At 46.0% G+C, this 53,652-nt stretch overlaps 1 protein-coding gene and 1 pseudogene across 4 annotated transcripts; one reads left to right on the top strand and one right to left on the bottom strand.

The window, feature by feature from the left end:
• Positions 1-6,929: 6,929 nt before the first annotated feature.
• Positions 6,930-52,123, bottom strand: GLT6D1 (glycosyltransferase 6 domain containing 1). Of its 4 annotated transcripts, none has more exons than XM_033137980.1 (8): positions 52,107-52,123; positions 32,544-32,633; positions 31,302-31,388; positions 27,371-27,403; positions 25,504-25,575; positions 23,741-23,800; positions 9,199-9,336; positions 6,930-8,048 (listed from the first exon to the last, which is right to left on the bottom strand). In XM_033137980.1, exons 3-8 carry the CDS (start codon positions 31,385-31,387, stop codon positions 7,355-7,357), a joined length of 1,083 nt encoding a protein of 360 aa, XP_032993871.1. In that variant the 5' UTR covers position 31,388; positions 32,544-32,633; positions 52,107-52,123; the 3' UTR covers positions 6,930-7,354. The 4 variants fall into 4 exon arrangements, with proteins under 4 accessions (XP_032993871.1, XP_032993873.1, XP_032993869.1 ...); XM_033137982.1 differs by lacking the exon at positions 52,107-52,123 and adding an exon at positions 50,210-50,225; XM_033137978.1 differs by lacking the exon at positions 52,107-52,123 and adding an exon at positions 44,284-44,599.
• Positions 28,307-30,584, top strand: LOC117040034 (annotated as a pseudogene).
• Positions 52,124-53,652: the final 1,529 nt, after the last annotated feature.

The following is a 53,652-nucleotide window of genomic DNA, read 5'->3' as shown; positions in this document are numbered from 1 at the left end:
CATCGTTCCACCTCTTCCTACCAATGGCCCACATTTTGAGGTGTCCCTGCCAAGGGCACACGTCACGCTTATTCCTGCAGCATCAGTACTGTTCCTTGAAACGGGTGTGACTTCTGGGGGGGGGGCCCTCTTTACAAGTCACCATGGGCAAGTGATGAGAAGGGTGAAAGTTCAAGATGGGGAGTGTAGCACAAAAAGAGGTGTGCAAAGCATGAAGGGCTGTAGCTCAGCAAAGGCCCCGGATTTAACCCTTGGCATCCCTAGGTTTTTTTTTAGGTTTTTTTTTAGAGGATCTGAAGGAAAGACCCTTTTCTGCTTGAGACCCTGGAGAAGCAGCTGTCAGTCAGAGTAGACAATAACTGGAGTTGGGTTGGGGGAGAGAAGCAATTCAGTTTGCATTTATAGGCAAACCCACCTAATTATCCAAAACAATCTGCAAACCGAAACTCACCCACCCTACGAAATTCGCATCTCTCTGAATGTTGCATTGCTGGGGCATAGCATGCATATAAATGCACTTACAGTGGTAACTTGGTTCTCAAACTTAATCCCTTCCAGAAGTCCTTTCCAAAACCAAAGCATTCCAAAACCAAGGCGTGCTTTCCCATAGAAAGTAATGCAGAAGGGATTAATCCCTTCCAGACTTTTAAAAACAACCCCTAAAACAGCAATTTAACATGAATTTTACCATCTAATGAGATAGATCCATAAAATGAAAGCAGTAAACAATGTACTGCAGTCACAAAATCAATCAATCAATCAGTAGCTGAACGAAAAAGAGCTGCAAAAACAAAAATGCAAAATAAATAGCAAAAACAGACAGACAGGCATCACACTCAGATTGGGAGTGTAACACTCAAAATGGAGCATGTTTGGCTTCCGAAGAAAGTTTGCAAACTGGAACACTTACTTCCAGGTTTGCAGTGTTTGGGTTCCAAGTTGTTTGAGTACCAAGGTACCACTGTATATTAGTGAAAATATACAAAATGAGAGTGCGTTGTAAAAGGTGAACTCCACACTAAAATTCTGATGCATTTTTCTTGAGAGCTTATTTAACAACAAATCACAAACTGTTGTATGATTGTGGAGAACTGAACTTAAGAAAAAGTTAGAAATTGAGAAGACACCAAAATTGCCAACATCCCTCAGCTGGACTTTGGATCAGGCAGCTTCCGGTGTTCGTGGGGGTGACTTTTGTTCAGGCCCAAACATGATGAGGGACGCATGGCTTGATGTCACAGCCGCCAAAGTTGTCCCCTGCCTTTGCAAGCAGCGGTCAGTGAGGTGGGGGTGGGGAATTCTGAGCACCTTGGCATCACACTGTCTTGCTTTATCAGATGCTATCTGGTAGTACTTGGGGGTGGTGAGTAGGGGCACATTCCCTGAGAAGTCTTGCGTGGGCCTTAGTCTCTAGGTTTTATCCACAGACACACACACACACCCCGGGTTAAACACAACATTAAAAAGTGGGATAGGTTTTGCCAGGTGGGCTTTTAAAGCAGGTGCAGGGAACCTTCCAGCCTTCCAGATGTTGCAGACTACAGGCCATCCCTGCCCACTGGCCATGCTGGCTGGGATCTTGGGAGTTGGAGTTCCCAACACCTGGAGGGGCTGTGGGTTACCCATTCCTGTTTGCAGAGGGTGCCACTCCTGCCCTCCCCCTCGCTGACTTTTTAAAAGTCCCAACTGCAGAGTTATGGCCCCAGCCCGTTGGAAACTTCATTATTGGTATGCCTTTTCCCTTTGTGTGAATCAATAAATGACTTGGGAGCCGTCCCAGGAGGCTGCTCAAATACCAAACGTCTCAGTTTCCCTCCCCCTTTATGTGGCTTTCCTGTTTCTTTGGTAGCAGCTTTGAAAGGGTGGGGCTGAGAGCAGAAAGTTATCTGAAAAAGAAGTCAAACTGAAATTTCGAACTGAGTTGCATTTGGGAGAGCTGATTTTCTGCCAGCATTTCCCCCCACCTTCTTCTCAGATCCCAGCTTTGCATAGCCCCCCACTGCCTCCAAAAGCTTCAGACCTCTGCCTTCATCCAGAGCTGGTTGCAGGGCTGTGCACGCACACACACACACATACACCCCCCCCCAAATACTGATTTGCTACTAAAAAAAAGCAACCAAGGCAAAACAATAACATGTTCAAAGTAATAAACTGATAGTACAGTGGTACCTTGGGTTACAAGCACCTTGGGTTACAAACACTTCAGGTTACAGACTCCGCTAACCCGGAAGTAGTACCTCAGGTTATGAACTTTACCTCAGGGTGAGAACAGAAATTGTGCACTGGCAGCAGCAGGAGGTCCCATTAGCTAAAGTGGTACCTCAGGTTAAGAACGGTTTCAGGTTAAGAATGGATCTCCGGAACGAATTAAGTTCGTAACCAGAGGTACCACTGTATTCAGCTAGCTGCAGCAGTGAGATTTTTAAAGCCTTCCTGAGCAAGTAAAGTGGTCCTAAGCTAGTGCTGGAAAAGCATACAATACCTGTGCCAGCCTTGCCTCTTTGTGGGGGAGGGGGTGTTCCAAAGCCAGGGTGCCACCCTTGAAAAGGCCCTCTCCTGCCTAGATTTCCAATGGCAGAGCGCATGTTTCTTGTGCAAAAGGTCACGGGTTCAATCCTCTGCCTCCAGGTAGAGCTGGGAAAGAATCCTTGTCTGAAATATTCAAGAGCCTCTGCTGGTCAGTGTAGACAATCCTGGGCCATATGGACTGACGCTCTGATCCAGGTTAAGACACCTCTCTACATTTCTGTTTTAACTCAGCTCTTTGTTCAGAGCCATGAAGACAGGATCTTTACTGGAAAGAGCCCTCCCTACCTCACTGGTGGAATGCCTCCAGGTAGAGCTGAGGAAATGCCCCACCTGAAACCTGGAGAGCTGCTACCAGTGAGTCAGCATAGACAACGCTGAGCTAGGTGGACCAGTGGGTCTGACTTGGTGGAAGGCAGCTTTCTATGTTCCCATTTTTTTAAGGAATGGAAAAAAAGAGAAAAGGTTCCTTCTTGCACAATTGAGAAAGGCCTCAGATATACCAGGTTGTCCCAGCCCCAGCCCCTGCTCACTGCTAGAGCTTTTCCAGCATTGTAGAATTCAGTTTGGTGGTGTTAAAATGCCTGCTGGAAGCTCCCGAGAGTTGTTCCACTCCACCGGTCTTCAGGGTTGTAGTTACAGCTGTCCTTTGAGTAGAAGACTGTTACCTTGCTCCACCCGTGAATTAACCTGCAAAACTGAGTAGCTCAGGACATTATGGCAGCTCTATCGATCACACAGATGGCGGGTCCAAGTTTATTATAAGCCCTAGGGACACGGGTGGCGCTGTGGTCTAAACCCAGGGGTAGGCAACCTAAGGCCCGTGGGCTGGATGCGGCCCAATCGCCTTCTCAATCCAGCCCGCGGACGGTCCGGGAATCAGCGTGTTTTTACATGAGTAGAATGTGTCCTTTTATTTAAAATGCATCTCTGGGTTATTTGGGGGGCATAGGAATTCATTCATCCCCCCCCCAAAAAATATGGTCCTGCCCACCACATGGTCTCAGGGATGGTGGACCGGCCCATGGCTGAAAAAGGTTGCTGACCCCTGGTCTAAACCACTGAGCCTCTTGGGCTTGCTGATTAGAAGGTCGGCGGTTTGAATCCCCACAACGGAGTGAGCTCCCGTTCTGTCCCAACTCCTGCCAACCTAGCAGTTCGAAAGTACGTCCAAGTGCAAGTAGATAAATAGGTACTGCTGTGGCAGGAAGGTAAACTGTGTTTCTGTGCACTCTGGTTTCTGTCACGGTGTTCTGTTGTGCCAGAAGCGGTTTGGTTATGCTGACGAAAGCTGTCTGTGGACAAACGCCGGCTCCCTCGGCCTGAAAGCGAGATGAGCACCACAACCCCAGAGTCGCCTTTGACTGGACTTAACCGTCCAGGTGTCCTTGACCTTTTACTATAAGCCCTGCTTGCTAAATGGAGCCGCCCAGCTCAGAGCAGTCTACTTCTGTGAGTACAACAGTGGAGGAAATTTGCTGTTATGCTCTGTTTTTTAGTTGCCTTGATCTCTCTTGGAAATAGGATACTGGGCATGAATGGACCCTTTGGTGCAATCCAATGTGCTGATTCTTCAGCATGCCATTTCCAAATGCAGCTTCCTCCACGAGAGCGTGGGAGCCACTTTTCACCATGGCGGTGAGTGCTGGAAATCCCCACCCCCTACTTCTTTGGAGCATATTTCATTTTCAATTTAATTGGGCAAACTGAGGATGTTGCAAATCCCAGGCACCCAACATCTCAATTTACCCAGAGGCAAATCTGTGTCATGAGGCTGTGCCCTGGAGTCCCCAATGCAATCAATGTTCAAGCAGCTCATAACCTTGTTGTGCAGCTATGGCCACCTCAGAAGGCTGCAAAAGATTTGACCAAATTATTTGCTACATTTACACCCCCGTGTTTTTTTGCAAAGGGAGAAGCCAGTAAGTGCACCCAAGTTGCAGACATGCCTGCACAATCGTGCAAGTGAATAAAAAACCCCCGTGTTGCAACTCGAATGCTGCATCAAAAAACAAAGCAAAACGAGAGCACAGGCAAATATTTTGTCGAGAAAACTCGTACGTAACTTTTATAATGTAGTAAATGAATATAAGCGATTTATAAAGTCGAGATAACTCGTACGTAACTGCTATAGTATAGTAAATGAATGTAGGCAGTATATAAAATATTAGTTACAGGTGGGTAGCCGTGCTGGTCTGCCATAGTCGAAACAAAATAGAAAATTCTTTTCAGTAGCACCTTAGAGACCAACTGTGTTTGTTCTTGGTAGAAGTGTGCATGCACACGAAAGCTCATACCAAGAACAAACACAGTTGGTCTCTAAGGTGCTACTGAAAAGAATTTTCTATTTTGTTATAAAATATTAGTTCATGACAATGCACCTGGAACGTCTCTGCTAAACCATAAAGTGTAATATTCCCACGAAGCTGCAGTGTTGTGAAGCTATGGCCAACACCTTAGAAGGCTGCAAAAGATTCGATCAAATTATTTGCTACATTTACCATCCCTGGGTTCTTTTGCAAAGGGAGCAGCCAGTAAGTGCAGCCTAGTTGCACACATGCCTGCACAATTGTGCAACACAGCAGAGCAGAGGCAGCACAACAAGCAAATCGTATGCCAAACAAGTTCTCCTTCTTTGCCACATTGGCCTTGGAGTTGTGTGTGTGTGTGTGTGTGTGTGTGTGTGTGTGTGTCTATGCCCTGCCCATGGGAGCACCTGCCTTGCCACATTTCTGTTCAAAATCTGGGTTGTTCCAGTGGCTAAGCTGCATTCAGGCAGCTCCCTCTTGTGGGCATTTGTAGCAACAACGTGCTCCGTGCACACACAAAATTGCCAGCCGCCTGTCTTCAGCCGAAGATTGTCAAGTGCCAGGGGCAGGGTGGAGTGGGAAGGGATCGAAATACAGTTCTGGTCACCTCGCCTCAAAAAGGATATTGTAAAGTTGGGAAAGATTCAGAAAAGGGCAAGCAAAATGGTCAAGGGGATGGACCGATTCCCCAAGATGAAAGGTTGCAGCATTTGAGACTTTTTAGTTAGAAAAAAGGCAAGAAAGAGGAGACATGATAGAAGAGGTAAAGAGACCCCTGACCGTTAGGTCCAGTCACGGACGACTCTGGGGTTGCGGTGCTCATCTTGCTTTATTAGCCGAGGGAGCCGGCGTACAGCTTCCAGGTCATGTGGCCGGCATGACTAAGCCACTTCTGCTGAAACCAGAGAAGTGCACAGAAACGCCATTTACCTTCCCACCAGAGTGGTACGTATTTATCTACTTGCACTTTGACGTTCTTTCGAACTGCTAGGTTGGCAGGAGCTGGGATCGAGCAACGGGAGCTCACCCCGTCATTGCGGGGATTCGAACAGCCGACCTTCTGATCAGCAAGCCCTAGACTCTGTGGTTTAACCCACAGCGCCACCCGCCACAGCAGCAACAATAAAAACAATTTCCCCACCCCAAGGTAAAAACCCACCCCAACTAATATCCCTGTGGCACATTATACAGGCATCTTCCTCCAGGATGCAACGCCCAGCAGAAACACATAAGATTTTGATAAAATAAGGATTTGCATTTATTATCTCAGGATCATTTGCAACCAAATAAATTAACAAAACAAATCACCTTTGGCTGAGGGGAAGGGCTTCCATTTTTGCAGTGAAAAGAAATACACAAAGGAAGAAACGGGGTACAAATGGGACTCTCAATCAGGCTATGTTGGGGGGGGGGACCGCAATGGTGGTTGAGGGGAACGGGAGAGTTTACCTCTCAGGCAGCATTGGTACTAACGGAGATCTTCTCAGCGGTTGCCCCTGTGGCTACTTATCCCCAGTGCACCAACAGGGCATCATTCCACAAGCAAAAAGTGGTGGGCTGTGGGAGATGCCAGCTTTTACGCCCGTCCACAATGCCCCAGAACAACTCCCTGTCCGGAACCCTGTAAGACGGCACCCGCTGGCGAGGGAAACATGTTGCAGTGATTGGGACCACCATGGGCAGCAGCAAAAACAAGACTTAAGGCGGGAAAATGATATACATGATGAAGAGAACAAATGTAGCAAAATGAGGGAGCTTTCAACCACTGGACGGCAAACACGTTTCTTTGTTTTTACAAACAAACGACACATGAACCTGTTCTTCGGTAGCAAACCCCCCCCCCCAAATTGGCATCAATAAAATGAGATTGCCCCTCACATTGCCCCCACTGAGGATTATGTTGCCTGTACAGTGATCCTCATGGGGGGGGGGGGAGAGAGAACAAAACTGAACAATTAGGAAGGCAAGATTTAGACCGCCATTCAAAAATCTTCGTTTAAAAACCATACACGCTCTGACATCCCCAGTGACACTTCTGCATTTGCACCAGCTTTCCTGCAACCTCCTGGCCTTGGTGACGCCCCCCCCATCCTCCTGACCCCTTGGCGGTTCCAACTCTCCCTCCTTTGCACATCCAAGGAATACAGCGACCATCTTGCCAACCTCTGATGTCACCGTGCCACCGTGGAGGGATCCTAGCTTGGCACATAACTGGGTGCTGCTTCCACAAATGTCCTCAACATCAACAGCATTCCCTGAGAGCAAAAGAGTAGTAAGCAAATAAACAACCTGTTCACAAAAGGCTCCCCTGACATCAAGCCAGTAGGATCTGGTTCCTACAAGCCTTCCAAGGAAACTATAGAGAAGAGCTGAGAGAGTGTCACAGCTTAGTGAACTAAAATATTTTGGCAAAGTTTGCTCTCCTTCCCGCAGAGGACGAGAGTTGAAATGCTCAAACGGTTCTGCGACCGAAACAGTTCATTGACCCCTGCCGGTGTGATTTTAGGAGGGCCGCGGAGTCAAAAGTTACTTCTAACTTCTTCATATTCTTTGGGCATCCAGGATAACTTGACATTTCTTATGGTGCTGGGGATGCCAATCTTATAATCCCAGCAGTACTCAGGGGATAACACCTTGGTTGGTTTGTTGAGGAGGTAATACTTGTTCAGGTGGCTCTCGTCATGCCACAGTGCCTCAAAGTTGTGCTCCTTGTCCTCCTGGATGCCTTTATAGCATTGGCGGGTGAGGTTCAGAACACGCAGTGGGGTCCCCCCAAATATGGCCCCATGGTAATAGTAGTCCCCCTCCCCATAGGGGATGTATGCAGCCGACTCAGGGCGCCTCTCATAAGTGAACGCAGTCTTGTCTGTATTGTAAAACCAAGCATGGAGCTGGGCCACCGACTCATCAAGGGTCTCCACCCCATAGTCACTCTGGAAGACCTGGTCAACATCCATGCAGAAGAGGAAGTCCACCTCGTGGCGGATGTGGCTCTCGATGAGGTCCCCAATCACCTTCATCCGCATCATGCTGACGTCTTGCCACCGGCTCTCCTTTTTCACCTGGAAGACTTTCAGCACCCGCAGGGGGCCCAGCTCAATAAGAGGCACTTTGGTGAGGTCGTCCACCATGATGTAGAAGATCACGTTAAACCCAGTCATGAAGAAAGTGTTTGCTGAAGTCAAGAAGGTCTTCAAGTATTTGTCTAGGTACCTGGGAAATGGAGTGGGACAAATGGAGACAGTTGGGTTCTGGGCAGATCTCCTAACCCAGGGTCCCAGAAGCCGACTTTAAAGCAGGGTGAGGATTCAGGGTGAAAGTTACCGTCAAACCAATGGTGACTTTCTGTTGGACAGAGACCAACATTGTTTTTCAGATGTGAATCAGCTCCCAATTAAGAACAGAAGAACCACCCTTGGTCACCGCCGTTGCCCTTCCTCTGGGCAAATCCACCGTAAGAACATCAGAAGAGTCTGCTGGATCAGGCCAATGGCCTATCTAGGCCAGCATTCTGTTCTCACAGTGGCCAACCAGATGACTCAAAGAGAAACCCACACGCTTGATCCAAACACAAGAGCATTCTCTCTCCAACCCCCAGCAAGGAATTAAGAAACATTTACCACCTGTGACCTTAGAGGCAGAGAACACTCGTTGTGGCTAGTAGCTTTTGACAGCCTTTCCATGAATTTGTCTGATCTTCTTTTAAAGCCATTGGCCTGATCCAGCAGACTCTTCTGATGTTCTTATGGTGGGTTTGCCCAGAGGAAGGGCAGCGGAGGTGACCAAGGGTCATTGTGACTCAGAATGTGACAAATACCTGAAAGACTGCCTCCTTCCCGACAGACCCTCTGCGGTGCTACGATTGGCAGATGGGGCCCCCTTGGTTGCTCCACCACCCCCTGAAGCTCGGTGTGTGTGTGTGTGTGTGTGTGTGTGTGTTGCAGGCTGGGAATAGGTCTTCTCTGGGGCAGCCCCTACCCTGTGGAAACCTCTCCCCAGAGAGGTGTGCCTGGCACCTTCATTGCCCAGCTTCTGATGAATGCTGAAGATGCACATCTCAAGGGTAAGGAGGTGCAGTTTTTAGGACCCTGCCTTACAGCTGCAATCTTTAAGTTATTTTGCACTGCTTTTGTGTTGTAATTGTTGAAACCTGCCCTGGGTCCTTAAGGGAAAGAACGGGTAATAAATAAATACATGGCCAGACAATGGATGTTGCTTTGCACATCCAGCCAGGAAAAAGTCTGGCAAGGAAGTAGCAGGCCCGAATCCTGATCCATATTTTACCTATGAGCTAGTGCCACTGAACACAAGGAGACTTGACTCAAGAGTAACGTGCATCGGATTGGGCTGCAAGTGAACTTACTTCCCAATAGCGAAAACCGTCAAACCAATGGTGACTTTCTGTTGCTTATAGTAGTTGTCCAAGACGGGTTTCCCGACTGTTCCTTCCCAGATGATGGGCGCCGACCAAGGGGTCAGGGTGGGTATATCTGTCCGTGCGCTGCAAAGAAATGAGGAAAAAAAGCATAGATGCTTAAAATGGTGGAAATCTAGTTGGAAGTATATATTTTGGGGGGGGGATTTCACCCCCACTCCACTGCCACCAGAGCGCCCTGACTTGATCATCATTAACAGAGTCGAGGTCGTACCCTGGTATTCTTGAGCACAAATGCAATCAAAACAGCTAATGCACTGTATGCAAGGCAAGCCATTTAAGCTTGAGTTTGCAAGGAATAACAAATATAAAATGCAAGCCAAGATGCTTTCGTTTGTTTTACAGTGCTTTATAAAAGGTTGCAGCAGCAGGAGTACAACAGCATGTTTGCCTGGCACCAAGGAGCGCAGCAGCAGAAGCATCAGGAAAACCACGCCAGGGAGAGTATTCCAGGGAAAGGCTGTAATTCAGTGAGAGAGCACCTGCTTTGCATGCAGAAGGTCATGGGTTCAAGAGAGGGCATCACTAGGCAGTGCCGGTCTCCGAATTGGAAGGCGTTTTGATTCTAAGGCCCTGACCTGGTTGTCAGTGGACAGGCAGGTCCATCTAGCCAGGGGGCTTCACGGTTTCAGAATCCCCAAAGACCCTGAAGAAGAAAGGCATTTTTTTGCCAGCCACACGATAGCTCCCTTATAGATTGTGCATTGTTTTCAATGTTCTGGTTTATTTGTCCATTTGCAATCTACCTCAACGCAAGTTGCTTTGAGACCCTTCCCCCCTTTTGGGTATAATGTGGTTAACAAACGTAACAGATAATAATACTCCGTGCAAAGCTTTTGCTGCAACAAATGTGCTAGACCTCAAGGTTCTCTTTGTTGTGTTACAGACTGGTAGGAACGGATGCATTTCTTAGACTCAATTTCTCATTTTTCCATTTTTACTTATGCCCTCAGTCTTATATTCAGCTCACCTCATTTCCACATCAATTTGCATTTAAAAAATAAATAAGTAAAAAGTACATGAAACTTTGTAGCTATCTCTGTGCATTTCTTTTGCAAACAATTCTCTGTAAGATGTTTTTGTAACATGATTCTCACTAATATACACATTTGTGCACGTGGTTCTTAACAGATGCATTTTGTACACCTTTTTGGCTAGAGAAATGCACTGCAAAAAAGAGAAAAGAGCAGAAGTACAAATTGGAAAGGACAGCTGCACTTTTATTTGTTTTTTGGTTCATGAAGCTGACATTTGTAGTATGCCTTAAAATGCATATACATTTAAACATATGCTGAACAGATTTCTTTCTATTGCTCCATCCCTGTTCACAGGCTTGGAGTTCTCAGCTGGAACAAGAACAATACAAAACACTGTTAATTAATAACAAACCACATGATGGAAAGTGTCCGGGTTTCCTAAAGTTAGTCAGCTTAGCCAACCAGACACCTAGACTACTACATCCTGTCCTCCCAGCAGCCAACCAGGCCCCCCAATGGGAAGCCTGCAAACAGGCCTTAAGGGCAATCATGTTTTCATTGCTTTGGATTACCAGCAATTAGCATTCGAAGGCACCCTGCCTCCAACACTGGAGGTACAGGATGAAGCCTGACTGGAAGGAATCTTTGCTGTGATGCTTCTGGGTTGTCTAGACAAAAGTAGGTAGACAGAAATAGACAGAAGTAGGTAGCTGCTGCCTGGCTCAGCAATGCCTACACCACCAGGGAACCTCCAGTGCGTGGGCCAAGTTTGGCCAGCAATGTCATTTTGCCCAAACCGGGCCCACCTGCCCCACACCTGACATCCGCTGTGCCCTGTGGAGAGCGGGACTTAGCCGCCTGAAGCTCAGCTGACGGGTAATGGGTTCAATCCTTCCTGCTTGGCATCCATGAGAGAGTTCCCCGTGGGACTTGGCCAAACCCTGCAGGAAGCAGGACTGAACACACCCGGTGCTGCCACTCATCAGCTTATGTGCAGGGAGGCCTGTCCTGTTTGCTTATTCTCTTCTCAAGCCCCTGGGGGGCCAACTTTGAGAGATGGGTGGGAGGGATAAAGTTCTTCCAAAACCAGGACACCAATGTATCCCTACCGCCATTGTCTCAAGGCTTTCACAAACTGGCAATGGATCTCTTGTTAAGTTGTGGGTGGACACAGCAGACGACACAGTGATTTCCAAGCAGCTCTTGTTTATTCTCAGGCTGGAACAGAAGTGAGCTGAAGGCCTCAGCAGCCTGCTTATATAGAACTCAGCTACAAAGCAACAGTAACAACTTTCTGTAGTTAACCAACCCCTGAATGTCACTTTACAATCCCTCTTTTGCATATGCTGACCTGAGTGAAAACTGCAGCAGAATGAACTATATACACACACCCCTAGTGGCCTAGGGTGAGAACTTCAATACATAACATTTCTCAAGCTCTGCTTGGAGATTGAACCTGGGGCCCTTCTGGATGCAAAAAGTGTGTTTTACCTACCAAACTAGAGCTCGTCCCCAACAAGAAACCACAGCTCAAGCCCTACACGTTACCAGAGATAAGATTTTCAGGCCCCAAACTGGTATGGCTACCAGACCAGTTTGGTTCCTCCATTGTAAGACATCAGCACCTGGAAATATGGATTTGTGCAACTCACTGATCAAACTGCAGTGCTCAAAGGATGTGTGCTGCATTGGGGTGGGGGAAAGGGAGGCACCTGACAAGGTGCACACGGAAGGTCCTTGCTTATTAAAAAGTCGCCGGCACAGCTGTGCAATGCCACATTAAACATTTTGTCAGGGAGGTGCAGGAAATACAGAACTGTTTGCTTGGCAGCATGCTAAATGGAACCAGATGTTGTGCAAATATTTTGGATTATTATTATTATTTTATAAAACAAAGCTGTTTCCCAGCTACACTTGCCTAAATTTAATTTTAGCAGGCTATTTCCAGCCTTGCTTGTTTTCCAGTGGAAGCACAAACACACACACACACACACACACACACAGAGAGAGAGAGACAGACAGACAGACAGACAGACAGACAGACAGACAGAACCCGGACAGATGCTGGAATCGTAGCCAGCCTTCCTGAGTTCATGCTGGTTCTATGAACAGGAGAGCACATTTTTGGAACACCTGTGCCCAGGATAAAATGGTGCCAGTGGCTTTTTGTACAGGGTGTCTATTTATTAACTAATACACTTTTTTTTATCCTGCCTGAAGAGCTAGGAGGAGTCCAAAGCTTGAGAAGAATGTAGCAATTGCTAACTGCTTGGGCATTTCATTCTTTCTCTGCTGAATGTTTTCTACTGGTACCCTCACTGTGAAAATTAATTTCTCCCAGGGCAATTGCAAATGGGCAGAGGCCCAGTTCTGTGCCCTTCTTGCCATGGCTGAAGACAGGGTGTTATCTGCGCTGGCATCTCTTTGCTGGCGCTTAGACGGGAATCTCCTCCCACATATTCCAGAAGTTCTTTGGCCATTGACCAAAGATGGAGAACGACTGCTTTTGAATCTGCTGCTCTGCTAACTTTAGTTATATTTTATCTGCAATATTTTACTGGATCATTAGCATATCCCAACTAAGCTATTGGGATGGATAGGTGTTGGTAGCTCTCTTCACTTGTAACCCACCTTATTAATGAACCGAGGCTGTATTTTAAAACTGCGCATTAAAGGTAAAACTCAAGAGTTTACAAAGAAGCATCGAGTGAAGCTCCTGGTTTGCAGGAAGAGGACTTCACAGCCACCAACTGTTGGCTTTCTGGGGTGGGGTGGGAGGGGGGAGGACAAGGGTAGCTGCAACGATATGTTGCAGCATGCAGCTGTTCCTGTTTAGAGTGCTAGCGTGCTGGCGTGCCTATCAGAGACCGGATCCTAGCCTGCACCCTGCTTGGTCAAATGGGGATGCAGGCTGAGACTTGGGCAGTGCCAGGGGGCGAATTCATCGTTGCCGGGATTCATCGTTGCAAGGGAGCTTGGCAAACTGAGTTCCCTTGCATGGTGAGTAGTTCCTTTGCGAGGATGGAGGATCCTGGGAAACTGAGTTTTTCAGCCATTTGGGGCTTTCTGTTGGGGGGGGGAGTTTTTCTGTTTTTTGAAGCTGTTTTTGTTTTTGAACCTGAACGACAATGGCTTGCCCCCTCCCCCCAGTTTTGATCCTGGGTACGCCCCTGACCCAGCTAGTGTTTGATGCCCATTGACATGTGCTCAGCCTGCATTGGGATTCATGGGGCAGGGCAGGGGTCCTTCCTTCCTTATGTTCTCCACTTTAAATATTTTTGTATTTCTGCAAACTTTCGAGTTTCCTCTTGTGCATGGATGCTGCTGTTTTTGGCTACCTGCAGGGCCGTCTTAAGCATATCCGGCGCCGTGGGGTGAAGATCCCTCCGGCGCCCCCCCCCCATTTCCCAGAGTTGTCAACCTTTTTTAGGCAGGGGACCCCCAAAAGTTGTTGAGCATTTTTAGGAAAGGTTCCCCAGAGTTGTTGACCTTTTTTTAGGGAGCTGACACCACGCTTACACATTATCTCTAACAAGCCATTAGAACAGAATAAAGTGAAAAGGCAGAAGAAAATCTAATGAAGTCCTCAATTCCAAAGCAAGACTCATTCAAGACTCAGCAGTTCTTCTAATTCATCCTCATGATTCATATCACCACATATCAAAAAGTTAAAGCAATCACCAGTTTGTTGTTCTTTCAATAAATTGATAAAGACACAGAGAATGAAGTTCCCGGCCAATTTGTGTTTAAGTACAAAGCTGATGTTTTCAAATATTGTGTATGTGTGTGTGTGGGGTGTAAAGCAGTGACATCCTGAACCCAAAAAGGACCCAAAACCTGGGTCGCAAAGGCTGCAGGCGGAGACACGTTTCTGACGGGTGCCAAAGGAATCCTTTTGAAATGACTTGGAGGATTTTCAGCTTGGAATTGTGTGGAGGGTGAATGCAGTGAGTAACAAGCGGCGACAAAGGCGATTCAATAATAGCAATTATGATAAATAATAATGCGGAATGGGGAGGGGGAGAGAGAGAGGTGGGAGACGGGGGCTATGGATGGTTGGTGGCGATCTTTTTGCCTGGCACTGTTGCAAAGGGGGGTGGAGTTGGGTTGCCACCCCACCCTGCACCAACCCCTGGCCACCCATGGGTGACATGGACAGATTAGGGTCCTGGCCTTGCTGCTGCTTTGCATGTCAATTTTGCCTGCCAAAAAAGAGTGAGAGAGTGGAATTTTTTAAAAAAAGAAATGTCTTTCCCCAGTGCGTTTCCCCATTTTTTTAGCATGGAAATTAGTGCTATTAGTATTACTGGCGAGGTTTACTGAGCAGGTGGGAAATATTTCTTTCCTCTCTCGCCATGCCATCCCATGCACCTTTACTCGGGAGTAAGCCCCTTTGGCGCTTAGCTGAGTTTACTCTCGAGGAAGTGCTTGGAGGATCGCTTCTTGCTTCCATCCCAAAATGAGGCAGCTTGCCCTCTTTTAAACACCCCCTCCATCGCCAGCCTGTGCGTGTTTACTCAGAAACAAGTCCTCTTGACTTCAATGGGACTTACCGCCCAGGAAAAGATGGCAGCTAGGGACCCCCACCAATTGGGAACTTCAAGCTGCCAGAAGGGACCTTTAACTTGGGTTGAAGGAAGGACCCTCCATTGAATTGCAGAGAGGGTGGGGGGGGGGTCTGTCCTTACTTTCCGAGTAGACCGGTCACAGCGGTGGTTATGGGAACGCAAGTTTTTGGGGTGTTTACTCGGAAGCAAGGCCCGCCTATGCTCAGTGGGCTTTTTTTACTCCAGGTAAGGGAGTCTACGTAGGATTCCCGCATGCAACTGGTGGCAAAAGTGTCCGGCTCCTGGCCCACCCAGAAGGAGCAGCAGCACATGCATGCCCGCCCACCCACAGAGGGGAGGCGGGCCAACGGGGCTCGCGCTGCTGCCCCTCAGGGGACAGGAAAGCCTTTGAGGGAATGAGGGCACCCGCGGCCGAGGGAGAGGCAGCGGCGGAGGAAGAGCCATAGGGCTTAGTGGCTCGTTGCACCCCACCAACCTCTGGCGGCGTGCAGGGAAAGGGGCGGCCGCCGGCAAAGCCGTGCAGCTCCCCCACTCGCTGGGGCACCTCTGAGAGGCCGGTGCCCTGGTGCAATGCGCCACTAAGCCCAATAGGAATGACGCCTCTGGCTACCTGCAAACTTCACACATGGAGAATGAGTGTGCTGCTGTGTTAGATGGAGGGGAATAAGCAGCCAAGTCAGTCATGCATACTTATTTCAATGGGTCTCCTCTGAGGGTTACTGGCACAGGATACAGCCTACTACCCTACCTGTGAAGGAGAAATGTTCTGGCTGCCATCAGCTGTGATAACTCAGTGCAACCACCATGCCCAGTGGCAGTGTGCTCTTGAGCACCAGGTGCCGGGGACAAACAACGGAAGAGCATGGATCCTTAGGGAGTGTTGCCGCCATCTTGGAGGTAATTTGGCCAACCACAGTCAAACCTTCGATCTAGTTCAGTAAGGCTCTGCTGCGGCTCTTAACTGACTAAGCCAGTGTGATGCAGCAACAACATCAAAAGAAAAGACAAGAGCAAGATAATGCCATTCAAGACTACACCAGCAAAGGTCTAATGTCCCAATCAGGGGAAGTAATAGGTAAAGGGACCCCTGACCATTTGGTCCAGTCACGAACAACTCTGGGGTTGCAGTGCTCATCTCGCTCTATAGGCCAAGGGAGCTGGCGTTGGTCCGCAGACAGTTTTTCTGGGTCATGTGGCCAGCATGACTAAGCCGCTTCTGGCGAACCAGAGCAGCGCACGGAAACGCTGTTTACCTTCCTGCCGGAGTGGAACCTATTTATCTACTTGTACTTTGATGTGCTTTCAGACTGCTAGGTGGGCAGGAGCTGGGACCGAGCAACGGGAGCTCACCCTGACATTGCGGGGATTCAAACTGCCAATCTTCTGATGAGCAAAAGTCCTAGGCTCTGTGGTTTAGACCACAGCGCCAACCACATCTACTTTGATCTGTGATCTGCTTTGGTGCAAATTATATAAAATGGGAATTGACCAATGCCTGCTGTTTCTAATTCAAAAATTACACACGGCTACACTCTGTCACATCAAATGTAACCCCCAAGGTGAGTTGACAAGAAGTATAAATATAACCAAAGGAGTAAAGAAAGGATGCGTCTTGGCACACCACTTATTCAGTCCTTTTTAAATGACCTGGATCATCACTTTGAGGATGTAAATGGACATCCACCGACATTAGGCCATCATAAAATAAAACTGCTTCTATACACAGATGATACTACAATCCTTTCTCAGACCCAGGTCGGTCTTAGAAGACTTCTAAATTCGTTTCTTCCTTCTGCCAGATCAACTCCCTGGGAATTAATTGTGAAAAATCTAAAATCGTCAAACTGTCAAATGGAGGCTAGATAATCACCCCATTGACCAGGTAAAATCCAGGGATATTCTATCAGCCAAATTTAAACTGGGCAACGCACAGATGCCAAATGATCATTCAAGCAAAATGCACCACACCTGCGATTCTTCACTTTTTCTTTCTCAGAGGCAACCAGATGGTCCCTGCTGCTTAAAAAAAAAAAATCACAGTAATGCGAAGGTTATTGTACGGCATTCAAATTTGGATACAAGCAGTTAACAGAGAAGTGAACAAGTGACTTTTCTTCGTAAGATCCTTGGCAGGGGCGTAGCAAGGGGGGTGGGGGGTGGGCCGCCCCAGGTTCCATAATGGAGGGGGTGACAAATTACCAAGGAACAATTTTTTTTGGAAAAAAAAATGTTTAATTTTTTTATTTTTATTTTTGAATTTTTTTTTGGAAAATGCCTTCTCTGAAGGTCTTATCTTACTATACTAGGGATTATATAGCTATATATTAAATTTCATGCATATCGGTTAATATCTTGACCCTCCTCCACCAAAATAGCTGTTTACTTGGCTGTTTTCCTATGTCATGAAGGCTGAAATTTCAGTTCAGAGAACACTTACTGTTCCCAAACCTAACCCTGTGGAAAGCCATCTAATTAGACTTTCATTTGATTTTGAGATGTTTTTAGGAGGTAATTTAATTATTGTTTGATTTTATACCAATGTTATGTATCTGATGTTAGCCACCCTGAGCCCAACTTTGGCCGGGGAGGGCGGGATATAAATAAAAGTTTTTTTTTTATTATTACTTGTTATTATTCCTTTGTAAGAAAATATGAAATAATGCAAAACCATTTTTTTGGGGGGGGTTGTCAATGGAGGGGTTGGCAAGAAATTTCCCGCACCGGGTACCACCTGACCTTCCCATGCCTGGGGGGGGGGGTGTGACAATTTTTTTTTTGCCCCCGGGTACCAATTTACCTAGCTACGCCCCTGATCCTTGGTGCCCCTAAATGCACAAGCTACTTAACTTTATTGTGTTGAAACTGGCCTGGCTGCAAGTCCACTTTAGAACAACATCTAATTCCTTTTTCATCTCTACGCTTGAAAACCGTATTGCATCTGGATGGTATATAGAGCAATTCAATTACACATTCCACACAATCAAACAGCAGCTCTATGGCCACGAAAGACAGCGCTTGTAACCTCATACTCTGAGATCGTGTTCTCTGCAGGCCTTAGGGATCACAACACACTATGGAACCTGTGCCAAATATCTAAAGGACCTATCACCCCCTTCCCATTGAAGAGTCTTTATGCTTGCGGTACTAAATGCCTTCCCCTCTGCAGTGACCACAGGTAGATTCTCACATATTCCCTGTCAAGCCCATCTGTGTGCCTGCAACCAAGGAGGGCCTGATTCAATCTCTTGGATTGCTCTTTACACAGTAGACCTCGCCAACTGATGCTGAGCAAAATGTTGGACCTCTGGTCTATAACTCTGAGGTCTCTCCTGACAGATCGGGACAAAGGTATGACTGTTGGTGTGCCTGGCATGCTCTGGTCCATGGGGTCACGAAGAGTCGGACACGACTGAACGACTGAACAATAACAACAGCTTCCTTTTTACCCACAATTTTACCCGAAAGGGTTCGCAACGTACCATCCTTTTGGGAAACAGACAGGGCGAAGCAGAATACCTAAGTGCACATGATCACAATGTGACTTTATGATCCTCACAGCTTCACCCTTGCCCCTTTTAATTATCCTAGTGACCTGAAATGTTTTATACTGTACTAGTTACAGGTAGGTAGCTGTGTACTACAAAGGAATTTCAGAAATAGACTGGAAAGAGAAGTTGCTGAATTGCAACTAATTACCAAACTAATTACCCAACATCAGGGTCTTTTCTAGGGAGTCTCATGAGAAGAGAAGACTCCCTAGAAAAGACCCTGATGTTGGGAAAGATGGAGGGCACAAGGAGAAGGGGATGACAGAGGATGAGATGGTTGGACAGTGTTCTCGAAGCGACTAGCATGAGTTTGGCCAAACTGCGAGAGGCAGTGGAGCATAGGCGTGCCTGGCGTGCTCTGGTCTATGGGGTCATGAAGAGTCGGACACGACTGAACGACTGAACGACAACAACCACCAAACTTAAAACCATGGAGAAACCTGGTCTGAACAAATACATTGGATTCTTATCTCATTATACATGACAAAAAGCTATCTTTAGCCATCTCACCCCTTGCTTTTTCCTGTAAGACCAATTGCAGTCGTTAATAGTCAACAGGTTTTCCACACCCATCAGCCAATCCCCCATTCCCCCCACCCTTCTGAGTAATACCCCTCCCCACCCTCTCACTATATATAAGGGTCTGATGACTTCCGTTTCAGTGTATCTGAAGAAGTGTGCATGCACACGAAAGCTCAGACCACGAACAAACTGAGTTGGTCTCTAAGGTGCTACTGGAAGGATTTATTTTTTATTTTATTTTTTTGTTTATACTGTACTGTGATGCCAATAAATGTATTTGATTCGATTTGACTAGATGACCCTTGGGATCACTTTCAGCTCTACAATTCTATGATTTTATAACAAGCTGGAATGTGTGCAGAGGAAGATGACAAAAATGATCATGGGTCTTGAAACCAAGCCTTATGAGGAATGGTTGAGGGAATTGGACATGTTTAGCTCTGGTCCATGGGGTCACAAAAGAGTCGGACACAACTAAATGACTAAACAACAACAAGCCACGTAAAGAGGAGATTGAAAGGAGTATGATAGCTGGCTTCAAATATCTCAAGGGCTGCCACATGGAAGATGGAACAAGATTATTTTCTCCTGCTCCAGAGGGTAGGACCCAAACCAATGGCTTCAAGTTACAGGAAAGGAGATTCTGACTCAACATCAGGAAGAACTTTGTATTTGACAGTGGAGCAGACTCCTACGAGGAGCGATAGACTCTTCTTCATTGGATGTTTTCAAGCAGAGGTCTGTCAGGGGATTCTTTAGTTGAGATTCCAGCATTGCAGGGGGTTGGACTAGATGACCCTCAGGTTCCCTTCCAACTCTACCATTCTTTTCTTTTTTAAAGTATTTTTTATTAAAGATTTTCTTGATTTACAAAGGTAGTGCAATGTCTCACTCGTATTTTTTCCATGTAACGTTTTTACAAGTCAATTTCGTTTGTTGAGACATTAGGAGGAAAAGGGGGGAAGAGGTGGGTGGGATGGGGAGGTGGGTAGGGTGGGGTGACGATGCTTCTATTTTACTTAATATATGTCCATTCTACCATTCTGTGGTTTTAATATTATAAAGGAAAAGCCAAACCAAAAACTTTCTGTGTGTGTGTGTGTGTGTGTAACCTGAACTTCCTCTTGCATAAACAACGCTATTTCCTCACTGTCTGAACTGCTTCCTTCTAATGCAAAACTTGAGCAAGGACACTTGAAGTCACAGGCAAATGACTGTTCTTGGGCGGGGTTCCCTTCGTTTTTTTGAGTTGCAAGAGACTGTGGAGTGAGTCTTAGTTATGTGTGCATGGTGGTGACCCTTTTTAATGTCCCAGTGCCCTTTTTGAACTTCCTTAAACTGTAACTGTGGGAGATGTATATGTCTATTTCACTTTTGCCCACTTTCTGATAATTGCCACCTTCATTTTACAATTCTGCATTAGCTTTAGGTTATATTAGTTTCACTCATGGAAATTTGTCAGTATCTTACAGCAACATTTCCCCCCCCCCCCCCAATATGCACTTTTGGGAGAGCAAGCACCTCCTAATATTATGCCTTGTTTATATTACTGTCCACCAACACAAGCAATTTTGCACACATTATTTGGCTGGAGAACGGCATCCAAAAATAATTCAGAGAAGTGTGAATTTCAAGGGATAACCGAGACTACATAAGACCGGTCTTGAAAAACCTACATTGGCTCCCAGTACGTTTCTGAGCTCAATTCAAAGTGTTGGTGCTGACCCTAAACGGCCTTGGTCCAGTATACCGGGTACCTGAAGGAGCGTCTCCACCCCCATCGTTCTGCCCGGACACTGAGATTCAGCTCCGAGGGCCTTCTGGCAGTTCCCTCACTGTGAGAAGCAAAGATACAGGGAACCAGGCAGAGGGCCTTCTCGGTAGTAGTACCCCGCCCTGTGGAACACCCTCCCACCAGATGTCAAAGAGGAAACCAACTACCAGACTTTTAGGAGACATCTGAAAGCAGCCCTGTTTAGGGAAGTTTTTAATGTTTAATAGATTATTGTATTTTAATATTCTGTTGGAAGCCACTCAGAGTGGCTGGGGAAACCCAGCCAGATGGGCTGGGTATAAATAAATTATTATTATTATTATTATTATTATTACTGATGAACAGTACAGTACACACAAGTTACAGGTAGGTAGCCATGTTGGTCTGCCGTAGTCGAAACAAACAAACAAAAATTCATTCCAGTAGCTCCTTAGAGACCAACTAAGTTTGTTAATGGTATGACCTTTCGGAAGTGTGCATGCTCACAAAAGCTCATACCAATAACAAACTTAGTTGGTCTCTAAGCTGCTACTGGAATGATTTTTTTTTTATTTTGTTTCGAGTACACACAAGAGCTTTCTCCATTGTTCTGTGACTGTGCCTTGTGAAAACCCGATCTTGCCCACTAGAAGCAAATGAAGCTTGCTTAAGCAAAATCTCTCTTCAGATTTTCTGCACATCTGATAACTTTATTGATTTATTATTTATTTTGTAAAATGTATACACCATCTGAGTGCAAACAAAACAAAACCCCTCAAAGGTTTACAAAAAGCATAAAACAATAACATTACCAATAAGAATGAGGGACAGCATTAACTAAAAACTTTTGAAAAGTTAAAATAGCAATAGACTGAAAACAGACTAAAACTCACATCAGTTTCCTAAACACGTGAGTAGACTTGCCTGAACAAAATTGTTTTTTAGCAGATGCTGAAAAGAGTACAGTGAAGGTGCGTGCCTGAAATCAATAAGGCAGATGACAAGATCCCATTCAGCAGGTAAGATGGGATTTTTTGCAAGGCTGAGCTGCAGAACAAGAAAAGCTCTCAGCCCTGAGGGCAAATATTTGGTACACAAGCCCATCAAAATATGGGTCAAGAGAAACTGTGATGAGCCCTTACTACACATACTGGTTTGCCAAGTGCAAATTGCCGGTAAGCTGAACAGGAAGGATCCCTCCCAATAGTTTATCTGCAACCCAGCATGAACTGGAGGTAGAAAAGACTTCATACAGGGGGAGGTGAGGAGGTCCAGGAATAGTTGCTGGATTGCCTTAAACTTTCTTAGAGGCAGCCCAAAGCTATAGGAAGCCCTAAATCATAGAATTGTAGAGTTGGAAGGGAACCCCAGGGGTCATCTAGTCCAACCTCCTGCAATGCAGGAACCACATAGTACTACTTACTCTCTAATCAACACAGCTTGAGGTTTATGGCACATAACAAAAATAGATTGCTGTGGTGGTGGTAATTAATTTTATTATTCTGCTTTTCAGCCCAAAGACTCAGGGGTGTACCCAGGATCAAAACTAGGGGCGAGGGGCGGGCAAGCCATGGTCGTTCAGGTTCAAAAACAAAAATAGCTTCAAAAAACAAAAACAGCTTCAAAAAAACAGAAAAACTCCCCCCCCAAACAGAAAGCCCCAAATGGCTGAAAAACTCAGTTTCCCAGGATCCTCCGTCCTCGCAAAGGAACTACTCACCATGCAAGGGAACTCAGTTTGCCAAGCTCCCTTGCAACGATGAATCCCGGCAACGATGAATTCGCCCCCTGACACTGCCCAAGTCTCAGCCTGCATCCCCATTTGACCAAGCAGGCTGCAGGCTAGGATCCGGTCTCTGATAGGCACGCCAGCTCTTTGTTGGCATGAGGGAGGGGGAAACAGACGGCGCAACACATACACACACAGAGTGGCCAATTGCCTCGGCAAGAGCGGAAGAGCTCAATTGTTATTGAGATTTTGGGAGGGGGAGAAAGACCAGTCTTGAGCTTTTGATTCCTTTTAGGCTGCCGATAACTATTTAATTTTTTTTTGTTCTGCCCCCCTGCCCCCCCGGGTACTCCCATGCAAAGACTCCTACCCCTCACCTAGCAGAAAGTCTTCCCAAACAAGAGGGCTCTCACTACCCCCAACATCCTCACACTTAGGGGCTAGTAACCTGGATAGACAATGAGTTCGGAATTCTCTACATCAGCCTCTGGAATTCTGTGTCTCGGGCAACTGCAGTGGTATTGGCCACAGGTGGCAACATAAATCCATAGTGAATACCTATCAACAGGTTGGTGGTTTGAATCCCTGTGACGGAGTGAGCTCCTGTTGCTCGGTCCCAGCTCCTGCCAACCTAGCAGTTTGAAAGCATGTCAAAGTGCATGTAGATCAATAGGTACCACTCTGGCGGGAAAGTAAACAGCATTTCCTTGTGCTGCTCTGGTTCACCAGAAGCGGCTTTGTCATGCTGGCCACATGACCCAGAAGCTGTCTGCGGACAAACGCTGGCTCCCTCGACCTATAGAGATGAGTGCCACAACCCCAGAATTGTCCGTGACTGGACCTTACGGTCAGGAGTACTTTTACCTATCAACAACTATTTTGGATAATGCTGGTGCTGGGAATGGATCCTCCAAAGCACAGAGGCAGTCTACCCTAGTTCCAGCTGCTGCCTGCCTGAATCCATATACTGTGCAGGCTCCCTTCTGTGCCTCAGAAGCTGCAGAGGGCACTGCATGCAATCATTAATAATACTCTTCCAAATTTATTTACTTGCATGATTCCAACAACCCTTGCAATAACTCTGCAAGGGCGACCTGTGTTATTATCCCCATTCTGCAGGGGTGAGTGGATGAAGTGGCATGGGAATTATGTCTTGACAAAAGTCAGAGGGTGAATTTCGGGGGTATGGTGAGGAATGTGAATACAGCTCATTCTCCAGATTTCACAGTAATAGCGTAGACGTCCTGTGTTGCAACCCAATGCCGTTGTGGGTAAGGCTTCGATTGCACCAAGAGCTTTGTCCTCTCATTCCACCATTTCCTTTAGCCTCCCTGCCCCCCCCCCCAAACACGAAAAAAGTTTTCTTTCCTTACCGTGAATCAAACCAGCTGTTCAATGACAACCCCTTTGGTTCTTTATTTGCATATTCATATCTGTAAGTAGATAAAAAGAAACTGAGAAGCCCTGGAAGGTTGAGCTTTTCTGAGGCCACTGCTGTTCTATAGCTGACTGGAAGCAGAATTAAACGGCCAGTCCTACATAGCACTTAGGAAACAGCTGTATTATTTGGCAAATTATCCTTCCCCATGCCAAGATCCTTCACAGTCCCATTCAACATATATCCCACTACTCCATGCAACTGTACCTTTGATTAGTAGCTTCCAGCTTCTCAATCAAGCTGCAGCCTCCCTTTTTGCAGCCAGGACAGCAGCTGTTTTGCTATCTAATCTATCTATCTGTGGTAAATGAATTAGATGAAAAGGACAGGACTAAAGGTCTCCCTTAGGAACAGCAGGACTGACCAAGAGTACACAAAACAAAAGAAAAAAAATTCCTTCCAGTAGCACCTTAGAGACCAACTAAGTTTGTTCTTGGTATGAGCTTTCGTGTGCATGCACACTTCTTCAGTTACTTCTTCAGTACACAGGAAGTAAGTAAGTGGCCTCCTGAAAACAAAAGGGTGGGGCTAAAGGGAACAATAACTATATGGGCTGTGGGCACCAAAGCATCAATAGAACCTTGCCAGTCTACACTGAACAAGCTGCATTAAATAAAAAGGGCCTCAAAATAAAATAATAATAATAATAATTTTATTTATACCTCACGCATCTGGCTGGGTTTCCCCAGCCACTCTGGGTGGCTTCCAACAGAATATTAAAATACAATAATCTATTAAACATTAAAAGCTTCCCTAAACAGGGCTGCCTTCAGGTATTTTCTAAATGTCAGGTAGTTGTTTATCTCTTTGACATCTGGTGGGAGGGTGTTCCACAGGGCGGGTGCCACCACCGAGAAGGCCCTCTGCCTGGTTCCCTGTAACCTGGCTTCTCGCAGCGAGGAAACCGCCAGAGGGCCCTCGGCGCTGGACCTCAGTGTCCAGGCCGAACGTTGGAGGTGGAGACGTTCCTTCAGGTAGCCTTCATAGAACCATAGACCAGGCTTCCTGAACCTCAGCCCTCCAGATGTTTTGAGACTACAATTCCCATCATCCCTGACCACTGGTCCTGCTAGCTAGGGATCATAGGAGTTGTAGGCCAAAAACATCTGGAGGGCCAAGGTTGAGGAAGCCTGCCATAGACATACCTACCTACCTACCTACCTACTCGTTAAATTTGTATACCACCCTTCGTTTGCAGAACTCAGGGCAGTTGACAATATAAAAATACAATATAAGCACAAAGTATATGATTAAAAAAACACAAATCAACAGCCCCACCTCCTCTGCACTGCCTCCCACAAACACATTTAAATAAAAGGGGTGTTTATCTGCCAAAGGCCTGGCTGGAAAGGAAGGTTTTCGCCTGGCACCTAAAGGTATATAACGAGGGTGGCAGGCAAACCACCTCGGGGAAATGTGGTTGGGAAAGGTGCAAAGGGTCCCAGAGTCTCCTGATCCCAAACCAGTCTTCAGTATCAGGGCTCAGTGCTGGAATATATAAAGCAAGGAAAGTACCTCTGGGATTATGCAGAGCGCCGTCCCAACGGCCAGCAACCAAATGCAGTCTCTGGACTGGCACATTAGCCCAACATGCCAATATGTTAAAAGTCCCAGTTGCAGCTTGATTTCCTGTATGGCCACTATGGAAGCGGCTTGTGGATTTCAGTTTTGGCTCATATAAATATATGGTCCTCTTACCTTGAGTTAAACCAGTTGCCTATGTCCAGCCACTGCTCTGTCTGGTTTTTCAACTGGGCAATCTTTAGGCTCCTGTATATGTAAGGAGAAAACAAAAAGATAATTGGAAGATGAATCCGGAAGGATGTGTTGGGGGCAGCTAGACCTTGTGGCAACAGCCTGTTTTCTGCATGCAGATGGCTCCAGGTGCAACTGAGGAGATCTCCAGTACCTGGTTAGCACCCAGAGGGCAACTGCCAATCAGAGGAGACCAGGCTTGGCCCTCCAGATGTTTGGAGCTGCCATCCAAAACATCTGGAGGCCCCCAGGATTGCAAATTCTGGTTCTAGGCAATGCTAGGATAGATGGAGTGAGCTGCCTGACCTGATACAAGACAGCTGCTGCAGATGGGCCCGTAAGGTTGTCAGCAGAGGGATGGAGACACACAAACTGTGCTTCCTGGTTGAGCATATTTCTATCCTTGGCAGAGTGTCACAGCTCAGCTGACATGGCTCGGCAATGTCGCAAGCAAGCAAGCAGCCTGCACATCCAGGCATCTCATTCTGCACAGACAGCTGTGGGCAAAATCTGACATCTGGGCCACTTTCCCCAAACTAAATAGGAATAAAAAGCAGCCTCAGAAGTAGTTGCTCCTTCTATCCCCTCCTGCTATCCACCAACAGCTTTTTTTGGGGGGGGATAATATTTGGGATGTTTCCCTGTGAATGGACACTGGAATGTGCATTAGTGGGAAAAGAGCAAGAGAAGAAATGGTAAAGCAGCCCCCTCCCTCTTAAACTGAACCTGCCATGGTGGCTTTTTATTTAAAAAGGACTTCTGGGGAAAGGGGCAGACAAAAATCTGTGTTGTGGCTAATTTGGTGCCATGCCTCCTTCCTGGGACACGACACAGAAGGGGGACCACCCAGGCTATTGGATTTTGTACACAGCTGAGGAGTAGCAGGTGGTTTTGTGCATTCGGGACACAGCATCGCTGGAAACAGTTTGATGTTGCAGTAGGGCACAAGCAGAAGCTCTCCACACCTCCAGCCTGAGGGAAGAGCTGTGTGGCAGGACTCCTGGCCTTGAACTCCTGGCCTAGACATTGGCACTTGGATTTCCTCCAAGATCTGAAGTTGGGGGTGGTGGGGTGAGGAAGGAAGGAAGGAAGGAAGGAAGGAAGGAAGGAAGGAAGGAAGAGTTCTCCTGGGTAGGGGTTGCTCTTCAAGACAGCCAAAACATGTGTTGACAAAACTGTATAACAAAATATTATCCTTTTGCACAGGTCTATGAACTTGCTTTCCCCCTTTTGCCCTTCTCATCTCCCCCCCCCCCTCATGTGTCATGTCTTTTAGGACAAGGATTGTCTTCATAAAGATTTTTGTAACACTGCTCCAAGATCCTGTTTGGTTAATGAGTAAAGGTAAAGGTAAAAGGACCCCTGACCATTAGGTCCACTCGTGGACAACTCTGGGGTTGTGGCGGTCATCTCGCTTTACTGGCCGAGGGAGCCAGCTTACAGCTTCCGGGTCATTTGGCCAGCTGAACTAAGCCGCTTCTGGCAAACCAGGGCAGCCCATGGAAACGCCATTTACCTTCCCACCAGAGTGATACCTATTTATCTACTTGCACTTTAATGTGCTTTCAAACTGCTAGGTTGGCAGGAGCAGGGACCGAGCAATGGGAGCTCACCCCGTCGCGGGGATTCGAACTGCCAACCTTCTGATCGGCAAGCTCTAGGCTCAGGGAGATTGCTTTAAAATAATCATTAAAAGACCCCCCTTTTGCCCAAGAACCCTGGCAACCATGAGCAAGACAGACCTATGAGCAAGACAGAGACCCCTCTGCATGTTGTCGGCAGAAGGAGCTAGCAAAGAGCACATGCTTACCTGTTCTTGTACATCCACATTAATGTTCCGTCGCTGCAAAAACAGGAATAAAATGTTACGTATTTCCTTGCAGACTTCTTGTTATATCACAAAGCTGGATGGGCAGTACACCCCTTTTGAGAATAAATCCCCTGTTGTGGTTAACACGATCATATGTTGAGCAAATCCACACGTGTGTGTGCAGGATCAAGCCCTGTGGACTGTCCTCCTGCTCTTCACCCAGACTAGTAAGCCACCTCTTAATTGGGAGAAGGGCTCAGTGGTACAGCATCTACTTTGCATGTAGAGGGTCCTGGCTTCAATATATGGCATCTCCAAGGAGAACTGACTGAGACAGGGAAAGATTCTTCTCTGTTGGAAACCCTGGAGAGCTGCTGCCCGTCAGTGTGGACAATACTAAGCTAGATGGACCAACTGGCTGCACTCAGTAGAAAGCACTTTTTCTGTTCTCCTTTGAAAAGAATCTGCTCTCAATTTCTCCCCTGCTAAAGTTCACATCTTGGATACATTCTTCGTGCATTGGGCTATTTGCTGAATATTCATTAACATTTTAGTAACGATGTTTTATTCCCACATTTCAACAATTTGATAGTTTTAAATTGACAACCTGGCATAGCATTTAACCAAACTTAGATTTCCACTCTCAAGAGAGGAAATGTGATGGCGTGGAATCTGTGGCAACTAATGAAACTTCATACCAACCCCCCCCCCCAAGTGAAATAAAAGTAATCAGGCCTGGGCCTCCTCTCCTTCAAATGTCACCTGGGTGCAGCCATTCTATCAAACTGTCTCACTGGGAAGGATGGGGAGCCACAGGGTCCATCCCATTAGCTTTGCTCAAAGCCCACCTCCACTAGGTAAAATTGTTTAATAACTGGTGCCCGTTTTACTTTTTCCTCTACCCTCACCACCCCTGCCCCTTTCCCCTTGCAGGGCATGTTCCTTAAGACTGTAAGCCTTCACGGAAGAGGTTGTCTTGTTTTATAATTCAGTGACTCTCAAAGGGTGTGTCGTGTGCCACACTGGTGTGACAGGAGAGGGTGGCAAGTGTGGCAGGAAGATTGAAGGACAATCAATATTATATTTTGAGAATTTTCTTATGTAGCTGCATTGATTTATACTTTCTGAATGTCCCATTACCATATTACAAATTAGTTGTGTTCTATGTTATAAATCAAGAGCCAGTGTGGTGTTTCGGACACGGGTGGCGCTGTGGTCTACACCACTGAGCCTAGGGCTTGCCCATCAGAAGGTTGGCGGTTCGAATCCCCGTGATGGGGTGAGCTCCCATTGCTCGGTCCCTGCTCCTGCCCACCTAGCAGTTCGAAAGCACCCCCAAAAAGTGCAAGTAGATAAATAGGTAATAGGTACCGCTCCAGCGGGAAGGTAAATGGCTTTTCCATGCGCTGCTCTGGTTTGCCAGAAGCAGCTTAGTCATGCTGGCCACATGACCCGGAAGCTGGACGCCGGCTCCCTCGGCCAGTAACGCGAGATGAGTGCCATAACCCCAGAGTCGGACACGACTGGACCTAACGGTCAGGGGTCCCTTTACTTTTACCATGTTATAAATCAAGCACTGCTAGGAGCTGTTTCTTTTGGTTTCCCAATGCATTTCTTACCAATAAAAAATTCAGTGTGGCAAGCAAGCTTTTATTCTGAAACTGTCGCCCAGAGAGAGTGAGAGCCACTGTTTTAATTGATAGCATGAAAGCCATCCTGGGAGTCTTTTCAGCTGAGGAACAGAGTACAAATGCCCAAAACAAAACAAAACAACAGCACTTGTGGTTGCAACCTGCTATCTGCATGGTAGTGTCAACCATTTCTATAGCACCTGGGGGAATGGGTTTGACAAAGTGCTTTAGATACATCATGTCAGACTGACACTTCCTGTGAAAAGTCAGGCTGGACAGCTCTGTCTATGTCCAGTCCTCCCTCATCAATTTACATGTAAATTCATGTAAAATTCATTCCATCTCATTTCTGCATTATAATCTGCAGGGTTTTAAAAATAGTTTTTATGACAAAATGTATTTAAATATGTATTTCATCTCAATTTACACATTTCTAACATTTGATTCAGTTTAAATGTATTTTATTTTATTTTTGAGCTGAAAACTGCTCTGCAAAATTCAGAGACATGTGAATTCGAGAGGGACCGGTGTATTAACGATCCATGCCTTGGTGCACGTTAAGCCAGTATTTTTTAAAAAAACAACTGCCGACCAACCTGGCTGGTGGGGGAGGGTTTTGAACAAGATAGCTGGATCCACAGTTAAAGTCCCTCGTAATTTTCACTTGTTGAAAGAACTTTAAGAAGGTCAGAAAGGACTAGGACCCTCGTACCTACGGGACCACCTCTGCTGGTATGCCCCATGGAGGACCTTATGATACACAAATAATAACATCTTGGAGGTCCCGAGCCTCAAGGAGATTAGACTGGCCTCAACCAGGGCCAGGGCCTTTTCGGCTGTGGCCCCAGCCTGGTGGAACGCTCTGCCACAAGGAACCAGGGCCCTGCGGGATTTGACATCTTTCCACAGGGCCTGCAAGACGGAGCTGTTCCGCCAGGCCTTTGGCCGGGGTCCAGTCTGAATCGCCTCTCTCTCTCCTTATAATAACTTGTTTGAAAGTAGCCCCCCAACATTCCTCACAGGCTCATATAAGATCAGTACAAATAGTTAGGCCTGGTGAACATTTAAGGTCTTCAATTGGATTTTATTCTGATTCTGATCTGATTTTAGGATGTATTTTAATTGATTGCCTGATTTTATGTTAATGTATTATACATTTGATGTTAGCCGCTCTGAGGCTGGGGAGGGCGGGGTATAAATAAAACTGATTATTATTGTTATTATTATTATTATTATTAGATGGCACAGTAAGCTGGGGTCTCGAAGATGACGAAGACATGACACTCACGTGGTGGACAGGCATTATTATTGGGCCACCAAGGACAAATTATGAAAACAGAATACACAGCTTGAAAGCAGAGTGTGGACCTAAATATCCAGAAGCACCCTCCAACAGTTAAGATTCATAACTAAGATTAATATGAGTGGAATAAATAATTCCAATGGAATGGTGGATGCACGAAGCCCACCAGAGTTAGCAAAATTCTTATAGCATTAAAGTTGTGCTTCCAGAGCTAAGGTGTCTAATGATGTCCAAAGAAAATATGAATCTTCCACAACCTCCAGAAAGAACAAATTTATGACAATTAATTTTAGCTGAATCCCAAACTTGTCTTAAAACAACTTCTACTTATGTTTAATGTCTTGATTCGCAATGCAAACCACCCATGCATTAAGAATTTCTGCTTGTGTGTGTGATCTGGACACTTGAAAGAATGAATATATACCGGTATGTATATATGCCTCATATGTTTTCAGGCACAATCAGAGAGAGAGAAAAGGCAGTACAATTATTTTTCCTCTTTACCAAGGCACTATAATTTTAAGCATAGACCTGAAGTAGCCCAAAATTGGAGCTCCAGTGTTTTCTGATAAAGGCAGCCCTGTTTAAGGAGGTTTTAAGGACTGATTATTTTTTTGTTATGTTTTTAGATATGTTGTAAGCCACCCAGAGTGGCTGGGGAAACCCAGCCAGATGGGCGGGGTATAAATAATAAAATTATTGTTATTATTGTTATTGTTATTAGACAAAAGCATGACAAGGTCAGGTTGCTGTGGAATAAGAAACTTTAAGAAAACTTTTTTCTAAAGAAGAAAAAATACAAATGGCATGCTTTATCCATCTTGCTTTAGTCAAAGAGCTGCAGATAAAATTGTTTAATTTTTTTAAAAAAGCTGACCAAGCCTAATTCTTCTCCAATCTATAATGAGAAACAAGATGTTGGGTGTCTTTGATCCTAAACACTTGCTTTTTGCAAGAACAGTACATTCTGGATGCCAGGATCCCTTTTACTACTTACCTGTCCTGGTAAGCAAAAATTGCCAGTGATAAGATTGCCAAGAAGGAAATCGATACCAGAGCTGTCTTCCCTCTGGAGAGTGTCATCCTTATCAGAAAGAAAAAGAGGAGATGTTTGCCAATATCTTTGCTGAGCAGAGTTCAGGGAAAGCCCGGAAATGGTTCTGGCCTGAAATGGTTATAATTGCCAGACAGAAGGGTCACAGCACTCACACTGAGGCTATTCTGTGAGTAGGGAAAGAAATTTCAGTTATCTCATTTTCTCGTTTTCCCAGTCTTAAATTCAGTTCTTCACATTTCTGCAGCAACATATATGTATTTTAATGCAAGCTCTACCCTAGCACATGCATTTTTGTGAACATTTTCTGGCTGGAGAACTGCAGCACAAAATTTGCATGAGTACAGATTTGAGATGCTCTGTTTCAGGTTTTGTAATGCTTCGGGAAGTGTGAATATGGCAGCTTCAGCTTTAAATGAAACCCATCCCAGGCAGCTTTCCTGGGAAGAGAAAGGTGTGACTGTCAAGGTGACCTAAGCCTTTAAGCACGCTCCCCTCTGACTCACAGTGCAACGCTCTGCATGCTTGCAGAATACCATAAATCCCCACAGATTTCAAACTGCAGCTTACTCCCTAGGAGCATGCAAAATGTTGTGCAGTCTTTTTTTTTTTAAAAAAAAGTTTGTCACTGGGCAAACCATTTTCCATACAACTATACCCACCTCTGCTTGCTTGTTAAAAAAAACCCACAAACATATACAGTACTGCTTTTGTAGACCAAGCATTCTATAAAATGAGGAAAATAAAAATTTCAGGGAAAACAGCTACTGAAACATTGGAAAAAATAATTAAAATTGGCCAAAAATTGATTTAAACACGACAGCAGTCTACATATCCGGGTAGACTTGTCTAAACTGAAAGCCTTTTAAGCAGGCACTGAAAAAGAGTACAGTGAAGACAACTGCCTGACGCCAATCTGAAGGGAGTTCCAAAGGGTAGGTCCTGCCATGCTAAAAGACCAGTTTCTTACAAAAGCAGAATGGTATTTTGTAGCCACTGTAACAGTGCCAGTTACATAGATCAAGGCAGCCAAGCGGGACTATCTATATAGGGTAAGATGATCTTGCAGGTAAACTGGTCCCAAAGATTTTAAGGGCTTCATAGCAGTAACACATTAAATCTGGCCCAGTAGCAAATCAGCAGCAAATGCAGATCTAAATATTAAGATTAGGGGCAAGCACTTACTTTGGTTTTGTTGTGTGGATTTTATCACCTGAGAGGCCAGCATCAATCTTGTGATCTTCAGGTGCAAGTAGCAAAGCTTAGCTTCTGGTTCTAAAAAGAAGGAATAAAACAGAGTTGTTACAAAACCTCTTCTAGGTTCTCACTTCAAGGGAAGCCCCATGGACCAAGGGTCCAGCCCATATACCGGTAGATGTTCTTGCACTCCAGCTCCCCATAGCGCCAGCCAGCTGCCTAACTCCCCCTCCTCTCCAGGGTTCTTTCCAAGCAATCAGAGACCATGTCTGCAAGCAGTATCAGCAGGGGTTCAAATCCCCACAGGTGTGGGGCACTTCAACCTACCCCCACCCGGAGTACAACCCCCCACCCCAAAAAGAGTACAACCCAGGTGTCCAGAGTACAACCCCCCACCCCAAAAAAGCAGGATTATTCTACTAACTGAGACACCAACTCCCTCTAACTCCTCCACCCACCTCACTGAATGGTTTCTATTTATCCTAATTGGTCGTTATAAGAACTCTGTAACCTTAAGAAACTGGAGCCTGAGTTTGCTTTCCTCCCCTCCTCTTTCATGCTGCTTCTTTTAGAATGCAAATCAAAGGGCAAAGACCAGGGGTCAGCAAACTTTTTCAGCAGGGGCCGACCACTGTCCTTCAGAACTTGTTGGAGGCCGTACTATATATTTTTTTTGGGGGGGGGGTGAACGAATTCCTATGCCCCACAAATAACCCAGAGATGCATTTTAAGTAAAAGCACACATTCTACTCATTTAAAAGCACGCTGATTGCCGGACCGTCCGTGGGCTGGATTTAGAAGGTGATTGGGCCGGATCCAGCCCCCAGGCCTTAGTTTGCCTACCCATTGCAAAGACCAACCAATCCCACATATTCCACAAATTTTTCGGCCCCCTCCCACCCTATTCAGGGCGCCAAAAAAAAATAAAATCTGAGCCCAGTACACTATACATGGATTGGAAATGTGTGTTACCTTCCGTTCATGGGCTGGAGAACCTCCAAAATAAATCAGTTGTCACAGTGTGACATAGCACTTAGAGAACCTGGGAGACCAGGGTTCAAATCCCCAGTTGGCCATAGCACTCACTGGATGTGACTTTGGGGGCCAGTCACTGCCTCTCAGCCTAAACTACTTCACATGGTTGTTGTGTGGATTAGAATATCAGTGATAAAAATGAATGTACTGCCAAGAATGTTTGCTCCAATATTTGTTGGAAGTATAAAGAAAAGGAGGGTACCCTTTATCATATGTGGTGGTCATGTAAGATGACAAAGTCTTTTGGGGAATTGATATACAATTAGGCCTTCACATGCCTAAATATCCTTTCCTCAGCAGTTCTGGAGGAAAGACATAAATCCCTTGCTATGAGTGCAGCTGCCCCTGGGACTCTGGAGAGGTCAAATTGGCAGCACATGTCCTCCTGCATTGTTCCTCCTGCCAAGATCTATGCAAAATCTTTATCGAGCCCCTCTTATTAAATCTGCCAGGACAATCAGACTGCTAGAGTAGCACAGTCTGTAGAGCATGAGACTCTTAGATCAGATGACTCTCGTGGTCCCTTCCATCTCTACAATTCTACCATTTTACTCATTTCAGATCAAAATGCGTCTATTGCTTTCAGAGTGGCCAAATTCTGCGCTTTAGCAAGCAAAACTGATCCAGAACTGATCTCTGACATTTAATAATTTCCCCCTTTGGCGTTTGTGACATGACCATAAATTTTATCATGTTGCTGTTTATCTTAGTTTATTTTATGCTACTTTTGTTTACTTTATTTTACCACATTGTACACATTTGTGCCTCATTTTTCCCACTCTTTAGCTTTTGACCATAAATCCAATAAATATTTAATTTGATTTGCATGTTCGCTTGCTTATATCCAGTGAAAGTTGCCAACTGATGAGAGGGGAGCAATCCTTAGCTTGCTTTTTTGCCTTTAACAGCAGCTTGATCTGTAGAAATTACGCAAATGAAGTTCTTCACAACACTGACTTCCTCCATATGTACTGTATGAAGGCCAACCTACTTTTAGAGAGCAGAATGGTGGCTGGCTGAAAAGCTGGCAACCCAGTATTAAATTTCACTATTTTTGCTTTTGCAGAAGTTTGGATAATACCACCAAATAAGAAAAGAAAACCAAAGCACACACAGCATTTCTGTATCCAAATCTCCAATCACCTGAGACTTCAAGAACCTACACCTTTGATTTCCACCCTCTAATGCAGTGTTTCCTAAATGGTGGACCCAGGAGGTCCACGTAACCCATACAGGGGGTCCATGGTACATACCCACCAACTGTCCAGGACATCCCATTTTAGGGGGTCATGCTCTTGCATGAGAGCATGGTGCCCCCAACATGTGCAAGATTGCAGTGCCCCAAAATGCAAGTTTTGGAGCACTGTGCTCTTGCGCAGGTCATATAAGCCATGCGGGAGTGCAGCCTGGAAGACGCACAGCCCAGTTTTGCATCGGGACAAATCAGAGGGTATGGTGGCACAATTCACATAACAAAAACTACCAAAGAGATATCAACATTTTCAAAATTAGGGTCCATGGTTTGACCTTTGAAAAACAGGATGTCCGTGATACTTGGCTAATTGGGAACCACTGCTCTAATGGCTCTAACATCATGCAAATGTCTTAAAATAGTCCATTGTTTGCAAACTGCTTTGAGTCTTATAAGAAAATTCACATGCATATAGAGAGCAATGACCATAACTCCATGAAAACAACCCCCTAAATGTCAGCCCAGTGAGAATTTCCAGACCAGGTAATATCAACTTCCACACAAAGCTAAGCCTATTGTCACTATCAAAAGCCAAAGCTTGTTCGAATTTTGGCAATGAGAGAGGAACAACCGCAAAGTGGAACTGACTGATTTTGCCAATTTAACCCATTCCAAGCGCCTGAGGGAAAAGAAACCCAAAGTACCTTCTATTAAGATGCCACAAAATAGTGCTTCTAAACCACTGAGCCTAGGGCTTGCCAATCAGAAGGCTGGCGGTTTGAATCCCCGCGACGGGGTGAGCTCCCGTTGCTCGGTCCCAGCTCCTGCCGACCTAGCAATTCAAAAGCATGTCAAAGTGCAAGTAGATCAATAGGTACCACTCCGGTGGGAAGGTAAACAGCATTTCTGTGCGCTGCTCTGGTTCACCAGAAGTGGCTTAGTCATGCTGGCCACATGACCCAGAAGCTGCCTGCAGACAAACTCGGACTATGGAGCAAGATGGGCGCGCAACCCCAGAGTTGTCCACGACTGGACCCAACTGTCAGGGGTACCTTTACCTTTACCTTTAAGATGCCACAAAATAGTGAGATTTTTTAATTTTTATTTTAGTTTTTCATTAGGAACATAGGAACACATCAGGCTGCCTTTATGCTGATTCAGATCATTGGTCTAGCTTGCTCAGTACTGTCTACACCAGGGGTCAGCAACCTTTTTTTAGCCATGGGCCGGTCCACCATCCCTCAGACCATGTGGTGGGCAGGACTATATTTTTTTGGGGGGGGGGGAATGAATGAATTTCTATTCCCCACAAATAACCCAGAGATGCATTTTAAATAAAAGCAGAAGTTTCTACTCATGTAAAAACACGCTGATTCCCGGACCATCCATGGGCTGGATTGAGAAGGCGATTGGGTCGCATCTGGCCCACAGGCCTTAGGTTGCCTACCCCTGGTGTACACTGATTTGCAGCAATGGCACTCCCAAGGTTTCAGGCAGAAGTCTCCCATTCCTAGCTGGAGGTCCCAGTGATATACATTGGAACCTTCTGCATGCATGGCAGATGTTCCAGCACTGAGCTATGACCCTTCCCTTAGGATTCTGCCAGGTGCATAGAGAGCTGGTGTTGTGCCATGGTTAGCATGTTGGACTAGGACCTGGAAGACTAGGGCTCAAATCCCCCACTTGGCCATGAAGCTCAGGAGGGAACCTCGGGCCAGTCACACAATTATAGGACCATAGAAATGTGGAGTTGGAAGAGACCCAAATGGACACATCCCTACACCATGTTAATTTCTCTCCATTTCTCATTTTTCCAATTTTAAATTCAGTTCTCTATCAGTTGTCCTCATGAGAATTTCTCAGCATTTTGGCACACATTGCTCTTAATATTTGTTTATTTATTTATAAGCAGTTTCTAACAAAACAAAACTCTTGAGTGGTTTACAATATATGTTACAAACATATAACATACATAAGAGTGTAACATATGCCAGAAACTAAACTCTATGCCATTTAAAACTTAGTTCCAGTTACAGGTAGGTAGCCGTGTTGGTCTGCTGTAGTCAAAACAAAATAAAAAATAAAAAAAAATTCCTTCCAGTAGCACCTTAGAGACCAACTAGGTTTGTTCTTGGTATGAGCTTTCGTGTGCATGCACACTTCTTCAGATACCAAGAACAAACTTAGTTGGTCTCTAAGGTGCTACTGGAAGGAATTTTATTTATTTATTTATTTATTTAAAACATAGACATTTTTGCATGCACTTTGACTAACAGACACATTTTTGCAAGCAATTTTCTCTAATATCGTGCATTTTGACTAATCTGCATATTTTAATGCTCATTTCCTCCTTACTTATTAACACACTTACTTGGTCGCACCATAAAATCTGCAGGAGGGTGAGTGTCGAAGGAATGCAGCATTTCAGTTCATGTTTTCTTTCAGGAAGTGTGAATTTGACAGGCTGAACTTTCAATGCAAAAGCTATTGAATTTAGTTACTTAGTATATATACCAACTTTTCCTCCAGATAGCATATATGGTTCTCTTCCTTCCCATTTTATCCTCACAACAACTCTGTGAGGTAGGCTAGGCTGAGGGACTGTGACTGGCTCCTGAGGTCACACCCATAGGTTGAAGTGAGATTCAGGACTGAGAGGGGGATTCAAACCCTGGTCTCTCATGCCCTATTCCAGGCACGTCCAACAGGTAGATCGTGACCTACCGGTAGATCACTGGGCGTCTGTGGTAGATCACTGGCACCCCCCAAAGAAGCTAAAACAAGCTCAACATTTTTGCCCTGCACCCCCAAAATGGGGCTTTCCTCCTCCCTAAGAAAAGCTCAACAACTTTGACCTGAACCCCCCAAAGGGCACTGCCAGTTCACTGCCAGTTTTTAACTCTGTGAGTAGATCACAGTCTCTTGGGAGTTGTCCACACCTGCACCTATTCCAATACTCCAACCCAGAGTTTTCCATACTTTTCTTGTTGGTGACACACTTTTTTGACATGCATCATTCCGCGACACAGTGATCCATTTTTACTAGCAAACCAGAAGTTATACTTTCCCCTGGGGAACGTCTGTGTGAAACACCTACACACTGCAGCCGAGCTGCACACTGGCTCTCATTTCTCCCCCATCTCTAGCAGGCAGGCCAATGGTAAGACTATTAATGTTATTGTTTCAGGGAATGCCTGGGCCCTAATATCCCAGCTCAGTCACTGAGATCTGCAGGAGCATCGCTGGTCATCCCCCGAGTTGGTGAGGCTCATTTGACAAACACAAGTCCTTTGGAAAACTCTGCCATTAGAGATTCAACAGGCGCATTCTGCTTCAACTTTTTAAATGGCTGCTGAAAAACTTGAGGGTCATCTAGTCCAACCCCCTGCAATGCAGGAATATTTTGCCCAATGTGGGGCTCGATACCACAACCCTGAGATAAAGAGTTTCATGTTCTACTGATTTTTTATTTTATTTTATGAGTAGCTATATATTAATATTTTTTTAAAAATAACTATCACTACCTCACCCTTCTTCTGTACCACCCAATGACTGCAGTTCTCCAAGGTTACAATGACCTTGGGCCGGTCATTCTCAGACTAACCTACCTTGCAGGGTTGCTGTGAGGGTAAACTGGAGAGGGGGAGAAGAGTGCATGCCCCTTAGAGATGAGATATAATTGCAATAATAAAAGGCGGGGGCAGGGGCGGGGGGGATGACACACACATACACCATAGTACAGAAGCAGAACCTCAAACCTAACATGGAATAAAGGCAGCAGTGAGAGATAGCAAAAATTATGCCTGCGAAAACTTTCTGTTGGAAAAAGACTCCTGCTGCTCCCACCACCCCCCTCTGGAACAAGAAGAAGAAGAAGAAGAAGAAGAAGAAGAAGAAGAAGAAGAAGAAGAAGAAGAGGAGGAGGAGGAGGAGTTTGGATTTGATATCCCGCTTTTCACTACCCGAAGGAGTCTCCAAGCGGCTCACATTCTCCTTTCCCTTCCTCCCCCACAACAAGCACTCTGTGAGGTGAGTGGGGCTGAGAGACTTCAGAGAAGGGTGACTAGCCCAAGGTCACCCAGCAGCTGCATGTGGAGGAGAGGAGATGCGAACCCGGTTCACCAGATTACCAGTCTACCGCTCTTAACCTTTCCTGTGGCTGCCCCCAGATTGTGAAATTCTCTCCCATGAGAAGCTAGACTGGCTCCCTCCTTGTTATGCTTCTGCTGGCAGGCTAATACCACCCTATGCAGCCAGGTATCTGGAAACTAAGTTGCAGACAATGATTGCCACTAGGCTGCTCTCAGGGCAAAGTGCAGTTTAATTGCTGGCTTTAAATGTAATTTTTAAACTAGCTTTTATTGCTTTATATTTTATAACAATGCTGTATACAATGAATGTTGTAGGACACATTGAACCCTAGCTTAGAAGAAAGGTGGTTTATACCGGTAAATATACTGAATAAAGAAATTACTACATTAAGCTGTGGAACTCGGTCCCACAGGGGGCAGGAAGGGTCACCAACCTAGACAGCTTTAAAAGAGGGTTGGTCAAATTCATGGAGGAGAAAGGCTTACAGATTCCCTATCAGGGCATCTGGTTGGTCACTGTGAGAACGGGATGATAGACTGGGTGGGCTGATCTGGCAAGCTCTTCAAATGAGCTCATGTTCCTCATTAAATAAATGGCAACGAAAAGTTCTGTGATGCTCCTTAGCTGTGCAAATTCTGTTCTGCTTAATCTTTCCACTTTGATGTGTTTATTTGGGTAGTTTCCTGCTTTGCTTCTATCATGCAACCCAAGGCAGCCTGTGTGTGGTTCCCAGGCAGTCTCCCATCTAGGCCCTGTTCATTTTGCCCATTTGCAGGCAAGGATTTGAGTTAATGTCTCAAGGGTTAGAGAGGGATGCTTTAAGGATGAGTCAGGCTCATGTGGGCGAAAGTGAGTCTCAAGATAGTTTTGGCTTCTGGCCCACAAAGCAGGGGTATTGTTAAGCCATAAAGCTCACAAGCCCTGGATTTCCTGCCTCTTCCCCGCTCTTTTTAAAAACTTACCTTAAAAATAAAATGCTTACTTAGGTGCTATCCATATTGCAAAGGCAGACCCTCCAAGTCCCCTCCAGCAACGTTCCTGTTTTAGAGAAGCTGTTTCTGATTTGATCCCAGAATGTCCTACTTTTCCTTAGGATGTCCCTATTTTCATTGGAGGCATGTTGGAGGGTATGGAGTTATCCGGCCCCCAAGCCGTTTGAAGGCAACCCTGTATAGGGAAGGTTTTTTGTTTTTTTAAAAAAATGTTTAATATTATATTATGTTTTTATATATGTTGGAAGCTGCCCAGAGTGGCTGGGGCAACCCAGTAAGATTTGTGGGGTTAAAATAGTAAAATTATCATTATGGAATGGAACGTCCCTATTTTCATTGGAGAAGTGTTGGAGGGTATGCAAAGAACCTGTGAGATCCCAGCCACATCTTAATTTTGTTCCGAAAGTTGGATGTTCATTTATTCATATAAATTATCGCCTGCAGATTTTATGCAAGGTTGTGTTATGGGCTCATAGATTGAATCCAACCCACACAGAGTAGGCCCGTTGCAATTAATGGCCACGACGAGCTCAGGTTTATTAATTTCCATTGGTCTGCTGTTTGTAGGTCTAATGCTGGATGCAACTCTGTATCCTGAGTAGGGATGATGGAGAGATTCAAATCGTTGATCCTCTAAAGGCAAAGCAATCTAAAGGCACAGCCTACCTTCAAAATTTGTTCTTACCTGAATTTTGCAATGTGCAACCAAACTTTATCGAACTGTGTATATTGGGGAGAAATAAGCATAAATATAAATGTTTTGTTGAAATTAGCATACAAAGATGCATTATATTAGGAAATGTTGTTTGCAAAAACATGTATGGTAGCCACAACTGAGCACAAAAATATGCTTATCAGTAGAAATTCACCCCAAAATACTGATGAATTTTCTGAGGGTTTTGTTTTTTGCTTTTTTTAAAATGCAAATTGGGGTAGAAATCTAGAGAACTGAATCAGTGTCTGGAAAAATGGGAAACTGAGAATGACATTGACAGGTCCTTCTACCCCAATCTCAAATCTTTTAAGTATTTAGCAATATCCTGCATTAGGTTTTAATGGTTCATACACTTAACGCAGGTGGCGCTATGGGTTAAACCACAGAGCCTAGGGCTTGTCGATCAGAAGGTCGGCGGTTTGAATCCCTGTGAAGGGGTGAGCTCCCATTCCTCGGTCCCTGCTCCTGCCAACCTAGCAGTTCGAAAGCACATCAAAGTACAAGTAGATAAATAGGTACCACTCTGGCGGGAAGGTAAACGGCGTTTCCGTACGCTGCTCTGGTTCATCAGAAGAAGCTTAGTCCTGCTGGCTGCATGACCCAGAAGTTGTACGCCGGCTCCCTCAGCCAATAAAGCGAGATGAGCACCGCAACCCCAGAGTCGTCTGCAACTGGACCTAATGGTCAGGGATCCCTTTACCTTTACCTTTACACTTAACTTGAATGGAGCTATCAAACTAATTGGTTAGCAGGTAAGTTGGTTTTGTAAATTCATTAGCAGCTAAAGGAAATCAGCCCTGAGTGCTCACTGGAAGGACAGATCCTGAAGCTGAGGCTCCTTTGGTCACCTCATGAGAAGAGAAGACTCCCTGGTAAAGACCCTGATGTTGGGGAAGATGGAGGGCAGAAGGAGAAGGGGACAACAGAGGATGAGATGGTTTGGACAGTGTTCTCAAACAGGGCTGTCTTAGGCAGATCGACCGCTGTGGCGCGGCGATCCCTCCGGCGCCCCTGATGTGCCGCCTCTCCGTCTCTGGGGCCACCTCCTTCCCACGCTGGCAGCCCCTCAGGAGGGGGGGGTGGGCGAGCAGGGGATGAGGGGCGTGGCGCTGGAACGGCGTGGGGCTCTGCACGCCCTTCCAGCACTCCAGCTGGGGCTCCACGCATGGGATGGGAGGCGAAGGCAGCCAGCTCACAGCCCGCCCGGGAGCGGCATAGGCGGCAGCGGCTGCGCCGGTGACATGTGAGCACCTGCCCGCCCACGGGGGTGGGGGCGGGTTGGGGAGGGGGTGCATGGTATAGTGGCGGGCTCACGGGAGCGCTCCAGAGGGGGCCACGCCCTGGCGCGCCACGCCCTGGCGCACCGCGCCAGTAGCCCCTATGGATAAGACGGGGTTGTTCTCGAAGCTACCAACATGAGTCTGACCAAACTGCAGGAAGCAGCGGAAGACAGGAGGGCCTGGTGTGCTCTGGTCCATGGGGTCATGAAGAGTCAGACACAACTAAACCACGAAACAGCAGCAGCAGCAGCAGCAGCAGCAGCAGCAGCAGCAGCAGCAGCACAGCTAAAGGCTAGTAACAATTGTCTTCTTCCCTCCCTGCTCCCCAATCATCCCTGCAACAAGTCACAGAGGCCAGGTGTAAGCGCTGCAATAAGTAAATAAATTCAGGGTTTCCTGGAAAATGTGATTTTTTTCTCCCCAGAGTTTGATGGTTATGTGTCATGCGCATGCATGAGAGAGCAGGGGGCAATAACAAATGACTGGGAACATGTGTCATTAAGAATGTGCTGCTTGTTAAAAGGAAGAGGGAAACATCTGCACACTTCTGCTCGCCATCCTTGGAGAGCACACAATGGTGCAGGAAGCCACTCTGTGCCTTTCAAAGGTCCGCTGGCATGTTTTATCTTGGCACTGGGGAAAGCCAAAGGGCACATGGCTGTTTAACTTGAAACTCTGATAAGATACTGCAGGGAGAAACCAGATTGATTCCATGTTTGCTGTTTGAAATATATGTTTAAAATATATGGGTTGGTGGGTGTAGTTAGTATCTTCAGGGGCAATGTTTATTTATTTAGTTCATAGAATTTATACACTGCTTAATCGTAAAAAAAAGCCTCAAACCCGCAAAACTGTTTAACAATAAAACAATAAAATTATCAATAAGAAGAATTAACCACAATAATTTAAGACATTCGAAAAGTGAAAATTAACAACAAGCTAAAACAGCTTAAAACGTGCATTGACTTTCTGAACACTAGGTAGGCTTCCCTAAACAAAATGTTTTTAACAGGCACCAAAAAGAGCATAGATGAGGCAGGGAGTTCCAAAGTGTGGGTGGTGCCACTCTGAAATATTGAGTTATTACAAATGCGGAGTGGGTACTATGTGGCACCTGTAATGGTGCCAGTTCTGCAGATCAAAGTGTTTGAGTGGGCCCATATTGGGTAAGGCGATCTCTGAACTAGCCCCAGGTTGTTAAGGGCTTTCTATACCAAGATCAAAGCCTCTGGATATCTTTAGATAGCCTGTCGCAATGTCTGTGGTGTATTGCATCTGAATAATTCGCCCCATATCAAGAGAACCCAAAGCACTTTTCTCACAGGGAAGCTGATGGCTCACATTGGAGAAATGCAAATTCAGATCCCTATTTAGTCCACAAATCTCACTTGGGGCTAGGACAGTCCCTAACTCTCAAGCTAGCTTCCCTTGCAGGGTTGTTGTGAAGCTGCAGGGGATTGGCTGAGAGCTCCTTTGGAAGGAAAGTTGGAGGCAGGCTATGGATTCTCAGAGGGCTTCTCTGAGCCCCTTCTTGAGAGAGGGCAGTCCAGGGACAAACAGCATACAGATTTCTCAAAGGGACCCTTGCTCCCTCAGAATAAAGTTCTGCACCACCTAGCAGTAAAGGCTTCCCAGGCGTGTGGAGTGCAGAAGCTCACACTGTTTACCCTTTTCTGTCTGCATTCATTTTGCACCTCTTGGGGGGTCATCTGGCTGGTGAAAGGAGATGGCTTTTTTAAAAATAATAATAATAATATAATAAATAAATATTAAAAACTGAGAAATGAACATGCACCTCTCAAGCACTACACATGTATGCTCAGAAGTCATGCTAAGCTCAGTGGGGCCCACCCCCACAAGCAAGCATGCCTAGGACTGTAGCCGTGAGCATTTATTTGGATGTCGCAAATGCATTTCCCTGGCAAAGAGTTCTGTTAAGTCCCTGTTCTGCACCACCTTAAATCTACTGGTTTGCCTCACCTAACCCCGTTGCTCCATTTCGCCCTACATCTTGGGTTTATGTTCCTGAGAAAACACACCCGTGTCCTCAAATTCACTTTACCCAGGAACCGCTGCCTTGCCAGAAGCTTACTGCTATCTTACTGCACACTGCTGGACACCAAGGAACGTCAGACACACTTCAAAATAAAGAGAAGAGAGAAATAGAACCAACTTCTCTTTTGTGCCTGAGAAGCTTGGGTGGGGAGGAATGATGGAAAAGATCCAGCACAGCAAGGTCTGAGAGGAAATACATGTCTGTGGGCTAAAAGGCAAAATGACATTTCAGTTTCTTTGGAGGAAAACTGGGAGGAAGCTATTTGCAGGATCGCAATCAAATCCAAAACTTTTAAAATAAAATAATTCTCACCACCAACAACACTGATGAACCAAAATAATTTTAGTAGCCGGAGTGTATACATACCGTTTGGCTGGACCTGGCTTCTCTGAGCTGGAGAACACGCTGTGTAGTTGTAACCTGCCCAGTCTATATTCTGCTGAACTAGGCAGGACTTGCATAAAAGGAAACTGTCCCAGCACTTTCTGTCAAAAGTAAGCCCTGTTTTGTTATTTCCAAGAGGGATTGTTCTAGATCTCACATCCTGAGTTATTTTGACAGAAACCCAGGGGATAGGGGAGAGAGAGTGAAGTTTTCGATATCAAAACATGGATAGTTGTGGAAGGGCAAGTTGCAGGCAAAGGGCTCTCTCAAGACACCAGCCCGTCTTATGTTCTCTCTCTCTCTCTGCTGCTTGCCACGTTTCCTTGTTTTGCTTGCAAAAAGCTGGTGAATCACGTTCTAATTGGTGCAGTTGCGATGGTGGGGGGATAACATAGTTTGAAGGCGGGGCCTTTTCCTTCCTGACCAAAAGTACTGTTTTGAATAGTGTGGCTTTGGCAATGCTATTTTTGTAGAAAGGAAAAGAAACAGAATGTGCGCGCATTTTGGAAGAGAAATGCAATCCATTTGGTTTCCCTGTTTTCAAATTGTCCAGCATTCTGGCCTTTTTCAGATGGGCGAGGCCTGCAGATTCCTAAACAGAGTCTTGTTCCAGGGGAGGGCTGTGACCAGAGTTCAACCTTCAGCATGCGAAATAGCAATAGTGAGTGAAGCAGCCAGCCTTTTACGACCAGGGCCTCTAGGGACAGCTAGCAATAAATACATTAAGAACAGAACAACGGAACAAAGAGCAGGTTCTAACTCAGATCCTCCCAAGTGTCCCTATTTTCCAGGGACAGTCTCAGATAAATCTGATATCAGGAATCACAAGACAGAGAAACCAGTAGGAGAACACTTCAATCTCCCAGGACATTCTATAAAAGATCTCAAAGTAGCTGTCTTAATACAAAGAAATTTCAGAAATAGACTGGAAAGAGAAGTGGCTGAATTGCAACTAATCACCAAACTTAAAACCATGGAGAAACCTGGTTTGAACAAAGACATTGGATTCTTATCTCATTATACATAACAAAGCCATCTTTAGCCATCTCACCCCTTGTCTTTCCCTGCAAGACTAATTGCAGCCGTTTAGAGTCGTCAACAGGTTTTCCACACTTATCAGCCTATCACCCATTCCCACCACCCTTCTGAGTAATACCCCTCCCCACTCCCCCACTATATTTAAGGATCTGGTGACTTCTGTTTCAGTGTATCTGAAGAAGTGTGCATGCACACGAAAGCTCATACCAGGAACAAACTCAGTTGGTCTCTAAGGTGCTACTAGAAAGAATTTTCGATTTTGTTTTGAGCAGGGACAAAGTGTCTCAGGGCACTCCTCTCAGATTATAATCACACCCAGCTATGAGCAACGGTTTGGGTAGCTCATTTGTTCAGGCTGGCTTCATGTGGAACAAAACACAGGATCATAGCTGTCAAGTTTCGGATTTGAAAATAAAGGATCAGCAGCCTCACCTATCCCGGGGACAGTCACATGGCAGTGGTGGGCGGAGCCAGAAGCAAAAGTGGGCGGCACTGGTGTGAACGCGCGCAGTAGGCTTACTGTATTTTGGAAACGCTGCCCATGGGCTACAACGCCTGTAAGCGCGGGAAATGGCTCCCGCTTGCTTTGAGGCTGCAAGGAGGCGAGGTCTTCCCAGTCCCTGGCCAGCAGGGGGAGGGAGAGGAGCTGCTTCCTTTGAAAAAACGGGAAATTAAAGGGATATAAAAAATAAGGGATAGCAGTGGGAAACTGCTTGAAATAAGGGAGATTCCCGGGGAAACCGGGATACTTGACAGCACTGCACAGGATCCCAGCCAGAAATGGTTAGAGCCTACTCCTTTGTCTTGACTCTCTCTCTCACCCTTCAGCAGTTGTTTTTTCCCTTCAGAAAATCCAATAAAACTTGGAACCCACTTAAACAACCAAAAGGTCCAGTAGAAAGAATGCATGATGTTGTCTTTCCAAAGAAAACAAATGTATTTTGAAGAGTATCACTTGAACCACACAAAGCCATTTCCCCCATGTTCAGAATGTGTTTTTTCTTTCTTTCTAGACTTTGTATCTTATTCCCTTCTACCAGCAGTTGGGCTTTTGCCCGGGTGGACTTTCAGGGCTGGTTTATTTTTCTCTTTACTGATTACCAGGATCAAACCCTGTCCCCTTTTTTGATGAAATCCATCAAACCCTGGCACTTGAAATGGACAAGGATCAAATGAGAAAAAGTGTGTTTCTGATCGTATAGAGAGTGCCAACTTCTCTTCATGATACAGTCACAGCTAGATCACCCTCCTCCCACTCCTGCACAAAAGCATTTGGGATTATAGGGTGAGCCCAACAAAGACTCCTCCAGATTACATCTCCCAACAGCCACCACCCAGCAAAAGCAAGAAAGGGTCCTGTACCACTTTGAAGACCAACAAATTTATTGTGGTGTATTGTTTTTGTGGACTATTTTAGAAAAACGCAGAAGGATGAATGTATCTCAGTTTCTTATTTTTCTAGTCTTCAATTTGCCACATTTCCTAATCAGTTTATTTTTGTTTTTATTTATTTGTCATGAAAACAACTTGTTATTTTAGTGAGGATTTCTCCTCCTACACAAATTTCTGCAAGCAGTTCCCCCCAATCTAATGCATTTTAATATCCCCCCCTGCCACTAATGCACACCTTTTAATGGATACTGGCCATGAATATATGCCTTTTAGGGACACATATTTTGGGTTGAGAGCTTCATTCACAAAATTTGGAGAAGTGCAGAATTTCAAAGGGTACCGGTAGCCATGTTCAGGTTTGCTGGTTGTTCCAGGAGGTGTGAATTTGGCAGACTGGCATTAAAATGTAAACTGAACTGAATTTCCTTCCCATCCTTCTTCCGAAATAAGCATCTGTAAAGCTTCAGGATACTTCTTTAAGCAAACAATTCTGGGAGTTTGTTAAGGGTTCTGGGTGCTGTTAGTAGACCCCTACTTCCCTCACAGAGCTACAATCCCCAGAGTTCCATGTCAAGAGGGGTTGATCACCCCCCCCCCCCGTTGGTGGTCTTTATAGAGTTGGAAGGGCCATCTAGTTCAACCTCCTGCAATGCAGGAAGAAGAGTTTGGATTTGATACCCTGCTTGATCACTACTGAAGGAGTCTCAAAGTGGCTCACATTCTCCTTTCCCCTCCTCCCCGACAACAAACACTCTGTGAGGTGAGTGGGGCCATGCGCTCTACGTGGGGCTACCTTTGAAGGTGACCAGGAAACTACAACTAATCCAGAACACGGCAGCTAGACTGGTGACCAGTCCTGAAAGACCTACATTGGATCCCAGTACGTTTCCAGGCACAATTCAAAGTGTTGGTGCTGACCTTGAAAGCCCTAAACGGCCTTGGTCCAGCATCCATGAAGGAGCATCTCCACTCCCATCGTTCAGCCCGGACACTGAGATCCAGCCCCGAGGGCCTTCTGGACGTTCCCTCATTGTGAGAAGTGAGGTTACAGGGAACCAGGCAGAGGGCCTTCTCGGTAGTGGTGCCCGCCCTGTGGAACTCCCTCTCATCAGATGTCAAGGAAATAAGCAGCTATCCTATTTTTAAAAGACACCTGAATGCAGCCCTGTTCAGGGAAGTTTTTAATATTTAATGCTGTATTGTATTTAACACTCGATTGGGAGCCACCCAGAGTGGCTGGGGAAACTCAGCCAGATGGACGGGGTATAAATAAATAAATTATTATTATTATTATTATTATTATTATTATTACTATTATTATCTTATCAATACAAAGAAGACTCTCTTTTTTCTGATATTTCATATTTGTCAGGAAATCCATGTTTGCTACAATATGTTGTGGAGATCAGTAGAAGACTAACCAATGTGGATACTGTTGCTGGTTGTGTATATATATATATATATATGTGTGTGTGTGTGTGTGTGTGTGTGTGTATGTAGCATGTTGATACTCTACAATACTATGCCACATTGAAATCTTTAAACATTTGATTTGTCCTTGAATCTTTCCACCATACTTGTCATCCTCCCCTGCCACACCAGGGTAGCACACCACACACCCTTGGTGGGCCACTGCCCTAGCCTCTTTCTAGTCTGGGTGGCGGACAGAGAGGGGTGCGCAAGCATAACTGCCCCTCCCACTTTTGGCTCTGGCCCCACCCACCACAGGCATCCAGCCCTTGGGAGGTTGCGCAAGAGGTGATGCAGTCCTCGGGCTGCAAAAGGGATCCTAACCCTTGGAGCCTCCTTGCCTCTGACAGTGTTGTTTGCTCTGCTTGCTGGTTGGCATTATTATTGTGGTAAGTTATTAAAACAATGAATAGCAAAAGGAATGGCATTGAAAAGACAGCATATATATATATATATATATATATATATATATATATATATATATATATATATATATATACATATACATATACATATACATATATACACATACACACACACACACACACACACACCCAGCTGAAGTAAAACACATCACTGCAATAAAGCAAGCAAGCAAGCAAATACATTGCGTCTTTGTGGGCTACAGAGTCTCTTGAGGTCTGCAGGGCTAGCTGTGTGACAGACAGTTCTATTCTCCAATAATTCTCCACCACTTCTCTACACCCGCCCCCGCCCCCCCTACAAGCACCTGCTGCCCAGAGTGGTTTTCTCGCGCTGCCCAGTGGCAGAGCTGGTACTTGATCTGCCCAGATGTTGTACAGCAGTCCAAGTTCTCTGATGGGTAAGGACTCAGCGGGCACCTAATGCAGGCCAGGCCCCATTTGCACCATAAATGTAAGTCACTATGATGCCACTTTAAAAGGTCATGGCTTCCCACAAAGAATTCTGGGAGCTATAATTAGTTAAGGGTGCTCAGAGTTTGCCAGGAGATTCCTATTCCCCTCACAGTGCTGCAGTTTCCAGGACTGATTAGCAGCCAGTCGCTTTCCCCAGGGAACTCTGGGAACTGTAGTTCTCTGAGAGGAATGGGGGGCATCCTACCCACCCTGGGCACCCTCAATGTGCTACAGCTTCCATGATTCTTTGGGGGAAAGCCATGGCTTTTTAAAGTGGTAATGGTGTGCATGCAGCCTTGGAAAACAACAAGTAATTAGCAACAAGTATTTTTCCACAGAAAATTATGCAATCCTATGCAAGTTTCCTCTGCATCACACTCGACATTATGTTCAGTGGGGCTCACTCATAGCCAACAATGGCAGCAGGCTACAGTCTTTAAGAGATGAGAAATTCAACATATGAGTATCAAAGCTTCTCTTTACAGGTGTCCATCTTGTTGAACGTTTCAACATTCTCCTTCTGCCCCCACATACAAAGAGCAAAAGTCAAAACCCCCTTTCAACATTTCCATTATTGCACTAACAGGGAAAGCCGAAGCCTCAAGAACTGAATTCTGATATGTCAACACTGATTTTATTTGTATCTTTTTTTAAATATATGAATAATTTAAAGGGTTTTCCTTCCTGTTTGCAAGTCCCCTAATCATTACAGGATAGGCCAGGGTTGTCAATTCCACACTGCAGGCGGGGGTGGGGGTGGGGGAGCAAGGCTGTGAGGGAGGCCTGGCAAGTTTTGAGAATATATGAGATTCGAATCTAGCACTTCTTCCTCAAGGCCTCACATGCAAATACTGCATTAGAACTATTGGATTAATTCCACACACCAACCCCAGCCGCTTTCTAAGTCTTGTCAGGCAGTTAAAAACTCTTCCGCTAAAAGCATTTCTGAGCATACACTTCTGCATTTTACTGGATTCCCACCCCCCCGGCTTCTTTTTTTGCAACATCATCTCTGCTTTGCGTAAAGCCCTTTGCAAAACTGCTTCTCACTGCCAGAAAGGCAGAGAACAACAGCTACTCTTTCCCCTCCCACCTTCCCCAAAACACACGCCACCTTTCCCCGCTAATACCATTTCCTGCAGATCCACTGCTTTCGGGCAGATCATCACAAGACGAAAGAGAGAGAGAGAGAGAGAGAGAGAGAGAGAGAGAGAGAGAGAGAGAGAGAGCCCGGAGGATCCAAAGAACAAGTTCTATGCCCTGGAGACACGCGCGCGTGTGTTCTCAAGCTAGCAGCTGATGAAAAGAGGCAAAATATGTTTGGGGTGGGGGGTCTGGAAAGCACTTTGCCGTACGCCATGCGGGGGGAGCGGGGACACTCGCTGTATGAAGAGGAAAGGAAAAAAAAACCTCACAAATGTCTCTGGGGCACGTCTGGTATCTTAAGCCTGTCGATCTTTGGAGCCCGGCCAGAGGAAGTCGAAGCGCTGACAAACCTTGCTGAATCGCACCGCTGCCGCTTTCTTGCAGCCACAGGTCTTGGGAAACAGCCCTTAGCCTGGGAGGCATTGTGGTGCTGATCAGCTAGCAGGATCTCCCCCAATGCCTCAGGGTGGGGTGTGTGTGTATTGTTCTTGCCTCTGCTGCACAGCTTTGGCCCAGGTCCTGAGGACTCACCTGACTTTCTGTGCTCCATTCTTCCTGAGCCTTTTGAAAGGGCCTTTTTGGCTCTGCACAGCACTCTCCTGCCAACCATCATCAGCGTCCTGCCTCTGGCATCTTCTGGGTTGTCATATTTTTGGACTGGGCACTCTCCGGCGTGGAGAGAATTGGGCAAAGGGAGATGTCTGTCCCCCCTCTTGTAACACACACAGTTCTCAGCTAGTGAAGGTGATTTGGACTGCTGGGCTCATTTGCGTGCATGTGTGTGTGTGTGTGTGTGTGTGTGTGCTTGGATTTTATCACATGGCTTGTGGAACTCACCACCAAAAGGTGTGGCCAACAAAGTGGACAAATTCTCAAATGTGGTAGGATCATAGAATTGTAGAGGGGTAGAATTGGAAGGGACTCAAAAGGGCTACCCCAAACATACTCATTTGACTGCTTCACAGAACTGGCACTATTGCAAGTGCCACATAATATTCACAGAATCATAGGGTTGGAAAAGATCCCAAGGGTCATCTAGTCCAACCCCAATGCAGGAATCTCAGCTAAAGCATCCATGACAGATGGCCATCTTCTGAGGGAGACCGTCAAACAGCTGTTACTGTCCCAAAATTCCTCCTCATGTTTAGTCAGAATCTCCTTGTCATTTGAATCTATAGGTTCAGGTCTGAATAGTTTTTCAAAGTTGCAAATGGGAAAAATGATGAATTCTCAAGTACCTCTAGATCCTGTGGAGAATATGAGCACCACAATCTTCTTTTGCAGATGAACACACTCCTTTCCTTAAGGACTTAGGAAGTTTTCTTATGCCAAGTCAGACCATTGGTTCATTTTGCTCAGTACTGTCAACTCTGGGATTGGTTCTTCAGAATGTCATAATATTCTTCAGAATATTATATGGCACTTGCAAGCCCTGCCTGGAGATTCTGGGAACTGAATCTTTTTCATAACATGCTTTACCACTGCACCACAGGCTAAAATTTGCTGCTCACATTTTAATATTGAGGTGTGGACAGACAAAGATTGGGCTTTTACCCATAATTTCTAAATAGATGGACTTTTGTGGACAGGGGCTGTGTACTTCTGCATGGCAATTACAGGGGCTACCGGTAAGTAAGGGGGAGGGCTGTTATCTACACAGCACAAACGAGGAAATCTACAATCTACGATCACATGCAGCTATCTGTTAACAACCTACATTGTCTTCAAAAATGCACGACAAGAGCTGTTATCTGTGAAAGAGTAACAAATAAGTAACTATGAACTAATTTTAGGAGAGGTACTTACACCTACAGTTTTTATACTTGCTTAAAATATAATGTTCCCCCGCACACACACCCCCCATCCCAGAAGCTCACGTACCCTTTCGATTTTTGCAAAGTCCTCCTGGATTTTCTAAAGGTGTTTGACATCCAGTAGCAGCATCGGCTGAGAGTTGACACTGCAAATAAGAGGGAAGGAAGAAGAACTGGGGTTTCCTGCTGTGGCGTTAAGCACAGTAGCTAAGCAGATGGCCACTTCCTTACTGTGTAGAACACGTGCCACCTTGGGACAGGAGCACAGCAGCTTACAGACAGGGATATGCTGTGGACGTAGATGCCATGTGATGAGGGAAGGAAGTAGATAGGTGGAAGCTGTCTTTACAGTTGTATTTTCTTGGTGCAAAAGGTATTGCAAGGAGTGACCCTCATTGGAAGCTTCAGAGCACTTAGGAAAGAAGTTGCCATCTTGCTCAGTACAAGTAAAGTCCATCTTGTCCATCTTGCTGTTTCTGATTGCTGCTCACCGGCTTCCTCTGGAATCTTGCAAGCAAGGAATGCAGGCGGTGGTCTCATTCAGGGGCGTCGCAGGGGGGGGGGGGGGGGGGGGGGGCCCCGGTCAGCGCCCCTGCTGGGGGTGACACATCGGGGGCGGCCCTGCCCACTGGGCTTTTTAAAAACTTGTTTTAATTTTTTTAAAGTCTTTTTAGGCTATTTTCGGCACTGCCGGGATGGAGCCACAGGGGCGGCCAGCGAGGAGGGGTGTCACCCCCCCTCGCTGGCCGCCCCTGTGGCTCCGCCCCAGCAGCGCCGAAAATAGCCCCCCCTTCCAGCGGCGCAGCTCGGCATGGAGGCAAGGGGTGGGCCAGCGAGGTGGGGTGCCACCCCCTCCTCGCTGGCCCGTCCCTCTCCCTGCCCCGACTTGCGCTCCACCAAGGGAGCCCAGGCGGCGGATTCGGGAGTCTTTGCAGCCCGCAAAGACTCCCAAATCCACCGCCCAGCACCCCCGTGGTGGGGCGTCGTGTGTGTCATGACGTCATGACGCACGCACGCACGCACGCACGCACCACGATGCCCCGCCCCCAGGGGTGCCTCTTGGCTTCCCACCCCTGGCAGCCAAGGGGCTAAGAATGCCCCTGGTCTCATTATTTGCTCTCTGTATCTGCTGCCTGAGGTAGACTGCTTCTGAACATGTTGGTAGGTTGTTGAGTTTAAAAAAGAAAAGAAAAGATTATGTGGCTAAATGGCCTACATTAACTCTCTCCTTCTCTTCCTGCATCAGCTGGCTCAATCCTTTCTGGAAGGCCATCTGCACCCCAGTGGCTATTGCCACAACTAGTGCTACCTTCACTCTCGGCTAGAAGCATGTACAATGAGCCACAGAATCACAATGTCTTCATCAGTGCCCTGACTCCAGGTTCCCACACCTTTTGGGGTGTGGCAGGAGGCTCATGTCCAGGGATGGGGCCTTCTAGGTGGTGGTGCCTTGGCTAAGGAACTCCCTAGAATCATAGACTCCTAGAGTTGGAAGAGACCAACAAGGGCCATCCAGTCCAACCCCCTGCCAAGCAGGAAACACCATCAAAGCATTCCTGACAGATGGCTGTCAAGCCTCTGCTTAAAGACCTCCAAAGAAGGAGACTCCACCA

This window comes from Lacerta agilis, chromosome Z (genome assembly GCF_009819535.1).
Source record: "Lacerta agilis isolate rLacAgi1 chromosome Z, rLacAgi1.pri, whole genome shotgun sequence".
NCBI classification, from domain to species: domain Eukaryota; kingdom Metazoa; phylum Chordata; class Lepidosauria; order Squamata; family Lacertidae; genus Lacerta; species Lacerta agilis.
The sequence above is the reverse complement of the archived record's forward strand: the minus strand, read 5'-3'. Positions and strand labels throughout refer to the sequence as shown.

Coding starts and splice junctions, on each gene's coding strand:
- GLT6D1 (XM_033137980.1), bottom strand. CDS start 31,387: ATGACACTCTCCAGAGGGAAGACAGCTCTGGTATCGATTTCCTTCTTG. Junction 25,576..27,370: donor ATGTGGATGTACAAGAACAG/GTAAGCATGTGC, acceptor TTACATATACAG/GAGCCTAAAGATTGCCCAGT. Junction 23,801..25,503: donor GGCAACTGGTTTAACTCAAG/GTAAGAGGACCA, acceptor ATCTACTTACAG/ATATGAATATGCAAATAAAG.